This window comes from Cetorhinus maximus, chromosome 17 (genome assembly GCF_964194155.1).
Source record: "Cetorhinus maximus chromosome 17, sCetMax3.hap1.1, whole genome shotgun sequence".
Taxonomy (NCBI): Eukaryota; Metazoa; Chordata; class Chondrichthyes; order Lamniformes; family Cetorhinidae; genus Cetorhinus; species Cetorhinus maximus.
In genome coordinates this window covers 16,304,547-16,376,635 of record NC_135895.1, presented here as the reverse complement: position 1 = coordinate 16,376,635, position 72,089 = coordinate 16,304,547, and positions in this window count along the sequence as shown.

The window sequence follows — 72,089 nt, the reverse complement described above, 5'->3', positions numbered from 1 at the left end:
ATATCTTTCCTTAGATAAGGGGACCAAAACTGTTCACAGTATTCTAGGTGCCTTGTACAGTTTTAACAAGACTTGCTATTTTTATACTCCATTCCCTTTGAAATAAAGGCCAACATTCCATTTGCCTTCCCTATTACCTGTTGAACTTATATGTTAGCTTTTTGGGATTCATGCACGAGGACCCCCAAATCCCTCTGTGCTGCAGCTTTCTGCAGTCTTTCTCCATTTAAATAATATTGAGCTTCTCTATTTTTCCCGCCAAAGTGTATAACCTCACATTTTCCCACATTATATTCCATCTGCCAAGTTTTTGCCCACTCACTTAACCTGTCTATATCCCTCTGTAGACTCTTTGTGTCATCCTCACCACTTGCCTTCCCACCTATTTTTGTGTCATCTGCAAACTTGGCGATAGTACATTCACTTCCCTCATCCAAATCATTAATATATATTGTAAATAATTGTGGCCCCAGCACTGATCCCTGTGGCACTCCACTAGTTACAGGTTGCCATCCTGAAAATGCCCCCCTTATCCCAACTCTCCATCTTCCATTAGTTAGCCAGTCCTCTATCCATACTAATATACTACCCCCAACACCATGGGCTCTTATCTTACAACAATGTATAACTGTTCTCATGTGTCCAGTCTTAATAAATGAACCCACAATATGTTTACCCAACCCTTCTGAGTGATCGGTGCCTCATGTCTTATACAGCAAATCATTTCAAGGACTTATATCATTAAAAGAACACGACAATGGATGTCATCATGCTGTCTCAGTAATGCGCTCTGCACACAGCCACCTTTGAGAGGGGCAAAACCCTTTTAAGGCCTGCACAGCATGGCCCCTAAAGTTCCTGCCTTCCCAATTGGCAAGCTTCCTAATAAGTGCTGTTGATTTGTACTTGCAGGTAACTTGTGTTTTGCATGAAAATGAGGCCTAGCCGCAAAAACAGATTGTGCCTCCCACCAACTGCGCCAAGCGGGAGATGATGCCCCTGTCCACTGTCTGCCTGATTTACATTGTGTATGAAAATCACCCTAGTGACCTGTAACCTCAGAAAAAAACCCACTGTAGAACTGCCAGTTCAGTGATATTGCAACTACATTCAGTCTCTATCCTTGCTACACCAGGCTGAACACAATTGGTGCCAAATTTCGAGTACCGGTGTGAATTGGTTTTAAGTGGATACGAATTGGTGCCAATATTGCAGAAAAGTGTATGTGCTGATTAAATTTCATATTGATTTACAGCTCCAAGTGCAGAATCATTGCTTGCAGGGAGCACATTAGTGGTGAGCCCGGTGAATTACATGCCATTGAAGTGGTGTGGATACTGGGACAATTGGGTATGTGTGACTGTAAAGAAGGGATTTTGACCCAGCAACAGAGAAGGAATGGTGATGTAAGTCAGGATGGTGTGTGGCTTGGAGGAGAAATTGCAGGTGGTTTCATATTCATACGTCTGTTGCCCTTGTCTTCTAGGTGGTAGAGATCCCGGGTTTGGAAGATGCAGTTGAGAGTCTTGGTGAGTTGCTGCAGTGCATCTTGTAGATAGTACACACTGCTGCCACTGTTCACCATTGGTGGAGGGAGTGTATGTTTAAGGTGGTGGATGGGGTGCCGATCAAGCAGGTTGCTTTAATTGTCTTGGTTGGTGTTGAGCTGCGCTCATCCAGGCAAGTGGAGAGAATTCCATCATACTCCTGACTTATGCCTTGTAGATGGTGGACAGGCTCTGCGGAGTCAGGAGGTGAGTTACTCGCCACAGAATTTCAGGCCTCTGACCTGCTCTTGTAGCCACAGTATTTATATGGCTAGTCCAATTCAGTTGTGGTCAATGATAGCCCCCAGGGTGTTGATTTAGGGGGATTCAGCAATGGTAATGGCATTGATCGTCAAGGGGACATGGTTAGATTCACTCTTGTTGAAGAGTGCCCAGCACTTGTGTGGCATGAATGTTATTTGCCAGTCTAGGTGAGCCTGCCAAAAGCAGCAACAGAAAAACCTAAAAATGAGGTCCAATCTAGCGAACCTACATCACAGGACTACCTACATGCTAACCAGCAGAAGCAGCATGCTGCAGACAGATATAAGCGATCAGGCATCCAAACAATCAGGTCAAAGCTCTGCAGTCCTGCAACATCCAATCATGAATTGTGGTGGATAATTAAACAACTAAAGGGAGGAGGAGGCTCCATGAGTATCTCCATCCTCAATGTTAGTGGAGCCCAGCAACTTCAGCCAGAAGTGCCGAGTGAATGATCTATCTTAACCTTCTCCTGAAGTTCCCATAATCACAGAAGACTGTGTTAAGCCAAATCATTTCATGTGATTTCAAGAACCTGCTGAAGGTACTGGATAAAGCGGAGCCAATGGGACATTACAACATCCCGTCTATAATGCTCAAGACTTGTGCTCCAGAACTAGCCGCACCCTTAGCCAAGCTGTTCCAGTACAGCTACAACACTGGCATCTACCCGTCTATGTGGAAAATTGCCCAGGTGTGTCCTGCCCACAGAAAGCAGGACAAATCCAACCCAGCCGATTACTGCCCCATCAGTCTACTCTTGATCATCAGCAAAGTGATGGAAGAGGTCGTCAACAGTGCTATCAAGTGGCACTTACTCAGCAATAACTGGGTCACTGATGCTCAGTTTGGGTTCCACCTTTATCACTTGGATCCAGACTTCATTACAGCCTTGGTCCAAAAATAAACAGAAGAGGTGAACTGAAGAGGTGACTGCATTTGACATCAAGGCAGCATTTGACCAAGTGTGGCACCAAAGAGCCTCGTCAAATTGAACCCATGGAAATCAGGGGAAAATTCTCCATGGTTGGAGCCATACCTAGCACAAAGGAAGATATTGTGGGTGTGGAGACCAATCATCTCAGTCCCAGGACATTACCGCAGGAGTTCTAGCCTGAACCTTCTTTAGCTGCTTCATTAATGACTTTCCCTCCAATATAAGGTCAGAAGTGGAGATGTTCACTGATTATTGCTCAACGTTCAGCACCATTCACATCTCCTCAGATACTGAAATAGTCCATGCCCATATGCAGAAAGACTTGGACAACCTTCAGGTTTGGGCTGATACGTTGTCAGTGCCATTTATGCCACACAACTGCCAGGCAATAATCATCTTCAATGAGAGAATTTAACCATCTCATCTTGACATTCAAAGACATTGCCATTGCTGAATCCCCCACTATCAGGTTCCTGGGAGTCACATTGTCCAGAAACTTAACTGGACCAGTCACACAAATGCTTTGGCTCCAAGAGCAGGTCAGAGCCTGGGTATTCTCTGGCAGGTGACTCACCTCCTAGCTCCTCAGAAGCCAAATTAGGAACGTGCTAGAATACTCTTCACTTGCCTGGATGATTGCATCTCCAACAACACCTGCAAGTTCCCTTCCAAGTCACACAGCATTCTGTCTTGGAAATATATTGCGGTTCTTTCATCACCACTGGGTCAAAATCCTGGAAGTCAAATTGCCTAACGACACCGTGGGAGTACTTCACCACACAGACTGCAGCTGTTTGAAGGAGCAGACACACCATCACCTTCTCATGGGCAATTCTGAATGGGCAAGAAATGCTGGCCTTGCCAGCGATTCCCATGTCCTGTGATTGAATGTAAAAGAGCAAAGGGGAGTTTTTATCTGTTTTGGTGAGTGGACAAGCAGATTGCAACCTCTTCTGTGTATTGTCAGTGGGCAACAGTGCGTGCTGTGTGATATTAGAGAGCGATAGTCTTATCCTGGCATCTGCATGTCCTGACTTGCGAATATTTAATGCTCCCTGATATTAATTAGAGAAAAGTGAGAGCTATTAAAAAATGAAAAAAAATGTAAAAATGTTTAAAAACAAAAACAAAACAAAAATTTTGCTAATAACTTTTGGCCTCAGCATTTATTCAACACATGGGACTCTTTATTGCCTTATGAAGGCCTTGAGGCTTTGCTCAGCTTATTGCTTCATCATATGGTGACTACTTAGCCAATCAAGCCAACAGTTATGCCCACTGGTATTATACATGTCAAATGCCAAGATGAAGTATATGTGCTTGTCTGTATAGCGCTCAACCAGCACAGCAAATTGTTCAAACATAATTTCATATGAGTGATAAAGTGGAAGCCAAGCACTAATCAGCAATGTACTATGTGGCTTTACATGTCGTTAACTGAAATGATAATAATCAGAATGAAACGTATTAACTGTTTCTCTTCTGTATTTTTATTTATTTTATAATCCTCACCTGAACTTGATTCATTTTCAGTCTTGAGAGGAACCACTTTGGTTATGGGGAAACTAGAACAATATTCCAGTGCTCGACTGAGAGCAGTAATATTGCCACGCATCCCACCTGTGCATTCCAGAGGCATAGTGAAACAGTTAGTAGCCCCATCTTGACAATTCCCATGTATTTTAAAGTAATAAAGGGGGCAACTTTAAATTGAGTTGCCCATCAGGAAACTGATGGAATTGGGGTGGCATTAGTGGTTTTATACCCAGCCAATTTTCAAAGTCAATAATGAGTGCCGATTAAGACCAACGCGGCATCCAATTCCATGGACTACCTGCCTAGCGGGCCAGGTTAAAAATACCTCCACAGTCAGGGAGTAAAGATCTAATGGTGGGGCAGCACTGACCCTTATTGGCAAATGGCCCCAGCTTTGATCCCAGCTTTTCTCGGAGTTGGTTAATCTCAACGTTTGGCAGCCACAATTTATTCTTGTACTACCTGGACACCGTGTCCCTGCATATTACCCTGTCACTTCCCTCCTGTAAAGCCTGTTGGCATGGATGTTGAGTAATGTGCAGCTCTAGGCAGCTGGTGTGAACCATTGCCATTGCAATTAGCAGGCTGACACTCACTAGCTGGACGCACCCAATGTAGAATAGCAATGCGGTCGGGGTACCAGAAAGCTCCACACTGAAGGAAATGTGTCACAGCCCTGGAAAGGGAGAAAAATAAAAGCAAGAGCCCAGTCCATTTACAGAAATACCTTCCTAATGTAGTCCTCAATACGACATCAAAATCACAAATCCTCACATGATCTGAGAATCGTGGACCGGAATTCCACCAGCCAATCGAGGGAGGCAGCCGCCGGGGCTAACGTTCCATTTCGGATGGTGGTCCACGTCCAATCAGAGGGTCGGCAGCCTCAGCACCCAGTGAGCTGTGGCTGCAGGGGGACGGGGATGACCCCTCCATATTCAGGCAGTCTTAAAGGCGCCCAGCAGGAGAAGTATTTATGTGCCGGGGCCAGGCAGGCCGGCCTCAGTGCTAGCGAGGTGAATCCTCCTGTGGCAGCATTGGGGGCCACAGGGACAGCCATTGCTGCCGGGAAGCTTCTCCGTGGACCATGGAGAGTCCGGAAAGGAAGGCGTCCTGTGGAAATTTGTTGTGAGGCCACCTCAAGATAGATGGTGGACTCACCACGTGGTAGGGAGCTGTTCCAATGCCGGTAAAATTCTGGCGGGGTCATAAAGCGGCTGTCAATAGGCCAATTAATCAGCTTAATTGGCCGCCTCTGATATTCCCGCCATTGGAAGTCACCCGGGGCGACGGGAACACGTAAGGCTCCCTCCCAACACCCTCTGCAACCATTTTACCACCCCTCCCACCTCCTAGCCCATCTCCAATGGGCTGGTAAAATCCCAACCATGGTGTAAAATTATATGCCAAGAATAAAGGACTTAAGGCTTAACACATTATTGTTCCAATTCAGATTAAATTAGTTTAATAAAATATTATAAACTGTTACCTCTGATGTCCCCCCCAAGCATCTATTCTTGGTAGCCTCCTATTTCTCAACTTCATGTTGCTCCTCAGCGACATCATCTTAAAACACAGTGTTGGTTTTCACATGTAGACTGACGACACCCAGCTCTACCTCACCACCGCCTCTCTCCACCCCTCCACCATCACTAAATTATCAGGCTGATTATCCAATATCTGAGCAGAAATTTCCTCCAATTAAATATTGGGAAGCGCCAAACCATTGTCCTCGGTCCCCTCTTTATGCTCCATTCCTTAGCCACCAACTCCATCCCTCTCCCTGGCAACTGTCTGAGGCTGAGCTAGACTGTTCACAGCATTGGTGTCACAGCCATCTCCTTAAACCTTTCTTCCCAATCCCTTCCATCCACACCTCCAACAATAAGTGCAAGGGGCTCATGCGCACCTTAAGATTAAAACCAATCAGTTGCCTCTGCCACTAGCCCACCAGGTAAAACTTCCTCTAAAGCTCCCCTTTATCCTAGCCCCAAACTTCCATCTTTCTCTAGTTTGCATCCTATCTCCCCTCATATCCCTTCTAGCTCATTTTGTCCCTAAGATTCACCTTCTGTTCACTTGACCCTATTACCACCAAACTGCTGACCACCCAACTTCCCTTCCTGGTCCCCGTGTTGGCCAATATTGTTAATGGTTCTCTGTCTTCAGGTACTTGCCCCTTTCTCCTTTAAACCTGCCATCATCACCCCTCTCCTCAAAAAACAACCCTTGACTCCACTAACCTTGCAAACTATGCCCCATCTCCAATCTTCCTTTCCTCTCCAATGTTCTTGAACACGTTGTTACCTCCCAAATCCATGCCTGTCTTCCCCGGCACTCCATGATTGAATCCCTCCAAACAGGTTTCTGCCCTGCCTGAATTGCTGTTATTAAAGTCACAAATGACACCCTATGTAACTGTGACAAAAGTAAACTTTTCCTCTCCTCCTTCTTGACCTGTCTGCAACCTTTGACACAGGCGACCACGCTATCCTTTTCCAACCCCTCTCCACTCTTGTCCCAATGAGTGGCTCTTCTCTCACCCTCATTCCATTCATGTCTATCTAACCATAGCCGGAGTATCTCTTGCAATGGCTTCTCTCCTTGCTCCCACACCGTTACCTATAGAATCCCTTAAGGACCCATCCTTGACCCCCTCCTATTTCTCATCTACATGCTCCCTCTCATCAACTACATTCAAAAACACAGCATTATTTTCACATGTACAATGATAACACCCAGCTCTACCTCACCACCATCTATCTCGGCTCTTCCACTGTTGCTAAGCTATCAGACTGCTTGCCCAATATCCAGTCCTGGATAAGCAGAAATTTCCTCCACTTAAACATTGGGAAGACTGAAGCTATTGTCTTTGGTCCCTATTCCAAACTCTGTTCCTTAACTACTGACTCAATGGGCAGGATCTTCCAGTCCCACCCTTGGCCGGGATTTTCCGATCCTGCTGAAGGTCAATGGACTTTTGGCTGTTTCTTCAAATTTTCCATTCCCACATGCGATGGTTCCTGTCGTAGGTGGAACTGGAAAATCCTGGCCAATTACTCTCCCTGCCAACTGTCTGAGGCTGAACTAGTCTGTTTGCAACTTTGGTGTCAGACTTGACACTAAGACGAGCTTCCGACCACAGATTTGCATCATCACTAAAATCACCTATTTCCACCTCTGTAAAATCGCCTGCCCCTGCCCCTGCTTCAGCTGATCCGCTGTTGAAACCCTCATTCATGCCTTTTTTACCTCTGGACTCGACTATTCCAACACTCTCCTGGCTGGTCTCCCATATTTACTCTTCATAAACTTGAGGTCAAACAAAACTCTGCTGCCCATATTGTAATTCGTACCAAGTTACCAAGTCCCATTCACCCATCACCGCTGTGCTCGTTGACCTGTAGCAGCTCCCGATCAAGCAACACCTTGATTTTAAAATTCTGATTGTTGCTTTTTTTATTCATTCATGGGATGTGGGCTTCGCTGACTGGGCCAGCATTTTATTGTCCATCCCTAGTTGCCCTTGCTGGTGAGCTGCCTTCTTAAACCGCTGCAGTCCATGTGGTGTAGGTAAACCCACAGTGCTGTTAGGGAGGGATTTTGACCCAGCGACTATGAAGGAATGGCGATATAATTCCAAGTCAGGATGATGAGTGATTTGGAGGGGAACTTCTAGGTGGTGGTGTTCCCATCTACCTGCTACCCTGTCCCTCTAGATGGTAGCGGTTGTGGGTTTGGAAGGTGCTGTCTAAGGAGCCCTGGTGAATTCCTGCAGTGCATCTTGTAGATGGTACACATTGCTGCTACTGTGCGTCGGTGGTGGAGGGAGTGAATGTTTGTGGATGTGGTGCCAATCAAGCGGGCTGCTTTGTCCTGGATGGTGTCAAGCTTCTTGAGTGTTGTGGGAGCTGCACTCATCCAGGCAAGTGGGGAGTATTAAAGTTTGTTCACGACCTCACCCTTCCATATGTTTGTAATTTCCTCCAGCCCTGTAACTTTCTGAGATAACTGTGTTCACCTAATTCTGGCCTCTTAAGCATTCCTGATTTTAATCGTCCATCATTGGATGTGCCTTCAGCAGCCTGACTCTAAGCTTTGAAATTCTCTCCATAAACTTTTCCACCTCTCCACTTCACTCTCCTCCTTTAAGACTCCTTAAAGCCTGCCTCTTTAACCAAGTTTTGGTCTTCTGCTCTAATATTGCCTTATATGGCTCAATGTCAAATGTTGCTTCAGTTTAGAAGAGTGAAGGGTGACTTGGTTGAAATATATAAGATCCTGAACCAGCTCGACAAGGTGGATGTTGAGAGGATGTTTCCTCTTGTGGGTGAGTCCAGAACTAGGGAGCACTGTTTTAAGACTAGGCATCACCCCTTTTAGGACAGAGATGAGGAGAAATTTTTTCTCTCAGAGGGTTTTGCGACTTTGGAACTCCCTGCCTCAGAAGGCAGCGGAGGCGGGGTCACTGAATATTTTTATTCGGAGGTCGATAGATTCTGAAGAAGAATCATACAGACTCGAAATGTTAACCCTGTCTTTCTCTCCACTGATGCTGTCAAACCTGCTGAGTTTTTCCTGCATTTTTTTGTTTTTGTTTCAGATTTCCAGCATCTGCAGTATTTTGCCTTTATATTTATGTAGATAGATTCTTGTTAGGCAAGGGAATCAAAGGTTATCGGGGGTAGATGGGAATGTGGGATGCGAAATACAAACAGATCAGCCATGAACAGATCTTATTGAATGGTAGAGCAGGCTCGAGGGGCTGAATGGCCTCCTGCTGCTCCTATTTTGTATGTTCGTTTTCATGTTCCTCTGACTGACTCTGGGACATTCTATTATGTTCAAAGATCTATATAAATACAAAATGTTGTTGTCCGTTGTGGAGATACTCCTGATGTTAAAAAAATATAATGAAAATCGCTTTTGCAAAATCCTCCTAACTCCTGTATTCTGGATGAGATTTCTTTTACCCTCAACTCGACCCCAACCCCCCAGCTCATCCCTGACACTTGGGTACATATTTTCAACCCGGTTGTCCATTCCCTTGTGCTTCATATGCTTTGGGGTGCTTTATCTCTTACCCCCCCCAATTCCCTTGCATTTTGGGTCGACATTTTCAAATACCCTACCTCCATAAACTTTGGTACAACCATTCACTGTCTGGACACCACACTATAGATTTAACCCCCCACCCCGCCCCCATGCCTACCCCCCACCCACCAGCTATTCCCAGTCACTCTGTGACACATTTTCAATGCCCGCTGCCTTTCCATATGTACATACTGTGAAGGGACCCAGAAACAACTCTCTTTATTTCCCTGCAGTACAAACTGTAAACAGTCATTTTCAGGCAAAAGCAATTTTTTCTCTGCTTCTTTCACAGCCTTTCTTCTTTACCTCACAGGACATCTAGTGGTGCTGCACATAACAACATTGCCTGACTTCAAATTTTCACAGGAATCCTCGCTCGACTTTAAAGAATAGAACTGAAGGGTCAGAAAAGTTGTCTCGTTGGGCTGGGATTTACTAAGGGACGGCTGGGAGGCGGGAAGTGTGGGGAGATGGTGGCAGTGTGGTAACGACACTGGATTAGCAATCCAGAGGGCCAGCCTAATGCCCCGAAAGGCATGGGTTCAAATCCCACCACAGCAGCTCGGGGAGTCTAAATTTAATTAATAAAGTCGGGAATTGGTTGTTAGTCTCAGTGGGTGACCATGTGGGCAACTATCATCAATTGTTATAGGAAACCCATCTGGTTCACTAATGCCCCTTTAGGGAGGCCTGGCCTGGCCTACATGTGACTCCAAACCCACAGCAATGTGGTTGACTCTTAACTGCCCTCTGAAAGCTCTTAGCAAGCAAGCCACTCAGTTCAATGGCAATTAGGGATGGGCAACAAGTACAGATCTTGCAAGGGGTCAATTGCACTGGGGGTTAGCAGGTGGGAGGGCTGTAAAATTTCCCAGGTGACCTCCTTGCAGCCCTTCCACCTGCCCCTGACCTATCCACAATTTTCCGTGAGACCCAGGGTGTCCCGCCAGCCCTCTCCCCAATTGAGGCCCCTAAGTGGTGAATTATTGGCTACTTAAGGGCCACTTCCTGTCCGGCCTCAATTTTGAGGCTGTCAGAAGCAGTTCAGGGCAGTGGGGAAGCCTGTCAGGTCAACCTGGCAGGGGCTTGGGGTGGGTAAGTGAGGGGCGCCTCCCTCAACAGCCCCCTTTCTGCATCAGGTGTCCCCCTTCCTCATAGTCTGCCCCACCCCAACTGTGGTTGCTCTCTTATTCCACCATCCCCCCCACCTCCAGCCTCTGCATCAAGACAAGCGCACCCTTCTCCATGCCCCACACCCCACCCACCCACCCAGGTTTCACCACTGCCATGAGACCCCCCTGCCCTCAACCCCCTCACCCTCGCACCCCTCACCATACTCCAGGGCCTAGAGCGGAATCCTTGAGAAGGCCCACCACATCTTTTGTCGCTCAGGCACTTGACAGGCCAGCAATGGCCCTTCCCCAGGGATTAAGGATCCAGGGGCAGAAGTCAATCAGAGGCCAGCAGCTCTCCTGTACTCAGCAGTGCTACCGGGGAGGTGGTGGCTGCTGCTGGTATGACACCCACCACAGGCCTCAGGCTGAGAAGGGACCCAGGCACAGCTGAGTGATGGAGGGAAGGGGGCCATGGGAAGGGGATGGCAGGGGAAGGGATTGAGGGAGGGTGGGGGTCTTCAGCAAGGGCAGGGATTGGCTTTCAGTGGGCACCCCCTTCCCAATTCCAGCTCCCTCATTCAGGCACTAGGTGCCTTTGAACGAGGGCTCCCCCACCCCCAGGAAGCCACAAGCAGGCACACCAGGGTTTACTTGTTGTGCCCCCGCATGTGGCAAGTCCCCCTGCCCACTGTTGATTAGCACGATGGCAAGGTGAGATGGCCGCCCACAGCCTTTCCGCCACGGACTTAACCGGGGTGGAAAAGGGAAGATGGCGGGAGTCCCACTGCTCGCCACCCTCCTGCCTGGATTAAATGCTCCCTCACCACCAAACTCGCCACGTGGGAGGACACAAGATTCTGCCCTCAGAATCTGGGCACTGCTTGTAGTCCCAGCCCTGGCCACTGCTGCCACTGACACCGCTGGGGCTACTGTGCTGCCAGCCAAACAGAGTGGCTGTCAGCTCCCTGAGGCGGGACTTTGGCCAGAGTGAAGGGTGGAAGTCCCACCTCCAGTTGACTAACGCTCCTTGGAGTGTAAAATGGCTGTGGGGTTGCTGTAACCGGCAGGAATGTGTTCACCATTGGCTCTTCAAGTGGTGGAGTGGGAAATCCCCGTCATCCAGAAAACCCTGAGTCTGAATGGGCCACCAACCAAAGGAGGCATCGTTTTTGAAACAGTAGAAAGCTGTTGCTTCCCCTGACGTTGGTATTCTTGCGATCGTCCTGATGAAGCAAGATGAAAAGCTTCAGCAAAATGTATTTTTCCAGCAATACTCAAGTTCGGTGCTACCAAATGACTCAAATTATTAAGTAGGTGTCAAGGCAAGTGCACCTTAAGAAGATCACTGTAGCAATGGAAATGTCAGCAATAATCCAAATCTGTCCAAGTCAATCATTCAAGCATACGTTGAAGTCATTTATTTAATATGTATCTTCATTTCAGGCTTTTGCCTCGTATTTGCCGGTTGGAGCTTTTTACTGATGCACTGAGACAGTGAACACGATCAAGTGTCTTTTCATGCAAAGATACAAGTCCCCCACTGATGAAAAGGAAGCATATAAGCAAATATCAAAAACTGCAAAAGATCTAGGATTGGGCAAAAATAGAACCAAAAGTGCAAGAGCAACAAAACATTTCGAGAGCAAAAACAAAAGATAACAAAAGGGGCTTACACTGAAATTAAAGTTAGCATTTTGCTTTATTAACCAAGAATCATAAATGCCTGTTCATTAGACAGAGTTTGATGTATTGTAATGAGCCTTCTTAGTATGTATTGGAAATAGCTGAAGGACTTGTGAAAATTGAAGGCTTTCTAGGCCTTCCACTATGGGTAGCGCCTTGCAAACAATGGGCAGCAGATCCGAAAATCATTTGTTTCTTCACCACAATTTTCCATCCATTTGGGCTTTGGTGAGACCACACCTGGAATACTGCACAATTTTGGTTTTCATATTTAAGGAAGGACATACTTGCATTGGAGGCAGAGAAGGTTCACTCGATTGGTTCCTGGGATGAGAGGGTTGTCCAAGGGTGAGAGCCCAAGCAAGTTGGGTCTATGTTCTCTGGAGTTTAGAAGAATAAGAGGTGATCTCATTGAAACATTCAAGATTATGAAGATGCTTGACAGAGTAGATACTGAGAACTTATTTCCCTTGGCTGGAGAATCTACAACAAGGGTGGGGCTGATGAGGGGAAGTTTCAGGTTAAGGGGCTGATCATTTAGGACTGAGTTGAGGAGAAACTTCTCCACTCAGAGAGTTGTGAATCTTCTGAATTCTGTACCCCAGTGGGTTATGGAAGCACCATTATTAAATATATATTAGGCTGGGATAGACAGACTTTTGGCCTCTCAGGGATATGGAGAGCAGGCGAGAAAGTGAAGTTGAAGCCCAAGGTCAGCCATGACCATATCGAATGGCTGAGCAGTCTCAATGGGCTGCATGGTATTCTCCTGCTCCTATTTCTTATGTTCTTATTAATGTAATGGATGGAAATTCATGGGGAAGGCACGATGATTTTACAATAAGCTGTCACTGCAAATGAGGTGCCATTGATGGTACTGAGTTGGATCACTTATAATAAAACAACACATATTTAGAAAACTATGTTCCTGGGTGTTCTCTTGGAATGCACCGCTCCCTCAATAATGACCTCTTAGCCTACCATCTATTGACATCAACTTCATTATCTCTTCCGACTTCAAGTAAAACTCTCAATTCTCCTCCATTGCTAAACCTGCCTCCAATAAAATTGGTTTCCTCTTTCATGCCAAGCACATGCTTCTGTTTTATTCTGGGGACCACTTATTTTCCAAGTGCAAAGCAGGCGGGAAAGGGAGAAGACATGTGACAACAGACTCCTGCATCCTTTGCATTGTCCTTGCATTTCTGGGATTTTCTTAGCAGTCCGGGAAATATTTGCACCTGACCAGTTGCAATCAAATACCATATAAATGTTAATGGAACTGATGTCCTTGTGTTTCCTGTCTTATTTTCCTGGGTCTTCATTTGGCAAAGGCTCAAAAGTACAGTTGCCACAATTGATAGGTGTAACAATTTGTGTCCAATCCACTTAAGGTCAGAAGTAGGGATGTCCACTCATGATTGCACAGTGTTTAGTACCATTCACAACCCCTCAGGTACTGTGTCCCCATCCAGCACGATGTGGACAATATTCAGGCATGGACTGATAAGTGGCAAGTAAAATTCATGTTACACAAGTACCAGGCAATGACCATCTCCAACAAGAGAGAATCTAACCTTCTCCCCTTACATTCAATGCATTACCATCAATTAATGCCCCACCATCAACATCCTGGGATTTACCATTGAGCAGAAACTGAACTGGACTAGCCATAAAAGTACTGTGGCAACAAGACCACGTCAGAAGCTAAGAATCCAGCAGTGAGTAACTCACCTCCTGACTCTCAAAAGACTGTCCACCATTTACATCTCCACTTGCCTGAATGAGTTCAGCTCCAACAACACTGAAGAAGCTCAACGTCATCCAAAAAAGCATCCCACTTGATCAGCACCCCATCCATTACCTCAATCATTCCCTCCCTTCAGTGCATGGTTGTAGAAGTGTGTATCATATATAAGATGCACTGCAGCAACTCACCAAGGCTCCTTCGACAGCACGTTCCAAACTCACAATCTCTACCACCTAAAAGAACAAGGGCAGCAGAAGCATGGAACCACCATCACTTGCAAATTTCCCCCCAAGCCTCACATCATCCTAACTTGGAAATATATTGCTGATTCTTCATCGTTGCTGGGACAAATTTTGGAACTCCTTACCTAAAAGCATAGTGGGGGTACCTACGCTACTTGGACTGCAGCGGTACAAGAAGGTGGCTCACTCCCACCTTCGCAAGGGTAATTAGGGATGGGCAATAAATTCTGGCCTTAACAGGGATGCTTACATCCAAATTTTTTTTTAAAATCCAAAAGTAAGGCCACCTTACTTCCCAAGACTGATGAGAGGTATCTCGTGAAGCTTTAAAAAGAGACATTGAGAATCTTGAAGACATGAACATACACATTAGGAGCAGGAGTAGGCCACTGCACCCCTCGAACCTGCTCCGCCATTCAAAAAGATCGTGGCTGATCTGATTTTAACCTCAACCCCACATTCCTGCCTACCCCGATAACCTTTAACCTCCCCCCCGTTAATCAAGAATTTATCTAGCTCTGCCTTAAAAATATTCAAAGACTCTGCTTCCACCTCCTTTTGAGAAAGAGATTCCAAAGGCACACAACCCTCTGAGAGAAAAATATTTCTCCTCATCTCTGCCTCAAATGAGCGACCCCTTATTTTTAAACAGTGACCCCTGGTTCTCGATTGTCCCACAAGAGGAAACATCCTCTCCACATCCACCCTGTCCAAGACTGCTCAGGATCTTGAAGGTTTCGATCAAGTCACCCCTTACTCTTCTAAAAAGATCTCAGAATACATGAACAAGGTCTGGAAATGCTGGAGAAGAGCAGAACCATTGATAAGTTGGACAAATATTACCCATCTCAGGCCCTGAGGATTAGAATAAGGAAGTCAGCAATGGAGGGGAGACTAAGAGAAGCCAGAAGTAATTTGATAGATGAAAGGGGACAGAGGAAAAAAGGAAGAAGAAAAATCACAAAGAAAGATAAACAGCTCTATTTTTAAAGAATCTCAGCATTAGTACTTGTCTTGACTGAATATTGTTCCATATGACAATTACACAAGAAAGAAAACATAATCTCTCCTAGTTTCATTTGCAGCTTCTAAATTTTGTTGCTACAGCCTTTCGTTCAGTGCTTGCAGCTAAATGTCCACATTCTTCATTCTTCTTAGAATTTGAAAGACTTGGATCAGTTCCCAGATCAACTTTCCGTCTCCAGTGAAAATGGTATCATTCATCTAAGTCACTCTTCAAGCCTGAACCCAAAGACCCCGAATAATCCTTGCCATTCTTCTCTGATCTCTCTTCAGTGTGTTGTTGTCCTTATGAGAATAGGATGCCCACTTAATCTTGTCTAGTTAAAGAGGAACGCTGGACAAAGCTCCATAAGAACTGCTTGTTCTTTGAATGTGCCTTGGGCTCTCCAATGTCCAGCCAGACGATCAAAACAATATTTTAACATTTCTTCGGAAGGATGGCATCTCCCTGTGTAACGTGCTCGGTAGTGTCAGTCTAGATTATGTGCTCAACTCTGGAGTGGGGCTTAAAACCATCACCTTCTGTTGCAAAATATTGACTTTTTTATTGTAATACCCAGGAAAATATGGAACCAACAAGAATTAACAGAGTTTCCCTTAGATTTGCACTGATCAGGATGAACAAACGTTACAGAAATAGTTTAGCAACTCATTTCAGATATGCAGATTAATGTATGAGCTAATATTTTAGTTAATCAGGCAAATGAAGATCCTGTCATGTGGCTATTAGCAGGTTAATTAAACAATAGTGAAAGAGATACTTGAGGTTATCATACATTTAGCACAATAGGATTTGTTTTGGCATGAAATGAAGTAGAGTGCTGAAACTAATCTTAAAGTGTTAATATACACGAGCATATCTTCAAGTTAATTATTGCCAAAAGAATTCACCTACCTCTGTGAATTCACTAATGGATATTTGAAAAGAGATTATGCTTGGTGGTTGTCCACACAAATTAGTTTGATGAGGCTTGCTTGACTATTACCATAAAGACTATACATGTGAGTAAAGTGCAATACCCTTGTACTTGTGTCTGTACTCATGTCTGGAGTAATCAGAAGACAGGAGAGAAAGAGAATTGTGCAATTGTTTATATGAAAAATACTCACCCAAAACTTTTAAGCCTAAAAGTGGTGTTGCTGTACAAGCGCTTAACATCCTCGTGTCAAATTCCTCTCTGCTATTTTAGCGGAGGCAGTGGCAACCTTAAATAGATTAATGCTCAATTCAAATAGTAGAGAGAAGTATTTGATACAAGATGTGATACCATCACTGATTGTAATTACAAAGAGAAAGCATTTCTATTTGGCTACAATAAATCGGATTTTAAGTACACTAGATATCAAACTGGTTATATTTTCGGGGATTTGCAGTGGCCATTCAGCAACATAAATTCCGGAAAAAAATAAACAGGAGCTAACAAGGCCGTAGAGCGTTTGTGAATAAGTGTAGCCTTTCTTGTTTTTTCAAATGATTCTCGGCTCAGGAGAGTAGGCCAGGGTTGCAATGGGGTATTAGGGCCAGACAGAATTCCTGCCCAAGTGTTGCTTGGTTAGGAAGAGGGAAATCCATCCAAAAATATCAGGGGCATAAATCTGTATGACTAAATTAACTTGTTATTTTCACCACCCCAGGAATGACAAATTCCAGTCAGATCAAACTGTCCTGAGCTGCTCCATACTGTTCTTCACATCCCTCCACTGAAGTCAGTTGTTAAATCCCCACTACTGCCTGCAGCTCTTTCCCACTTTGAATTCATACAAGAGTGATCAGTACTAAACATTCAAAAATCAGCGAGTCATAACAGGGCCATCTGTACACTTCAAAATTTGTGATCCTAACCAAAGGTTCTTGCACCAAAAATCTGTTGCAGGCAAATCAGTTCCTCCTCCTGTGAACTCCAATGCTCCTTGCCTGCGTGTGTACCAGATGGTGCTCCATTACATGTCAGAAGAGAATAAAGGGACCTTGTGGAGATCTTGCAACACTGCAATTTTATCTGTGTTTTTTCTTATCCTGTCATGGGCTGCGGGCGTCGCTAGCAAGGCCAGCATTTGTTGCCCATCCCTAATTGCCCTTGATCAGGTGATGGTGAGCCATCTTCTTGAACCTTTCTGTAGCGGTTTGGTACAACTGAGGGGCTTGCCAGGCCATTTCAGGGGGCAGGTAAGAATCAAGCACTGTGTAGTGGGTCTGAGGTCACATGTAGGCCAGACCAGATAGGGACGGCAGATTTCCTTCCCTAAGGGACACTAGTGAACCAGATGGGTTTTTACAACAATCAACAATAGTTTCATTGCACCACTACTAAGATTATCTTCCAATTAATTAATTAATTTTAAATTCCACCAGTTACCATGGTGGGATTTGAACCCCCTGTTTGCCAGAGAATTAGCCTGAGCCTCTGGGTGACTAACCACTATGTCACCGCCTGCCCTGCCACCAATAACAGATTTAAGCTTTAGCTAATTAAGCTACAATTGAGGGCCTCACAAAATGAAAGGCCTCTAAATAAGAAAAAATCCCGACTCAATATCAAGTTTTATCATAATCTATTGTTAAATTAAGAAGATACGGGAAAATGACTCTCTAAATATAGACTTTTCGTTCTTATATGACAAAAATATGCATATATATTGCTACACAGTTACTAGTCAAACTGAGTTCATAAATTTGTGCAGATTTTTTTTCATTATTAATTCATGGGATGTGGGTTTCACTGGCTGGGCCAGCATTTATTGCCCATCCCTAGTTGCCCTTGAGAAGGTGGTGGTGAGCTGCCTTCTTGAACCGCTGCAGTCCATGTGGTGTAGGTACACCCACAGTGCTGTTAGGATGGGAGTTCCAGGATTTTGACCCGGTAACAGCGAAGGAACGGCGATATATTTATAAATCAGGATGGTGTGTGGCTTGGAGGGGAACTTGCAAGTGGTGGTGTTCCCATGGGTGGGATTTTCCGCACTCGCCCACTGCCGGGATCTTCCTGTCCCGCTGCAAGTCAATGGACTTCTGGCTGGGGCGCTGCCTCACGCACAGCAGGTTCTGCCCACAACGGGGCTGGAAAATCCCGGCCCATCTATCTGCTGCCCTTCTCCTTCTAGATGGCAATGGCCATGGGTTTGGAAGGTGCTGTCGAAGGAACCTTGGTGAATTCCTGCAGTGTATCTTGTAGATAGTACACACTGGTGCTACTGTGCGTCGGCGGTGAAGGGAGTGAATGTTTGTGGAAGGGGTGCCAATCAAGCGGGCTGCTTTGTCCTGGATGGTGTCAAGCTCCTTGTGTTGTGGGAGCTGCACTCATCCAGGCAAGTGGAGAGCATTCCGTCACACTCCTGACGTGTGTCTTGTGGATGGTGGACAGGCTTTGGGGAATCAGAAAGTGAGTTACTTGTCACAGGATTCCTAGCCTCTGACCTGCTCTTGCATATGGTTAGCCCAGTTTATTTTCTGGTCAATGGTAACTCCCAGGATGTTGATAGTGAGGCATTCAGTGATGGTAATGCCATTGAACATCAAGGGGCGATGGTTGAATTCTCTCTTGTTGGAGATGGCCATTGCCTGACACTTGTGTGGCGTGAATGTTACTTGCTACATGTCAGCCCAAGCCTGGATATTGTCCAGGTCTTGCTGCATTTGGACATGGACTGCTTCAGTATCTGAGGAGTTGCGAATGGTGCTGAACATTGTGCAATCATCAGTGAACTTCCCCACTTCTGACCTTATGATGGAAGGAAGGGGAAGTAGCTGAAGATAGTTGGGCCAATATAACAATGACTTCCATGAAAATCCATTGAAAAATACTGAAGCCAGACAAAATTGTTCAGTTATCCCTTCTGTTATCCACAGAATTATTGTCTCTGCCTTAAACATGTTCCACATTGAAATTGTATCTTGTATACTACATGTATAATACCCAGTGGCCGGCTGGCTTCAGCTGCACAGCAACATCAGTTGTGCCTCTGTCCGAGCCACACAAGGATTCCTTCTCTCTTTGACACAAGGTCTACGTTAATCTACATTATTGAATATAAAGGCATGTAAATATAGCAAGGCAACGTGTTTCAAAACGATTAGAAGAAGGGAAGTCAACGATGGTGATGCACCTAATGCTTATTAAATGCTTTCTCCAAGAGACAAATTTCGAGTGGAATCCTTTATCCTTATGATGGATGCACTTGAAACCAACTTGAAGAAAAGAGTAACCATGTGCAAAAATGTTGCAAACAATTTTTCGTTTTTGGTTGATTTCGATGCCTCAGAAAGTGTCAAACCTCTGATGAAGGACTATCCTAATGATGTTGATGTTAACCTCATTGTGGAAATAAAGCACTTCCATGCTTATATTAAGGAAAATTATGCAGATAAAGGACATTTAAGCCACTAGGACCTGTATCAAGTCACCCAAGATAAGATTCAGTCGGCATTCCCTAGTGTAGAATCAACATTGCGGCTACTTCTGAGACTAATGGTAACAAAGTGCTCAGGAGAAAGATCATTTTAGTGACTGAAAAACATCAAGAGTGAACTGTGGACAACAATGCTGCAAGGAGAGCTATCTGCCCTAAGCACTAGGTGCTTCGAAAGTGATAAACTTCTTAGCCGATCATTTGAGGACATCATCAATGACTTTGCTCTCCAAAAATCACAAAAGGAAATGTTTTAAATTTTTAACTTCATGTGATGTGCAAACAGACACACTGCAGGTAGCGTTACTGCTTCCATTTAGTAAGCTGCTGGTTTGTGTAACAGCTTTTCTGTTGGTGTTAATAAAAAGTTTTCATATCTAATAATTAAGAAATCATGAATTTGAAAGTACTATATAATGCAAACAGGTATTTTGAAAGATGTGTTTTAGTTAGATTATAATTTTTTTCTTTGTGCTTTCCCCTTTGTATATATACTGATGTAAGCCTTCATATTTATATTTTCAGTGTCCTTTCTGTGAGAATAATAAAATATTATTTTTAGTGTATGCGACCTCTTAAATTTGACATAGCTAAGGGCCTCAACATGTCATAATCCGGTCTTGCCCCACCCTGCCCCACCATTGCCACCATTAATACGGTCACTTACAGTCAAAACAGAGAGCAACTTGCAAGCAGGGTGAGCAGATACGAGTTTGGTGAGTGGGGAGTTCGATGAAAGGGAGAAGAGTTGCTCCTCTATTTCTACCTTTTTCTTACTTCGGTGTAGCGTAAGGAGCTGGTTGGTAGTAACTGGTAAACTACTCTACTCATAACAAATAGTCTGTAAAGTTAAGTTATGGTTGGGCAGCTCAGCTGAGTGGAATGTGCAGTCTGTGGCATGTGGGAAGTCAGGACACACCATGTGTCCTAGACAAATACATCTGCAGGCAGTGCCACCAGCTGCACAAGCTCCCAGTTTCCAAACTCAAGCAGCAGCTGGAGTCACTATGGCACATCCATGAGGCAGAGAACTACCTGGATAGCACATTTAGAGAGGTGGTCACACCATAGGTTAGGAGCATGCAGACAGAGAGGGAATGGGTGGCTGCCAGGCAGCCTAAGATAACCAGGCAGGTAGTGCAGGAGTCCCCTGAGACGATATTGCTCACTAATTGGTTTTCCTTTTTGCAGTTCCTCAGAGGAGTGCAGTCAGGGCCAAGCCTGTGGCACTACGGGTGGCTCAGCTGCACAGGAGGGGAGGGAGAAGGGTGGAAGGGCAATAGTGCTAGAGGATTCATTAGTTAGGGGAACAGACATGCATTTCTGCAGCTGTAGCCATGACTTCAGGATGGTGTGTTGCCTCCCTGGTGCCAGGGTCAAGGATGTAACAGATCAGCTGCAGGACATTCGACTGAGGGAGGTTGAACAGCCAGAGAATATGGTTTACATTGGTACCAGTGACATAGGTAGGAAGGGTAATGAGGTCCCGAACGCAAATTTTAGGGAGCTAGGAAGGAGATTAAAAAGCAGGACCTCAAAAGCAATAATCTCAGGATTACTCCCAGTGCCGCGTGTTAGTGAGCATAGGAATAGGAAACATAGGGCAGAAATGTCCCCCCGGTTGGGGGAGTTGTGCGGGGGTGGACAGGGGTGGGCGCGAACCCGATCGGCACCCCCGTTCAGGGCTGTGCTGCCATTTTACGTGGATGGGCCAATTAAGGTCCGCCCAGCGTGATACATGCCCAGAAGCGCTGAGCCCTCCCTGTGCAGGTGGGGGGGGCGGTGGGATTCCCTGAGTCAGGGCACGTGCGCAAAAGAGCACCGAAATCTCCCTAAGGCATGGAGCTGCCTCAGGGAGATTAAGTTCAGAATGAAAGTTTTTATTAAAGACAAAGAAAAATTATTTAGACGTGTCCCCTCATGTGACAGTGTTTGAAAATTTTTTATTTAATGAATAAACCCTTCATGAAACCTCATCCCACCCGTGGATGAGGTTTCATGAAAAATGCGAAGGCCGCCTGGGCTCTTCGCCTGCCCCCCCGCCGACCTTAAGGTTGGACGGGCAGCACTCTTACCAACTTTAATTACTTTCTTAAGATAAAAGCAAAAAACTGCGGATGCTGGAAATCCAAAACAAAAACAAAAATAAAAGTACCTGGAGAAACTCAAAAATTACTTTCTTAATGGCCTTAATAGGCCTTTGACAGTTCAGCAGTTCTGACTTTGACAGTTCCGACTCGACTGCGCGCCTGCCAAACTGGAAATCTAAGTGACACGCGGTGACTCTGGGGCACCCGCACATCATTTTACACGTCGGTGAGTGGGCCCCGCCCCCGCTCACCGACCCGAAAATTCTTCCCATAGAAACTTAGAAAATAGGAGCAGGAGCAGGTCATTCGGCCCTTCGAGTCTGCTCCGCCATTCAACATGATCATGGCTGATCTTCTATCTCAACATCATACTCCCGCTCTCTCCTCATACCCCTTGACACCTTTAGAGTCCAGAAATCTATCTATTTCCTTCTTAAATATATTCAGTGACTTGGGTCCAGAGCTTTTTGTGGCAGAGGATTCTACAGGTTCTCCACCCTCTGAGTGAAGAATTTTCTCCTCATCTCAGTCCTAAATGGTCTACCCCGTATCCTGAGACTGTGACCCCTTGTTCTAGACCCTCCAGCCAGAGGAAATATCATTCCCGCATCCAGTTTGTCCAGCCCTGTCAGAATTTTATATGTTTCAATGAGAACTCTCTCATTCTTCTAAACTCCAGTGAATACAGGCCTAGTCGGCTCAATCTCTCCTAATACGACTATCCTGCTGTCCCAGGAATCAGTCTGGTGAACCTTTGCTGCACCCCCTCTATGGCAAGTATATCCTTTCTTATGTAAGGAGACCAAAACTGCACACAATACTCCAGGTGTGGTCTCACCAAGGCCCTGTACAGCTGCAGTAAGACACCCTTACTCTTGTACTCAAGTCCTCTCTTGAGGGAGTTACATCTTAGCAGGAATGGGACTAATATTCCCACAGGAAGATTTGCTAGTGCTCTTAGGGAGGGTTTAAACTAGATTGACCAGGGGCTGGGAACCTGAGAGAGAGCTCAAATGGAAAGGGAACAAAACTGGTATCAGGAAGTAGAAAGTTATATCCTGCTACACTCACCCAAAAGTTTTATTTCTGTAATTTTAGTGATTGCTGGAGGAAAATATACAAATGCAAATTTTGGTTTGGACACAAAATCATTGGTGTAAATTTCTTGACATCTTGGTCTATGTGACATTTTTTATCCTTAGTGGGAAGATCCATCTTCACTTGAAGCACATTGTAACAGGAGATTTCACAGAGGTAATGAAGGTTACTCTTCAATAGCAAGGTTATATGTTGGATCGTTGGAAATTAAATTCAATTGGAGTGTAAAAGCAACATTGCACCCAATCTCATCGGTCACTGGCGGGATAGGTTAAAATTGGTCCCGTTGGACAGGTTGTAAGCTCAGCATTCAACCTGATCCCATGGGTTTCACACCCAGCAAACTAAGTTAAAATTGCCACCTTAGCACGGTAAAACCAACAGTGGTTGAAATTATGCTTAGTTCAGCTTGGACGAAATTCTCCTGTCTTTCATCTGAAAGAAAGGGGTTAATGTCTTTCTTAAAATGGCCTGCAAAGTAGTTTCATGCAAGTGCTTCAACTGTCAATAGAAGCACTGTGGAAATTGAAGCCCCTTACACAACACCTGAAGCAACTACTCATGATAAGCATGCACTTTTGCAGTTCTTTATAAATGATTACGTGGCTGCTAATAACATATCAACTGTAGTGGGCCTTGGAAGGAGCATCAAAAGAATGTAGAAATACTGGAGAAATTGCAAAAAAAGGATTTACAAAGATGCGACCAGAACTGACAGCTTACAGCTATTGGGAAAGATTGAATAGGCCATGAAATTGACAAGACAGAAGCGTTTAAAATCATTAATGGGCAGGACGGGATAGATGAGCAGAGAATGTTTACATATGTGAGAAAATAAATAGGGATGTAAATACAAGACAATTACTAATAAATCCAACAGGGGAATCAGGAGGAGTATCTCTACTCAGAAAATGGTTAGAACGTGGAACTCGTTACCGCAGAAAGAGGTTGAGGTAAATGGCTTGGAAGCCTTCCTAAGGAAACTAGACAAGTACCTGAGAGAAAAGGAAATAGGAAGATACGCTGAAAGGCTTCAATGAGGTAAATGGAACGAGAGGACACCTGTGCAAACTATAAAGACCAGCACAGGCTAGTTGGACTGAATGGCCTGTTTCTGTGCTATACATTCAATGTAATTCATTGCAAAAGGGAAGTCCCTTAGTGACAAGTGGAAGACAGATGGATTTGTTTCAATGAAACAATGTTAATAATTTATTATTGCGATGCCTATAGTTGGTACATGGAAGAGCAGGGGTAGATGGTGGCGCCGTGACAGTGTCACTGGACTAGTAATCCAGAGGCCCATACTAATGGCCTGGGGACATGGATTCAAATCCCACTGTGGCATCTGGGGGAATTTAAATTCAGTTAAAAAAAAAAAATCTGGGGCAGAATATTAAACTTGGCGGGTGGGGGCACGTCCCCCCTGACCAGGCCGAGCGTAAAATGATGCACGATGATGTCGGGTGAGCGTCCGACATCATTGCACGGTCCCGCGATATCTCGTTCGGCGGGCGCATGCCGAAGTTGGCTGTGTGTCCCACTGAAAATTAAAAGGCCTGTTAAGGCCATTAAAAAGGTAATTAAATTCAAATTTACACTGCTTGGCGAAAAGGCCAAGCGGCCTTTGCTCCCTTAAAAAATTGTTATTTGATTTTTATTTGCTTTAGGAAACCTCATCCCGCCCCATGGATTGAGGTTTCCTAAAGCAAATAGAAATCAAGTAAAAATTTTACACTTGAATTAAAAACATGTCCCTGCTCGTGTGACAGAGCCTGTGCCTCAGGGAGATTATGAAGTGCTCACTCGCGCGCATGCGTGGAGTTCCCGCTCGGCCCACTCACCCTCCTCCACCCCCACCCCCACCCGTACAGGTAGCGCTGAGCGCCACCGCTCGCGTTTCGCGCCGGGCGGGCTTTAATTGGCCCGCCAGCGTGAAATTGCGGTGCGGTGCTGATTGCGGGCAACGGTCGGCTTCCTGACCACCTCCGCCAAGCCCGCACGCCAAGGGCAAAATTCTGCCCCAGGAGTTGAAAGCTGGTCTCAGAGTAATGGTGATCACGAAGCTATCAAAAACTCATCTGGCTCACTATTGGCCTTGGGGGGGTGGGGGGGAGGAAATCTGCCATCTCCACCAATCTGGCCTGCATGTGACTCCAGATCCACAGTAATGTGGTTGACTGCCTTCTGAAATGGCACAGCAAGCCACTCAGTTCAAAGACAATTAACGATGGGCAACAAATGTTGGCCTTGCCAAAGGTGCCCACATCCTGTGAAAGAATGCTTTAAAGTAAGTGTGGGTGTGAAGAATGGTGGGAATGAATGAAGAGGAGGGATGTAAGGCTCCTTGTTCAAGATTAAGTAGAGCAATTGTCTCATTGGAGGAAGGGGGATTTTTGCTCTTGTTGGGAAACAGTTGTTAGTGGCTTAGGAGAGAGCTAGACAAACCTCTTCAGCCACTGTGAAGGGGGCTTTGGGTATTTCAATTTGCTGCCTCTATAGAATAGACATCAGAAACGACAGGATGGCTCAGTACAGAGGGAGCGAATTTCCACAGTGGTTCTAACACTAGGTGGGAGATACACACAAACTCTGGAAAAATGGAGCAAGTGATGCTTAGGGTGGTTCTTCTGCCAAAGATACGTCAGATAAGCAGGAGAGCCCCTGCAGAAATTCACCCTCACAGCCTCCATCACTGAGTGTTTGAGACTTACAGGATTGAACAATTGGTCCTGAAGCCGCAAGATCATTTTAAAAAAATTTATTCTAAATGCCAAATATAAATGCCTTTCTTGATTTTGCCTGGCTATTCACTTTAATCCGCAAAGCACCTGAATGACAGCTCTGGAAGCAGTAGTGGGGTCAGCCTCTCACTCACACCTGGCACTTTTGGAAGAAGTCGATGGGTAGAGGCCTCTGACGGCCATTTGGTGTGTAAGATACACGTGCTGCAGTTTCTTCAGGTGCAGTCGGAGGCCGACACTAGAAAATGAATTGAGAAAGTTTGGGTGCTAAATGGGCCAAAAGAATTAGCGTGCATTTATTCCCCTACATTGCAGTTTTTTTGGGGTCCTATTTATGAGCAGGATATATTCTGGTATCTTTCTTGGAGCCATCTCGGTCACTTCAAGAGAGGCAAACAGCTAAATTATAGCTACAGTTCCCAAAATGCTGTAGCCTGAGCATATCCAGCCCAGAGGAACTGCCAGCATGGATCAGCTTGACGTCATTGTAATTATAACTTTGTTTTATTGTTGAAAAAAAAAAGAGACATGTCTCAGCTTTTTGCCTTGCACTCATCAGGGCACTCACAAGAATACCAGTATAAAGAAGAAAGCAACAATTTATCCATTGGGAAGAGAGTGCTGATTGGTTGGCAAGTAGTATTGCCATGGAGAATGCACCACTGATGATGACTGACAATTAACAGCCAAACGTTGTTTGAAATTTAAACCAGGCTGCTTGACCCTGATTGATCAAGGCATTGCCTTGAGGAATGAGTCAGTGAATGGCTGTCACTTTAGCTGAAATAGGTGCAATGTGTGTACATGTTCTTTCTGTCTGCAAAGAGCAGGGCCCTGAGTATTAATATATGTAGCTTCCAGTACACACAAATACGCCACACTGTGAGCCCAATTTATGATCTTAAATTGGTTGTCAGCATAATTCTTAGCACATTGAGGATTATTTAGCAAATGTTGTCCAATTGCAGAAACACATCTAATGTTGGACACTGTGTTTTGAGTTTTGCAGCACGGGCTGGTTGGGTACAGTCTGTACCCTGCCCATTGTGAACAGTGGCTGGGATATTCTGTTTTACAAAACACAGCGTCCAACATTAGATGCGATTCTGCGATTGGACAACATTTGCTAAATAATCCTCAGTGTGCTAAGAATTATGCTGACAATCAACTTAAGATTGTCAGTTGGGCTTGCAGCGTGGTACTTTTGCATGTACTGGAAGCTACACAGGGCCCTGTTCTTTGCAGACAAAAAGAACAAACAAAATAAATGACAGCCATTTGCTGATTCATTCCTCAAGGCAAAGTCTTGACCAATCAGGATCAAGCTGCCTGGTTTAATTTCAAACAATGCTTGGCAGTTATCTGTCAGCCACCATCGGTGGTGCATTTTCCATGGCAACACCACTTGTCAGCCAATAAGCACTCTCTTCACATATGGTATTAATTGTTGCTTTCCCCCTTATATTGGTATTCTTGCCAATGTCCTGGTGAGTGCAAGACGAATAGCTTAGACGTCTTTTTTTTCAACAATACTCAAGTTTTTTTCTACCAAACAACAACTTTGTTTTACTGAATGATTTCAACACAACTCGAACTGCGAATTTTAAAATTATGTAGAATTCACAGCACAGAAACAAGGCATTCGGAGCAACTGCCAGTGTTTATGCTCCATTCCTAATTCATCTAATTCCCATTAACATATCTTTCTGTTCCTTTCCCCATCATGTACATGTTGAGCTTCCTCTTAAATGCATCTATGTTGTTTGCCTCAATTACTCCATGTAGTAGCAAATTCCACATTCTCACCACTTTACGAGTAAAGAATGTTCTTGTGAGAACCCTTGAGAAGAAAACACTTCCAGATGTCAAATAAACACCAGTAAATAAAGTGCTCAACAGAGATGAAGAAAAGGATTGAGAGTGAACAAGACAGAGATTAAATGGTTTCAGCACTTCCTTTTCTCTCATATGTGATGATCTTTCACATTAATTTGATGGAGCTGTGGTGTTTATTTATCCAGTTGCAGGAGGTAAGGAAACATTATTCAATCAGCATCACTATAATAGATCAGTTGACCATTATCTCATTGCTGTTTGTGGGAACTTGCTGTGTACAAATTGACGGCTGCATTTCTCAACAATACAATGGCAAATTATTGACCTGTTAGGGCATTAGCAGAGCAGTAGGAATCAGAGAGTAAGGATAATGGGCAGGTACTCTAGTTGGCAGGATGTGATGAGGATTGTCTCACGAGCATCTCTATTGAGGCTTTAACTCTTCACTGAATCTATGAGTTTAACGACAAGATAGAAAGTCACATATCCAATTTTGCTGATGACACAAGGATAGGCGGCATTGTGAGCAACGTAGGTGGGAGCACAAAATTAAATGAAGAGGCAAATGGATTTCAATATAGGCATGTGTGTGTTCATCCATTTCAGACCTCAAAGGGGTAGATCAGATTCCTTTCCAAATGGTGAAAAATTAGAAACAGTGCAGATTCAAAGAGACTTGGGGGGTCCATGTACATAGATCATTAAATGCACTGGTGAGCAACACAGCAAGGCCCCTTCGACAGCACCTTCCAAACCCATGACCTCAACCACCTAGAAGGACAAGGGCAGCAGATGGATGGGAACACCACCGCCTGCAATATCCCCTCCAATACACACACCATCCTGACTTGGAAATATATCGCCGTCCCTTCACGGTCGCTGGGTCAAAATCCTGGAACTTTCTCCCTAACTGCACTGTGGGTGTGCCTACAACACATGGACTGCAGCAGGTCAAGAAGGTGGCTCACCACCACCTTCTCAAGGGGCAATTTGGGATGGGCAATAAATGCTGGCATTGTCAGTGATGCCCACATCCCGTGAATGAATGTAAAAAAATTGTCCTGGATAGATAAAAATAAGCACAAACTAGTGTTGTATTCACTTGAATTTAGAAGACTAAGGGGTAACTTGACTGAAGTTTTCAAGATATTAAGTGGAACAGATAGGAAAGAGAAAGCATTTCCGCTGGTTGGAAATCCAGGACTAGGGGACGTTGCCTAAAAATTGGAGCAGGCCTTTCAGGAACGAAATTAGAAAACACTTCGGTCGAAGTTTGGAACTCTCTTCCACAAATGGAAGTTGATGCTAGATCAATTGTTAATTTTAAATTTGAAATTGATAGATTTCTATTTAACAAAAGGTATTAGGGGGCAAAAATGGGTTTGTGGAGTTAGGCCACAGATGCAGCCAAGATGTCATTGAATGATGGACCAAGTTTGAGGGGCTGAATGGCCTATCTTTGTTCCAAAGCTCCTGACTGTGACTACTCTTCAAAAGTACTTAACTGGCTGCAAAACACTTTAAGATGACCTTAGGTCATGAAAGGAACTATATAAATTCAAGTTCCTTCTGTCTTTACTCATTTGTCCAGTCAGGAAACATTTGCTTTACTGCCTTTGGGCTGAAAAAATGTTACAAAGATTTTAAATTATTTCACTCAATGTGCGCATCTCTTTCCCCTATTTCCAGGCAACCTCCTCCATCACTGCCACCCCACACCCTCCCCGACTCCTTGCCACCCACTTGTTTCCAGCTAGAGTTCGCCTAGCCTGACCACTTTATCCCTCAGCTTCAACATTCACCACCACCTGCTGGACAACCTTCTTGCTGCCTGATTCCATTACGCACCTCTGACATGATGCATTTTGTCTGCTGTCTTAGCTGGGTATCATATTCCTTAAAAGGTAAGAGATAGAAAAAAAACAGATAAAAAATGAATGCACAGATATAATATTGATGATTAAGACCAAATTCAATTTACAATAAAGAAAATTCCAGAATGCTTATATAAAAAATGTAATTTCACCTCTACAGCCAATGTTTTGCTAAGAAAGTTCACTGTGCAGACTACAGTCTATTGTTAAATTTTTTAATTCTTTCATGGGATGTGGACATCTCTGGCCAGGCCAGCATGTATTGTCCAGGCCTAAAAGTGTTAGTCTATGTAATTTTAAAAAAAAACAAACCATGTAAACACACATCTTAAAAACGGGGTCGATATAAAACGAAGACATGTCAAGACATGCATCATAGGGTCTCTGACAACAAACCCACCCCACACAACAATTCAGGACTACTTGCTTGCCAAACAGCTCAAGCAGCAAGTTATAGACAGAGCTAAGCGAACTCACAACCAATGGATCAGATCTATGCTCTGCAGTCCTGCCACATCTAGTCGTGAATGGTGGTGGACAATTAAACAACTAACTGGAGGAGGAGGTTCCACAAATATCCCCATCCTCAATGATGGGGGAACCCAGCACATCAGTGCAAAAGATAAGGCTGAAGCATTTGCAACCAACTTCAGCCAGAAGTGCTGAGTGGATAATCCATCTCGGCCTCCTCCAGAGGTCCCCAGCATCAGAGATGCCAGTCTTCAGCCAATTCGATTCACTCCACATGATATCAAGAAACGGCTGAAGGATACTGCAAAGGCTATGGACCCTAACATGATTAGGGCAAAGTACTGACGATTTGTGCTCCAGAACTTGCTGCACCCCTAGCCAAGTTGTTCCAGTGCAGCTACAACACTGGCATCTAACCGGAAAGTGGAAAATTGCCCAGGTATATCCCATCCACAAAAAAAAGGACAAATCCAACGCAGCCATGACCACCCTGTCAGTCTGCTCTTGATCATCCGTAAAGTGATGGAAGGGGTCATCTACAATGCTATCAAGCTGCACTTGCTTAGCAATAACCTGCTCACTGACGCCCAGTTTGGGTTCTGCCAGGACCACTCAGCTCCTGACCTCATTACAGCCTTGGTTCAAACATGGACAAAAGAGCTGAACTCCCGGGGTGAAGTGAGAGTCACTGCCCTTGACATCAAGGTCACATTTGACCAAGTGTGGCATCAAGGAGCCCTAGCAAAACTGGAGTCAATGAAAATCAGGGGGAAACTCTCCACTGGTTGGAGTCATACCTAGCACAAAGGAAGCTGGCTGTGGTTGTTGGAGGTCAGTCATCTCAGTTCCAGGACATCACTGCAGGAGTTCCTCAGGGTAGTGTCCTCAGCCCAACCATCTTCAGCTGCTTCATCAATGACCTTCATTCCATCATAAGGCCAGAAGTGGGGATGTTCGCTGATGATTGCACAATGTTCAGCACCATTCGTCACAACCGAGATAGTGAAGCAGTCCATGTCCAAATGCAGCAAGACCTGGACAATATCCAGGGTTAAGCTGACAAGTGGCAAGTAACATTCGCACCACATAAGTGTCAGGCAATGACTATCTCCAACAAGAGAGAATCCAACTATTGCCCCTTGATGTTCAAAGGCATTACCATCACTGAATCCCCCATTATCAACACCCTGGGGGTTACCATTGATCAGAAACTGCACTGGACTAGCCATAAAAATACTGTGGCTACAAAAGCAGATCAGAGGCTAGGAATCGTGTGATGAGTAACTCGCCTCTTGACTCCCCAAAGCCAGTCCAAATCTACAAAGCACAAGTCAGGAGTGTGATGGAATACTCCCCACATGCCTGGATGAGTGCAGCTCCCACAACACTCAAGAAGCTTGACACCAGCCAGGATAAAGCAGCCCACTTGATTGGCACCACATCCACAAACATTCACTCACTCCACCACTGACACACAATAGCAGCAGTGTGTGCTATCTACAGGATGCACTGCAGGAATTCACCAAGGCTCCTTCGACAGCACCTCCCAAACACACGATCACTACCATCTAGAAGGCCGAGGGCAGCAGATAGATGGGAACACCACCACCTAGAAGTTCTCCTCCAAGTCACTCACCATCCTGACTTCGAAATATATTGCCTTCACTTTCACTGAGTCAAAATCCTGGACCTCCCTCCCTAACAGCACTGTGGGTGTACCTACACCACAGGGACTGCAGCGGTTCAAGAAGGCAGCTCACCACCTTCTCAAGGGCAGTTAGGGATGGGCAATAAATGCTGGCCCAGCCAGCGAAGCCCACATCCCATGAATGAATAATAAAAAAATAATTACCATCACTGAATCCTCCACTATCAACATCCTGAGGGTTACCATTGACCAGAAACTGAACTGGACTAACCATATAAATACTGTGGCTGCAAGGGCAGGTCAGAGGCTAGGAATCCTGCGACAAGTAACTCACCTCCTGACTCCTCAAAGCCTGTGCACCATCTACAAGGCACAAGTCAGGAGCGTGATGGAGTACTCCCCACTTGCCTGGATGAGTGTAGCTCCCACAACACTCAAGAGGCTTGACACCTTCAAGGACAAAGCAGCCCACTTGACTGACACCCTTTCCACAAACATTCACTCCCACCACCACCTATGCACGGTAGCAGCAGTGTGTACCATCTGCAAGATGCACTGCAGGAACACACCAAGGCTCCTTCGACAGCACCTTCCAAACCCATGACCACTAACATCTAGAAGGATAAGGGCAGCAGCTTCATGGGAACATCACCACCTGGAAGTTCACCTGAACGACACACCATTCTGATTTGGAAATATATCACTGTTCCTTCACTGTTGCTGGGTCAAAATCCTGGAACTCCCTCCCTAACAGCACTGTGTGTGTTCGTATACAATATGGACTGTAGCGGTTTAAGAAGGCAGCTCATCACCACCTTCTCAAGGGCAATTAGGAATGGGCAATAAATGCTGTCCTAGCCAGCGACTCCCACATCCCGTGAATGAATTTTTAAAAACTCAGTTAAGCATTCCAAAGGCCTTGTGCCTCTGCATCTTCAGGTCCTTTAAGCTCTTCTCCCCAAATAAAATGCTACCGACCCAATGAGGTAAAATACACTAACTGTGTCTAACATAACAGCCCTTGAGAGCAGTTAAGAGTCAGCCACATTGTTCTGGGTTTGGAGTCACATTTAGGCCAGACTACATAAGGATGGAAGATTCCCTTCCTAAAGGGTATTAATGAACCAGATGGGTTTTAATAACAACCAACAATGGTTTAATAGCCACCACTGCAGATTTATTAATGGAATTTAACTTTCATCAGTTACCTTGGTGGGATTGGAACACATGTCCCCAGAGTATCAACATGGGCCTCTAGATTAAAAATACAGTGATATTACCACTACACTACCTAGAATGCCATAGGAGGTTCACCAGGGTCCTACAAAGTTCAGAGGTCCCTGTGTTGCACTTTATATTTTGCCATTCACGCTACCATCCATGTCATGTTTAAGTAGCAAAGAAAAGAATGAAAACCTCGACTTGTATCTTGCTGTTACTTTGCTATCTCTGGTGTCTAATTCACGTCTGGATATACCCTTAGGTGACCACACTATGACGATTAGATCTTAAGGGATGCTTTGGGTAACACTCATCTCATAGACATTTACAGTACAGAAGGAGGCCATTCGGCCCATTGTGTCCGCGCCAGTCAACAAAGATCCGACTACACTAACCAGTCTCGACCCATCTCTACCCCATCAGTAGAAAATAGCATATTGCCCGATTTACAACAGAACAATTCCACAGGAGATCTGCTAGGTTGTAATAAAATAAATACATTCCACATTAGTTGAGTTTAGTGGTTATAATTCTGAAACAAGTATCTGCATTACAACACCAATTTGGTGCGGCGTTGGTGGGCATTTGGGCAGTCCTCAGATTCTCCTTTATTCAGTATTCCACTCACACATCACTACTGCACATCTTTCCACATTATGCCCTAAGTAAGCATTTTCCATTAAATACCTAATGAGTTGCATTAGGCAATAAAACATTGATGCACAATCCAAATTTCAGCACTGGCTGGTCCATAAGCTGTTAAATGCATGAGCTCAAAGTCATCAGAATAAAGTTCGGTAATTAAACTTTTATTAAACCTTGAACCATGACCTAAAATTGATCTAAAGTCTGCTGTAAACCTGAGCGTGCCTGTGGTGATTTTTCACACAGCCTTTCACACCCATGGGAGCTGCCATCATTGTGTACAGGTACATCCTCACAGTGCCAGGAGTATTACCCCTGCTGCATTATACTATTCGAGGTTCAGCTGTTGCCTGAGTGGATTCACAGCCTCTAAGATGCACAAAAGGCTGGATGACGTTCTGTGGGAACTGGGGAACTGGTCATTCTGTTGAGTCTGCTTTTATTCTTTCTTTTTAAATATTCCTATTTCCACACCCTTGAATGTTTTCAGAATCCTAAACTGAACACCAACCCAAGAGCTTGCACGTGGAAATCTGAAGTGAAGGCTCTCTTTTGTTCCCCGTGTGCTTCAGAGCCCTGCTGTCAGGCACAAATGGGGCCCGCACTGTGTGGGAACGGTCAGCCACCTTTGATTTGCGTTGAATTGGCCAATTAATGGCCAAGGGAGGGGCTTGCCATCCAACTAAAGAGAATGGGCGGGGTCTTGAACTTGGAGGGCCAATAGGAGGCCCTTCTGCTTAGCAGCAGCAGCATGCCATGACTAGTAAGCAAGGAAGAGGGTGCTTCAAAATGGAGGCACCCTCTCTCCAACTAAAAAAATGACCTTTGTGGTCTGGCCACCATTGTTGGGGGTACTTGTCCACAAGGTGGCCTGCAGCTGCTGCTGAAACCAGGCCTGTCCTGTCTGGAGCGCTTTTCCTCTGGCATGCCGCTGGGGCGGGCGCTTCCAGGCAGCTTTCCCCATCTGCTTCCAGGAACTTCTAGGAACCCAGTCAGCCTCCAATAATTGGCCTTAACCGGCCGTTAACAAATTCAGTTGGCTACTCACAGTTTGCCAGGGCACCAGCATGCCAGCCAGCAGTGGTATTTTTAGCACTCATTCGCCTCCCCCCTGGGCTCTAGCAGTGGCTAAAAATCCTGCCCCTAGAGTTATAGAATCATTATGGTATTGAGAGAGCCCATGCAGTCCATCGACTCCATACTGGCTCTCTCTCTCTCGAGCAGTCTAATCAGCCCTTTCCCTTACCCTATACCCGTAGCTCTGCATTTAGCTCAACTAAGTGCCCATCCAATTTCCTTTTGAAATCACTCATCATCTCTGCTTCCACCACCCTCATAGTCAGTGAGTTCCAGGTTATTACCACTCACTGGACGAAAAGTTCTTCCTCACATCCCCCCACTTGCTCAAATCCTTAATTCTGTTCTCCTAGTCCTTACCAACTAATGCTAACAGCTTTTCTTTGTCTATCTGTCATAATCTTGTACATTTCCATCAAATCTCCCCTCAATCTCCTTTTCTCTATGGACAACAACCCCAGCTTCTCCAACATAACCTTGTCACTAAAATCCCCCACCCCTGGATCCATTCTAGTAAACCTCCTCCACACCCTCACAAGGACCCTCACATTCTTCTGAAGGTGTGGTGACCCAAACTCGATTCAACATTCTAGTCATGGCCTAATCAGAGCTTCATAAAGGTGCACCATAACTTCCTGTTTTTGTACTCAATACCTCTATAATGAAGCCCGAGAAACCAATATACTTTGCTAACGACTCTCTCAATGTGTCCTGCCACCTTCAAAGATCTAGACACATGAACTCCCAGGTCCCTCTGTCCCCACATACTCTTTAAAGCTGTGTCTTTAACTATGTATTGCCTTTAATCTGTCTCTTCTACCAAAATGCATAACCTCACACTTCTCTGTACTATATTCCATCTGCCACTTGTCTGCCCAATCTGTTAGCCTATCTGTGTCCTGTTATAGTTGATTGGTATTGTCTGGAGGAACTTAATGTCTCTCCCATGGCATGTTTGGTAGTGGGGGGAATTTAATCGGGCACAAGGATGTCAGATGGGGACCCCAACACCTTCCTGCCTCCACCCCAATTAAATCCATAGCTTGAATTTTACCTTTGGCGGGCCCAGGTATGGTCGGGAAACAGACTGTCGGCTATGATCGGCCCCCGACCGCGATTTCACACTGGCTGGCCAATTAATGACCAGCCAGCATGAAGCGTTCACCAAAAACCTCAGCGCTGCTGGGCTGGGGGCAGGAGGAGGGCGGGTGACGATGTAAGCGTGGGCGTGGGCGGGCGCTGAGAGAAAGCTCCCCGAAGGCAGAAAGCTACCTCGGGGAGCTGCAGACCCGAAAATCATCGAATAAGTTTTTAAAAAGCTGCAAAAAAAATGTCCAAGCATCACAATCAGGCACCTGAAAACATAAGCTGATAAAAATGCTGTCCACAGATTTTAATTTTAATTTTATTTAATAGTGAAAACTTCATACCGACCTTGGGTGAGGTTTGATGAAAAATGTAAAGGCCGCTCGGTCAATTCGCCCGTCCACCAACCGTGAGGTTGGATGGGCCAAGAAAAATCGCGGGCAATTGCACCGTTAATGGGCTTAATAGTCCTCTTAATTGTCGGCAGGCGCACTTTTGTCTTTTGCACTGGAGGTGAAATTCAGCCCCAATGCTCGGAGATGGTCTTCCCACCCCCTCATCAATTGAGGCCCTCAAGCAGGGAAACTGAAAAGCAAATCTTGTCGGGGTCCCTCGTTCCAAGGCACTCAGTGCCTGATGGAGAGAACCGGCATGGGGAAGGGGAGGGGGTTGTGGCTGAGAACCACCAGCCTTCCCTTGATGCCAATCTCCTCCCCCACGACCCCCACCCCAGTATCACTCCCTGTGCCTTATTCCATCACAAGCCTAAGCTTTGGGTGGGTGTAGTATTGGAAGCAGTCACCACCTACCAGGTGGTGCTGCCATTCAATGGAAAGCTGCTGGCTTCTGATTTTCTGGCAGCTCTTGCCAGGCGGGGCTTCTGCCCCTAGGGTCCTTGATTCTGTGGAGGGCCTCCCACTACCCTGTTTGGGGAACACTACTGTCTACCATCCCCCGGTCTGAAAAACAGCCATTTACTAGGACTCTCTGTTTTCTGTTCTTAAGCCAAATTTTTATCCAAGCTGACACTGACATTTCTGTTCCTTGAGCCTCACTTTCGTTGACCTGCCTTTTATGTGGTACTTTGTCAAATGTGTTCTTAAAATTCAGATATATACCACACCCATGGCATCCCATTCATCAACTCCTCTGTCAGTTCATCGAAAAATTCAATTAGATTAGTCCAGCATCATCTGCCTTTTACAAATTCCTGCTGGTTCTCCTTAGTCAACTCAAATCTCTCCAAGTGCCTGTTAATTATTTTCACTGGGGTTATTGTTTCTAAAACCTTACCAACCACTCATGTTAAACTGAGCAGACTGTAGTTACTACGAGTGTCCTTACACGTTATCTTGAACATGGGCATCACATTTTCCACTTTCCAATCCTCTAGACCCTTCCTTGTATCTATTGAAGATTGGAAGATTATGACAAGCCTTTCTGCTATTTCCACCTTCTGCTTCCTTTAGCCACCTGGGATGCAAGCCATCAGGTCCAGGTGGCTTATCTACTCTAAGCATAGCCAACCTTTCCCGTCATTCTTACCTATCAATTATCACCCCATCCATTACCTCTACTATCTCTGCTTCTACTAATATTTTATCAGCATCCTCTTCCTTTTTTAAATGCCGATACAAAGTACTCATTAAGCATGCTATCCTTGCCCTGTGCTCTAAGTATATATCACCTTCTAGACTTTCTCCAATCCTTCTTCAACCACCTTGTCTCTTACAAGCTCGTAGAAGATTTTTGGTTTACCTTTTATGTTGACTGCCATTCTATTCTCATATTCACTCTATGCCAGTCTTATTCTCCTCTTCACTTCCCCTCTCAACTTATTGTATTGGACCTGGTTCTCACTTAAAGAATTCACCTTTCATGGGGTATGGGTGTTGCTGGCAAGGCCAGCATTTGTTGCCCATCCCTAAATGCCTTTGAACTGACTTTGCTAGGTCATTTCAGGGAGCATCAACCACATTTGCTGTGGGTCTGGAGTCACGTGTAGGCCAGACTGGGTAAGAATGGCAGATTTCCTTCCCTAAAGGGCATTAGTGAAGCAGATGGGTTTTTACAACAATCAATGATAGTTGTCATGGTCACCATTATATTTATAATATAATATATTTATATAGCTTTATATTCCAGATCTATTAACTGAATTCAGCTGCTATGGTGGGATTTGAATCTATGTACCCAGAGCATTAGCCTGGGCCTCTGGATTAATAGTCCAGTGACATTACCACTACACCTCCATCTCCCCCCTCTTTTTCTTTCCATCATATTCTTTATCTCCTTCATCATCAAGGGGCCCGTTGGTTCCCCTGCCTTTCCTCTTGTTGGAATCTTCCTTGATAGCACCTTCCAAACCAGTGACTTTTACAACTAGAAATACCAGGGCAGCCAGTACTTGGGAACACCTCCACCTCCAAGTCCTCCTCCAATGGGGCACACCATCCTGACTGGGAAATATATCACTGTTCTTTCATTATCGCTGAGTCAAATTCCTGGAACTCCCTCCCTAACTGGACTGTGGGTGTACCTACACCAGAGGGACTGCGGTGGTTTAAGAAAGTGGCTCACCCACCTTCTCAAGGACAATTAGGGATGGGCAGCAAATGCGGACTTTGCCAGTGATGCCCACAAATAAAGAAAAAACCCCCAGGCAATCAGTTCCCTGGATCTAGACTGGCCCATCTGGTTAATTCATGTTAATAGAAAATACAACAATACGTGAGTGCAAATGAAAGCAGAAACTTCATCAACTTTATAATCCTCTCCAACGAGGGGCTCTGCTGGACTGATAAAAACGGAAAAAGAGCAGTAATTCAGGGCAGTGGTTTCAGACATTTTTCTCGTGTAGCTGAAAGCAAAGCTAGTAATCGGTTTGAACTGGAGAGTCCTAATCCACTGACTGCATCAAATATCCACACAGTGCCCTTATATTATCCATCAATTTCTTTCGGTGCTGCTTCGACATTTTAAACTTAAAACCACCTTCAGCCACATCAAAGCACTTTGAGGGAGTTTTGCTGGGAAAGGTAATTTTCAGGAGTAGCTTCTCGATTCCGTTTCCATTGTTTTCTTCCTTTTTCTAAGCAGCCCTAATGTCATTCATGGACACACTGTGTCAATACATCAGTGGTGGCCAAGTCATTTGTGCAAAGTGAGTTTACAGAAAGCATGGCTGTAGGCGATGTGATTGCTACACAGCGAAGACCAAAGAATGCAATTTCACTTGGAACTTTCATCTAATTTATGTCAGTTTCTGCCTCTAGAACAATGGTCTTGAATAAGGAATCATGATTTTAGGGAACCTAAAGTTCTCTCTCTGATATGGTCTAATTTAACATGAGGATTTAGTACATCGAGGTTACTTTGGTCTAATATAATAGTGCCTTTCTAAAATGTTTTTTCAAGGACATCGGCAATCATAAGAGGCAATTTGCTATCCATCAAGTAACAATACAGTAAAGGCCACGTTAATAAAATCTAAGACCGTCTGCTATTACATGCCATTTTTGTAAGTGGGTGAAGAAGGAATTGGGGAAAGTCTAGACCTATGACATGGTTATTTCAAGGCAGCTGTAATTTTGTAAGAAAAAGAATGTTAAGTAATAGGCAGGTTATGGACAACTAGTGTCAGAACAGTTTGCCACTTTCCAGTTAGTTATCTGTCTCAGTTATCCAGGGCCCAACTCAAAGCACAATGCAACTAAATCCATGATTTAAAAAATGTAATTTAAGGAAAGCTATCATATGGATATCTAAATGTATTTTTTTTTAAACAAATAGGCCTTCTGCTTTTTAGTGTGTTCTTGTTTTTATTTTCCTCCTGATGCCAGCATGAGACATTAAACTGAAGTCCCCTTTGCCTCCTCAGATGGACGTTATAAGATCCCACGATACTATTCAAAGAAAGTCAGGGTAGCTCTCTACGATATCCTGGGCAATTTTTCTGCCTACATCAACGTCACAAAAAAACAGATTGGTCATTGTCGCATTTCTGTTTGTAGGAGCTCACTGTGGGCAAATTGGCTTCCGCACTTCTTAGTGGCTATATTCCAAACATACTCATTGGCATTGAAGTACTTTGTGATGTCCTGAGGCTGTGGAAGGTGCAATATAAATTTCCTTTTAATGAGTATTTCCTTTTAATTTTTGGAGTTTGTCATTCGGGAAGCAAACATTGGGTTCGATCAAATGCAGCAGCAATAGCTGAAGGCTTACTTGTAACTAGGCAAAAACCTTCCAATTAAACCTGTTAATTTGAGGCCTCACCCTCTTGCATCAAAATTAGAGGCAAGATTTCGATTAATTAGATTTATTCCGTGCTCATGCCTGACTTCATAAAGATCGCGACAGGCAGAGAGCAACGAGACTTCATAAAGAGACACGAGAGGGAGGGAGCAACAAGACTTCATAAAGAGCACGAGAGGGAGAGAGCAGCGAGACTTCATACAGAACACGAGAGGGAGAGTGCAGTGAGACTTCATAAAGAGCGCGAGAGGGAGAGAGCAGCAAGACTTCATACAGAACACGAGAGGGAGAGGAGGAGACGATTGGTAAGTGACAGGTGAGTAAACACTTTATATAAAGTTTAAGGTATGTCAGTGCAACTCGGTCATGTGAAATGTGCATCTTGCAGGATGTGGGAAGTCATGCAGGCACAAAGTGCCCTCAATGACCACATCTGCAGGAAGTGTCACCAGCTGCAGAAACTTGAGCTATAGTGGGGTAGGGGATTCCATAGTTAAAGGAGCAGACAGGCGTTTCTGCGGCTATATGCGTGACTTCAGGATGGTATGTTGCCAGGGTTAAGGATGTCACAGAGCGGCTGCAGGACATTCTTTTCAGGGATGGCGAGAAGCCAGAGGTCATAGTTCACATTGGGACCAATGACACAGGCAGGAAAAGGGATGAAGTTCTGAAAGCAGATTTTAGGGAGTTAGGAAGTTGTGAAGCAGGACCTGAAGAGCAGTAATCTCAGGATTACTCCCAGTGCCACGTGCTAGCGAGAATAAGTATAGGAAGATTGAGCAGTTCAACATGTGGCTGGAGAAATGGAGTAAGAGGGAGGGCTTTAGATTTCTGAGGCATTGGGACCGGTTCTGGGGCAGGTGAGACTTGTACAAGAAGGACGGGTTACACCTTAACAGGACTGGGATTAATGTCCTCATAGGAACGTTTTCTAGTGCTGTAGGGGAGGGTGTAAACAAGATTGGCAGGGGGATGGGAGCCTGAGGGGAAATTCAGAGTGGAGAGGAGAAAAACTGGTGGTGGGAAGTAGAGAAATATTAACTGATGTGGAGGATAAATCAGAGAGCAATATCAAGGTGAACAGAATTCTTGGAGAGTTTGATAGAAATAGAGTAGGCTATAGTAAACCATTAGATAGAGAGGAAGATAAAAAGCCTAAATCAGGATTAATGTGCATGTATGTGAATGCACGGAATGTGGCTAATAATATTGGTGAGCTACAGGGCATTAAATATTCCTGGATACAAGGTATTTAGGGGAGAGAGGGAAAGAAGATGAAGTATTGATTAAAGATGGTAGAACAATACTGGAGAGAGAGGACGTTCCGGAGGAGTCAAAGACGGAATCTCTCTGGCTAGAGGTAAGGAATGAAACAAGTGCACTAACATTGATTGGTCTAGTATATAGACCACCAACTAGCGGAAGGGATGTAGAGAAACAAATTTGCAATGAAATTACAGAGAGGTTCAAGAATTATAGAGTAATTATAATGGGGGACCTCAATTGTCCAAATACAGATTGGGATAGGAATAGTGCAAAGGAACAAGAAGGGCGAGAGTTCCTGGAGTGTGTTCAAGATAATTTTCTGCAGTAATATGTTTCAGGTCCAACGAGAGGGCAGGCACTGTTGGATCTGGTTCTGGGGAATGAGTTGGCCCAAGTGGATCAAATAACAGTGGGAGAGCATTTAGGGGACAGTGACCATTGTATCATAAGGTTTAGGTAGGCCCTGGAGAAGGACAAGGAACAACCCAGAGCGGGGATGATTAATTGGGGTAAAGCCAATTTTGATGGGTTGAGAACGCATCTGAGTCGAGTGAGTTGAAATCAAATGTTGGCGGAAAAGACAGTGGCTGAACAATAGGCTATCTTCAAAGAGATAGTATTGCAGGAAACATCAAGGTATAGTCCCTTGAAGGGGAAAGGTAGGACAAATAAATCTAGAACACCCTGGATGACAAGAGCAATAGAGGTGAAGGTGAAAAGGAAGAAGTATGTGTATGACAGACGTCAGGTAGAAAATACAATGGAGAACCAAGCTGAATATAGAAGGAGCAGAGAGGAAGTGAAAAAACTAATGAGAAAAGCAAGGAGGGAGCATGAAAAGAGACTAGCAGCTAACATAAAAGGGAATCCCAGAGTCTTCTATAAGCATGTAAATAATAAAAGGGTGGTAAAAGAAAGGGTAGGGCTGATTAGGGATAAAAAAGGAGACCTGCAGGAGACATAGCAGAGGTATTAAATGAATACTTTGCATCTGTCTTCACAAAGGAAGAGGATGCTACCCAAGCCGAGGTGAGAGAGGAGGTAATTGGTACACTCGGGGAATTTACAATTGAGAAGGAGGGGATTTTAGAAAGGCTTTCTTTACTGAAAATTGATAGAGGTATTCAAGATCCTGAGGGGTATAGACAGGGTAAACAGTGAGAAACTGTTCCCTCTCAAGAGAACATCAAGAACAGATTCAAATTAATGGGCAAAAAGAGTCAAAGTGATATAAGGGAATTATTTTCACCTAGAGGGTGGTTGGAGTCTGGAACAAACTTCCTGAAAGGGTGGTGGAGGCCGGTTTGATCAAGGTATTCAAAAGGGAATTGGATTGCATACAACATACAACAACAATTGCAACAGCTTGTGCTCTGGATTTCACAACCTGAGCAGCAGCTGGTGGTACATCCGTGAGGTTGAAAGCTTCGTGGATAGCATGTCTATAGATCTGGTCACCCTGCAGCTTAAGAAGATGCAGGGAGAGAGGGAACGAGTGACCACCAGACAGTCAAGTAGAAACAGGCAGGTAATGCAGGAGTCCCCTGAGTGCATCCCAGTAATCAGTTCTGATTACTGATGACAGTGATGGTTCATCTGGGAAGTGCAGTCAAAGCTAAGTCCTTGGCACCATGGGGGGTACAAGAAAGCCTGGAAGAACAATAGTGATAGGTAATTTGATAGGGGAAATTGATAGGCATTTTTGTTGCTGCAGACGTGAATCCAGGGCAGTGTGTTGTCTCCCTGGTGCCAAGGTCAAGGATATCACTGAACGGCTGCAGAGCACCATGAAGGGGGAGGGTGAACAGCCAGTAGTCGTGGTACACACAGGTACGACCAACACAAGCAGAAAGAGGGATATGGTCCTACAGTCAGAATTTAAGGAGATGAGTAGGAAATTAGCAAGCAGGACCTCAAAAGTAGTCATCTCCAGATTACTCCAAAGACCGAGCACAAGTGAGTACAGAAATAAGAGGATAAGACAGATGAATGTGTGGCTGGGAAGATGGTGCAGGACAGAAGGCTTTAGATTCTTGGGACATTGGAACCGGCTCTGGGGGAGCTGGGAGCTGCACAGGCCGGACGGGTTGCACCTAAATATAGCTGGGTCTGAATTCCTTATGGGGCGATTTGCTAGTGCTATTGGGGAGGGTTTAAACTAACTTGGCAGGGTTATGGGACCCAGGAGATAATCTCAGAGAGGAATACCAAGATGCACAGAAAGAATAGGGAATAGAATGTTATTAGGCGGGTCAGAGTAAAGGAGAAAGTAATAGGGAAGAATTTTCTCCCTGTTGGGCGGGCCCATCGGGAGTGGGTGCGGGCAGGCGCGGAGCTGATCGCTGCCCGCAATCGGCTCCATGCTGCCATTTTATGTGGGGGGGCCAATTAAGGCCCGCCCAGGGTGATGCACGGCCAGTAGCGTTGAATGCTACCTGTGCGGGCGGGGGAGCAGAGGGAGAGTCAGAGCCTGGGCCCTTTCATGCGCATGCACACAGAAGAGCGCAGAACTCTCCCTGAGGCATGGAGCTGCCTCAGAGAGATTAAGTTCATATTCAAATATTTAAATAAAGAAAGGTGAAAATTATTTAGACATGTCCCCTCATGGGACAGTATCACATGAGCTGGGACATGTTTATGAAATGTGAATTAATTATTTATAGATTTTATAAAACGGGAAGGCCGCTTGGGCTGTTCACCTGTCCGCCAACCTTAAGGTTGGACGGGTAGCATTGATAATTAGTTTAATTGGCTTTTTAATGGCCTTAACAAGCCCTCGACAGTTTGGCGGGTGTGCAGCCGCCGCTGGTGCGCGCCCGCCGAACGAAAGATCGGGAAGCACGCCCGACATCATCGCACATCATCTTACGTGCCGTCATGCGGGGCCCGCCCCCACACGCTGATGTGAAAATTCTCCCCATAAAGTCTAAACCAGGGTTAGTATGCTTGTATATGAATGCACAGAATGTGGTAAATAATATTGGTGAGTTACAAGTTGTTATGACACAGCAGTTGGTAAAGGCTGAGTTGTTTAAATCCCAGAGGGAAACTTGAACAACTGTCATAACCTAAATTTTCAATTGGTATGTTTCAGATGCAGCTCTGAATTCAGGAATAAGACCACCGAGCCTCATGAGGTTTTTTTTTATAAAACTAAATTAAACATTTATTAATTTAACAACAAATTAAACACATACACATCTACAAATTACCACCATAATAACTTTGAAACAAATCCCCAAATTAATCACTCCAGGTAAATCTTCGCCAAGGCAACAATAACCCATAGATATTAAACAGACACCAGGCAAAGCACATTTGACCTTACAAATTCAAAATGGTGTTCCTTTCAATTTGGTTCCTTTGCAGACAGTTTGAGGCTTACAGGCTGGTTAGATCTTACATGCCTCTGACTCATACACATAAACTCCTCGGTTATACCTAGCTTTTCCTTTGAATGTAAATTTTCCATTGTATTTTTTTAAAAATTTCCTCTCCTAACAATAATCCTTTCATTCCACCAATTTTACTAATAATAAACACATTGCTTGGTATCTCCCAGAAGGTGCAAAATTTTACCCATTCTTTTGAATGGTTTATTCAACAAATGCAAATTGACTTTACCTTTTAATTTATGTTTATCTAATTACCATCTCAAAACTACTATACATCAAAGCACCCAGACTAGCTGTCTTTAATCCAATTAAGGCATACACATAGTCACACATGTAGACATAGACCCTACTGCAAGTCCAATTTAAAAATAATTTCCAATAACATTATACACATTAATATCTCTTCATGACATCCCCCTTCCTATTGAAAAATGAACGTTCATAATTTTAAAAGATGGCTTCATTTTTTTAATAACCCATGTCACACTATATCCTATATTTATTACACTATAACATTATCGTGATTGTTTCTGATGAATTGTTTGCAACATAAATTTCAAAATGCTGTAATGCTAACACCAAACCCAAGGTCACTTTTTCGATCGTTGAATATCTTCTCTGTTGTACATTCAGCTTCCGTGAAAAATACCCTATTGGTTTTTCAATTCCAGTGTCATCTTCTTGCAACAGTACAGCCCCAATGTCTATATCGCTTGCGTCAACGGCCAACTTAAATTGCTTAGCGTAATTGGGTACTGCCAATACTGGTGTCGTAGTTAATACAATTTTCAAACTATCAAATGACTTCTGACACTCCAGTGTCCATTGAAACTTCTTGTTCTTTTTAATGATACAGTTAATGGAGTAACCACTCGGCTAAAATTTGGTACAAATTTCTGATAAAACCCACTCATGCCCAAAAATCTCAAAACTTTTCATTTTGTTGTAGGCACTGGGAAATCCACGATAGCCTTGACTTTTGCATCTCTTGGGACCATCTTACCATATCCAATGGTATGGCCTAGATACGTAACTTGCGCTTTAGTAAATTCACTTTTAGACAAGTTCATCACCAAATTGGCTTCTTGTAATCAAGTAAATAATTCTTCCAGATGCTGTAAATGCTCCTCACATATCTGAAAACTATCAGATCATCAGTATAAACAGCACAATTGCTTAGAACTGCAATTACTTTGTTTGTCAGTCTTTGAAATGTCGCAGGTGCATTCTTCATACCAAATGGCACGACTTTAAACTGATATAGTCCATTTGGCTTACAAAAGCCGATAGCTCCTTTGCTCTTTCCGACAACGGTCCCTGCCAATATCCTTTTAGCAAGTCAATCTTTGTGATAAATTTCAATTGTCCCACTTTCTCAAGGCAATCCACCAACCTTGGTACAGGATAGGAATCTGCTTTTGTCACTGCATTTGCTTTTCGATAGTCCAAGCACAATATTTGTATTCCATCCAATTTTAGTACCAGCACCATAGGCGAACTCCAGTTACAGCAACAAGATTCAATGGTATCATTTTGAAGCATGAAATCAATCTATTTTTGTACTTGTGATAACTTTGCCAGATTTAATCTATAAGGATTGCCTTATTAAAGATGAAACCTGTAAAAACACATCATGTATAGCTAAATCTATCTTCCCCAACTTATTCCCACAAATAGGTTTGTGTGACTGCAATAGCTTTTCCAAATCACTTTGACACTTGTTTGGAAGATAATTCAATATTTCATTCAAATTTTCAAGTACCACCTCATTATCCAATTTGATTAGTGGAAAATCAATTTCAGAGTCTTGCACTCCTACCTCTTTCTCATCATCCACCATGACTAATTCCTCTTTTTGTTCCTCTTCCCTGTCAAATTACTTTTTAAGCATCTTTACATGACACACCCTTTGCTCCTTTCTTCTATCTGGAGTATTTATTAAATAATTAACTTCACTAAGTTTCTTTACAATCCTGTAAGGTCCACTAAACCTTGCATTTAATCAATCACCTAGTACTTTTCCCCCAGCAACAAAATTGTGAGCTTTAGCTTTCTTATCTGTCTTCATTTCCATTACTTGCTATGACATCTTTATGTGTTTAATCTTTCCCTGAAATTTGATATGTAATTCAGGAGAATAGTTTCTGAATTTTGACCCACCAATTTCTCATGAGTCAATTTCAGTGGTCCCCTTACCCATGACCATTAACTACTTCAAAAGGACTGAAACCAGTCAAGGCATTAGGAGCATCTCTAATAGCAAATAACAACAATGGAAATCCCCTATCCCAGTCATGTGGATAATCCTGGCAATACACTCTCATCATGGTTTTTAAAGTTTGATGCCACCTTTCCATAGTTCCTTGTGACTGTGGATGATAAGCTGTTGACTTAAATTGTTTTATCCCCAAACTGTTAATTACTTCCTTAAACAGCTGTGACATAAAATTTGATCCCTGAACTGACTGTAGTTATTTAGGTAAACCATATCTTGTAAAACATTTAGTGAACTCCTCCACACTCTTCTTAGTTGCAATATTTCTTAAAGGTATCGCTTCAGAAAACCTGGTAGACACATCCATTATTGTCAGTAAATACTGGTTTCCACTTTTAGGCTTAGGGAGGGGTCCTACACAATCAATCATGACCCTAATAAAAGGTTCTTCAAATGCTGGTATTGGGATTAAAGGCGCCAGCTTAATCACTATTTGTGGGGTTTCCCTTTTACCTGACATGTGTAACATGTTATACAGAATTTGCCTACATCCCTATGCAATCCTGGCCAAAAAAATACTTCTCTTCCTTTTCCTGTGTTTTCCTGATTCTTAAATGTCCCCCCATTGGAATCTCATGAGCAATCCTTAGAATCTCATTTCTATACCCTAATGGGATTACAATCTGATGCACTTCACTCCAGCTTTCATAAGCGAAGACATGATCTGGCCTCCATTTTCCTTTTAAAATATCTCCCTTCTGTTTCTGAAGAAACTTTCTGACATAACTGTTTTAATTGCAAATCCTTTTTCTGCTACTCCATTAACCTCCTTGAATTAAACACTTCAGCTGAATTGTCCTGTGTTCTTTCTTCCTGAACAATGCTATCAAACACAGTGCCAGCTAATTGAATTTCAACACCTTCTTCTTGCCTTTGAACTGCCTGCCCTTCTTGTTTTTCTTGTTTCAACCTGTTTTCCTGTGATGTCATTATCATGCAATCTGGAAACAATCCAGGATGCTCCTTCCGTAACACCTCTTTGAAAACACTTCTACAGGCTGCTCAACTACCATAGGCATTACCCAAATCTGTGACCCAACTATATCATTACCCAAAATAAATTGCACCCCTGCACTGGACAAATTTTCTACCACCCCAACAGTAACTTGACCTGTCTTCCATTTGCGCTTTAAATTTATCTTCCACAAGGGGGTAGGTTTAGTATCTCCATGAACCCCACTTACTATCCCCTGCTCCTGCAATACTCCCTCTGAACAACAAATGTCACTATCTCACAACATTAAGGATTGACTAGCCCCTGTGTCTCTTAAAATTTTAACAACCTTATCTATTCCACCCTGTACACATGGAAAGACTTTCCCTTCACATACAAAGTTTTTGAACATTTTTGCAACTTGCTCCTCAGAATCCTCTTGAGTAAACTGTGAACACATTCTCACTTCTTTACCTATCACTGATTCTTCCTGTTTTACCTGTACACAAACCACTGGTTTCTCCTGTGCCTGAACTTCTGAACCCACAGTACTTTCACTTCCAGAATTTTTCTGCACCCCAATTATTCCAACAGATTTTCCCTGTAATTTTGAATACACTGACTTTGTGTGCCCCATTTTATTACAATGAAAACACCTCAATTTTCGAAAGTCACTCCTACCTTCAGCATCCTCTTGTTTATTCTGAGAAAAAGCTTCCTAGAAACTTCCAGCTACTCCTTCTCTTCCCTGATTACCTACTTTCCTTTCACCTTCCCACTTTCTATCCTTTTCTGATTTGAAAGGGTGATGATAAAAAGGTTTAGCTCTATGAACTAACTCATAACCATCAGCTATCTCTGCTGCTTGCCTTACAGTTTCAACCCTCTGTTCCTCCACATGAGTTCTCACTACCAAAGGAATTGTAACTTTAAATTCTTCCAAAAGAATGACCTCTCTAAGAGCTGCATATGTTGCCTCTATTTTTAAAGCCTGTATCCACCAGTCAAAAGTACTTTGTTTTACTCTCTCATATTCAATATAAATTTGCCCAGGCTGTTTTCTCACATTCCTAAACTTCTGTCTGTATACCTCAGAAACCAACTCATATGCACTCACAATAGCCTTTTTCACCACATCATAGTTCACCAACACTTCTTCAGACAGCGAAGCACATACCACATGTGCTCTACCCACCAACTTAGACTGTAACAATAACATCCATTACTCCTGTGGCCATTTAGCTATCTTCTCAAATGAAATAAAGAATGCTTCAATATCTCTTCATGTCACAAGTGCAGATTGCCATGTGGAAATATGATGTTGTGGCTATAACAGAGACCTGGGTCCGAAAAGGGCAGGACTGGGTGTTGAATAATCCTGGATACAGGGTGTTCAGGAAAGATAGGAAAGGAAGAAAAGGGGGAGGGGTGGCAGTATTGATTTCAGGAGAGCGTTGCAGTGCTGGAGGGAGAGGATATCCCAGAGGGATCAAGGACAGAATCTATTTGCTGAACTGAGGAACAAAAAAAGAGACAATTACATAGGCCACCAAATAGTGGGAAAGATGTAGAGGAACAAATTTGTAAGGAAATTACAGAGAGATGCATGACATATATAGGACAGAATTTTTACCTTGTCGGGCGGGCGCAGCAGGTGGGCCTGGGAGCGGCCGTGAAACCAACCGCTGCCCACAATCAGGCCCCAACATGATTTCACACTGGCTGGCCAATTAACAGCCAGCCAGCTTGAATCGCGTGCTGGGAGCCTCAGTGCTGCCAAGGTTGGCGGGGGAGGAGGAGGGCAGGCATGGACGTTTGCGCATACGCCCAAACGTGCGCACTGAAAGCTCCCTGAAGGCACAGAGCTGCCTCAGGGAGCTGAAGATCTTTAAAAACATAAATAAAGAATTAAAAAAAGGTTAAAACCATGTCCCCTCATGTGCCTCTTTCACAAGAGCAGGGACATGTTAGAAATGATTTCAACATTTTGATTTTATTTTTAATTTCAGTTGGAAACTTCATCCTGCCGGTGGATAAGGCTTCATGAAAAATCCAAAGGCCACTCGGCATTTTTGCCCACCCGCCAACCGAACAGTTGGACGGGCAGCAAAAAACCAGATTTAATTAATTGATTAAGGACCTTAGTAGGCCTCTTAACTGTCGGCGGGTGTGCTGCCGCCTCTCACGCGCGCCCACCGAGCGAAGTATCACTAGTGTGCACGATGACGTTGGGACATTCACCCAACGTTATCACGCACTATCTTTCTCTCATTAGAGTTGGCCAGCGCCAGCCCATAGTTATAATGGGGGATTTTAATTATCCGAATATAGGGTGGGATAGTAGTGGTGTGAAGGGCAGAGAGGGGAAAGAGTTGCTAGAGTGTGTTCAAGAAAGTTTCCTACAGCAGTATGTTTCCAGTCCAACACGAGAGAGGAGGCACTGTTGGACCTGGTTCTTGGGAATGAGATGGGCCAAGTGGATCAAGTGTCAGTAGGAGAACATTTAGGGGGCAGTGATCATTGTATCATCAGGTTTAGGTTGGCGATGGAAAAGGACAAAGGGCAATCCATTTCACAAGATTTTTAGTAGGAAGAATGAGGAGAGGCAATATAAAATAAAGGATGCGATCCTAAAAGAGCGTACAGGAACAGAGGGACTTGGGGTATATGTAAACAAATTATTGAAGTTGGCAGGGCATGTAGAAAAGGTGATTAAAAGGCATATGGGATCCTGAGCTTTAGAGAGTACAAAAGCAAGGAATATATGCTGAATCAGGATTTTACATTGTATTATATTCTGGGTACCACACTTCAGGAAGGATATGAAGGCATTGGAGAGGGTGCAGAAAGGATTTACAAGAATAGTTCCGGGGGTGAGGAACTTCAGTTAAAGGATAAACTGGAGAAGCTGAGGTTGTTTTCCTGAGAGAAGAGAGGGCGGAGAGTTATTTTGATAGAGGTCTACAGCACAGAAAAAGGCCCTTTGGCCCATCGAGTCTGCGTTGGTCAAACAAGTGCCTCGCTATTCTAATCCCATTTTCCAGCACTAGACCCATAGCCCTGTATGCCATGGCATCGCAAGTGCACATCCAAATACTTCTTAAACGTTATGAGGGTATCTGCCTCTACCACCCTTTCAGGCAGAGTTCCAGATTCCCACCACCCTCTGGGTGAAAAATGTTTTCCTCACATCCCCTCTAAACCTCCTGCCCCGTACCTTATATCTATGCCCCCTGGTTATTGATCCCTCTCCCAAGGGTAAAGGTTCCTTCCTATCTACCCTATCTATGCCCCTCATAACTTTATACACCTCAATCATGTCCCCCTTCAATCTCCTCTGCTCCAGGGAAAATAACCCCAGTCTATCCAATCTCTCATAACTAAAACTCTCCAGCTCAGGCAACATCCTGGTAAATCTCCTCTGCACTCTCTCTAGTACAGTCACATCCTTCCTATAATGCAGATTCCAGAAGTGCACACAATACTCTAGCTATGGCCTAACCAGCATTTTATACAGGTCCAGCATAACCTCCCTGCTCTTATATTCTATGCTTCGGCTAATAAAGGCAAGTATCCCATATGCCTTCTTAACAACCTTCTCTACCTGTCCCGCTACCTTGAGAGACTGGTGGACATGCACACCAAGGTCCCTCTGCTCCTCAGTACTTCCCAGGGTCCTACCATTCATTGTGTATTCCCGTGCCTTGTTTGTCCTGCCCAAGTGCACCACCTCACACTTATCCAGATTAAATTCCATTTGCCACTGATCAGCCCATCTGACCAACCCGTCTATATCCTCCTGTAATGTAAGGCTATCCTCCTCACTATTTACCACCCCACCAATTTTCATGTCATCTACGAACTTACTGATCAACCCTCCTACATTCAAGTCTAAATCATTTATATATACCAGAAACAGCAAGGGACCCAACACCGATCCCTGTGGAACCCCACTGGACACAGGCATCCAGTCACCAAAACACCCCTGGACCATCACCCTCTGCTTCCTGCCCCTCAGCTAACTCTGGATCCAATTTGCTAAGGATCCCATGGGCTCTTAACTTCATTATCAGTCTCCCAAGCGGGACCTTATCAAAAGCCTTGCTGACCTCCGAACAGACTACGTCAAATGCATTGCCCTCATCTACACAACTGGTCACCTCTTCAAAAAATTCAATCAAATTGGTCAGATGTGACCTCCCCTTAACAAAACCATGCTGCCTGTCCTTGATTAATCCCTGCATCTCATAGAGATGTTCAAAATTCTGAGCTGGCTGTGGAGAGTAAGATAGGGAGAAAGTGTTCCCATTGGTGGACGGGTCAAGAAGCAGGGAACACCAATTTAAAGTGATTGCCAAAAAAATAAAAGGTACATCTTTTTTACACAGCACATGGTTAGGATCCGGAGTGAGCTGCCTGACAGTGTGGTGGTGGCAGATTCAATCTTGGCTCGCATAAGGGAATTGGATAGTTACAGAATCACAGAATCGCACAGTGTAGAAGAGGCCCTTCGGCCCATCGAGGCTGCACCAACACGTGAGAAACAACTGAAAAGAAAATATTTGCAGGGCTATAGGGAAAAGGCAGGGGAGTGGGATTAGCTAATTTGCTTTCACAGAGAGCAAGCACAAGCATGATGGGCCGAATGGCGTCTCCATCTGTGCTGTAACCATTATGGGATCTTATGATTTTCAGATCACAACTAAGATCCAGATGAAGAAGGCCATTTAGCCTAAACTAGTTTACTTAACCCAGAAAGAGTATTGAGATAGCCAAACACAAAATCTACCAGTTTCTTAAATGATTCCAGAGATTTCCCTACCCAGAATTTCATAGCAGTTGTTTCCAAATAACCACAGAAGACAGTCGGGGTAAAAACCATTTCCATCTCTATGTGGAATAAATATTAATTCCTTTTAGGTCGAGTGTTCATTTAAAATAATTTTATCCTTCATTTACAGCATTAAAGTGATTACACTGGATAGTACCTTAACAGGGCAAAAAAGAAAATGAAAAGGGATAATAAGATGCAAGTTAACCATACACCTAATGCTGAGAAGGGGAGAGAAAATGACATTGATCCTATAAGCTGGAGCACCTGATTTATTAGGGCAGTCCCAAGCCATAGCCAAATCTTCTATTTGGACCAGTTGTCTTCATTTAAGTGATGGCATCTATTTGTCCACGGTGTATAAAGTAATAAATTACTGTCCTACTGAAAAACATGAATGTCACAGGCCAAAGCTTTTAATCAAAGCACAGGAGTGTTTTATTTCCAAGGACAAATGGCAGTTATCACTGTTCTACCCTATCCACAAGAATCTAGTACAGCAAATAAAGAGACGGTGGTTTGATGCCTTAAAAAGGTCAATTGATGTTGTTTTTTTTGTGCCAAAGATGATCTTTTCTTTGATCTGTAATTCTGATTACGAGGATAACTACAGCAATCTGAATACTATTCTTTCTCTTTCATATTTCACTGCCGTGTAGTTTTGCTTAAAGGAGGTTTCGCTGCCTTATACTGTGCTTTTTAAACGATTTAACCCATCACTTACCTTTCCTTTCTCATATCATATGACCAGGACACAGTTCGTACATTCACCGTGTACCATGCCTTATATTCATTTGCTGGCGTACGTCAGTGCAATTCTGGTAGATTCATAGTTCCAAACCTCCATTGCAATTGGCAGGCAACTACATAGCAAAGTATACAGGAGAAATGTCTTTTAACACATTCACTTAAATGCTAAGAGTGAAAAATCTACCTCTTTACAAACAAATACAAGTCCCAGTCCCTACTTAATTTTAGTTTTAAAGTAAATGATGGAGTACTATATAATAACAACACCTTTCACACTAATCAGGGCGGGAAATACCAAGAGACTGCTAATGAGTGCACAACATTGCTAAATTTCAGCAATTTAAAGGTGCTGTGCCTTTGTTGCTAACTCTGTAGTATTTTGTAAATAATTCTTAGACTAATTTGTACATACCTGCAGAAACTCTCTAAGGTTTATTACCACCCTTCTGTAATACATCATTATGACACAGTAAGCATTTTTTTTTCCAGAGGACATATTTCAGAACAGTAATGCATATTATAATATGCAGATATTGTGAGAGGAGTGCAAACGAAGAGGAGTCTGGGTCTCAACGTAAGAGCACTGTATTGTCTAATTTGCTGAGGACAAAACCCTGAGTAGCCAGAATCAAGAATTTCAAGTCTCAGGGTATGTTTGCTGCTCCTGTATTTCACTGTGGCCAGGCAAGTGTTGCGATTAAGACTATGAACCCTGTACAAGGCAAATCCTGCAATCCTTTAGTTGCACGCTTAGACAAAGGGGAAATTCACCTCCAATATGGGCATCACCAGAGGGTACTTTCTGTTGGCTGGGTCAAGTGTCAATGCCTGACCACATGCCTGGCCAGGAATTGCCTGATGGAAGTGCTGCACAATGCAGGAGAAGGCTGAGTGCAGAAGGCTGGTATTCCATAATTAAAAATATTGGAAAAACCGAGGAAGAGGTTTTAGAAACTTGAAAAGCCAGGAACTCTCTTAAATCCCAAATCAGAAGAAATGGAGCCCTGCCCAGTCATGATCCCAGGGTTTCTATGGCACGCAGCCCGAAACTAGAAAGACATGCAGTAACTTAGGGAGGTGTCTGAAAGAATTGTTGAACTCCAGGACCTTCTAACCACAGAACCACTCTTAGTGACCGATTTCTCTCCCATACTCAGGAGGAATACTTTTTGTTTTGTTTAAAAGAAACAGCTCAGTTGCAAATTCTACCTCTTTCTTATAATTTACCTTGTGAGTAGTGAGACTCTAGCAGTCACTAAGGAGTTGTCGGGATATCAGTCTAGAAATTGGTCAGCCCTGCTTTTTGGGCATGGGGGTTGTGACTCATGATCTTACCATGCCCATTCAGATTGAGTTGGGAAACACACAAACTTTGTGCATCCGCCTCATCTGAATGATTGTCTTGAATGGCTTTCACACTACTTTTCTACATGTGAATGCTGCCCCTGCGCACAGCAGGAGGGCCTGGCATAATGGTTTGCTGACCACAGGCCTGCTGCTCTTAAAGGCAGGCTGTACATTAAAGTGAAACTGCACAAAGATATTACTGCAGTGTAAATTATTGTAAAGTGAAGTCCAGAGCAAAGTGAACTCTAGATGGATCCATAGTGATGGATGCAGCACTGGAGGTATTAGTGGAGAAGCTGGGCAGAAGGAGAGATGCCGTGGGTTTGCAGGGGCCATGTGACCCTCAAGGGTACCCTCAGAAGGGTGGGAGCAGTTGGCCATGAAGGTTGAGTCCTGGAGACTGCAGTAGTGCAACAAGAAGTCTAATGACCTCATGCAGGTGGTAAAGGTCCGTGAATGTATCTTCACATGACTTCTCCAGTCTACCACCACACCAGCTTCTCATGCTGCTCAATCCCCACCACTCACCCAGAAGCACTCTCTGGAACTCAGGACTCACACCTAACATCCAGATACTCCACCCCGCTTTCACACACCTAACTATACTGCCAAACTGTTTTTATCTCAGATTTACAGCATCTGCAGTATTTTGCTTTTATACCTAAACTGCCAGCCTCACATGCACCCCTCAGTGCCCCCATACACCTCTAGCAACACAGCTTTGGCAGGCACATCATCTAAACACAGCACGACACAATCACTGACATTTTGCTCTCTCTCTTGCAGGACAAGGTGGCACAAATAAAACACAAACAGTAGGAACAGGGACACCAGGATCTCCTGAGAAGATGGTGCTCCACATCATGGGGCTAACGGTGAAGGGGCCCACGGCCTCCGACATTGCTATGAACCTTGAGGCTGATGGTACATTCCTGCCTTCTATCCATTCTCAACTCCCAGCTCGCCCTCATCCTGCTATCTGGCATGATGAGCAAGCTGCAATGGTGTTACCATGGACCTCTTGCTTTCTACCTCGAACCCACTCCCTCAGACCAACATTCTTCTTCTGAGTTCCTGCCTTCAGATCCCCAGGAACTGCTGCCTGCCCAGACCCAGGAGTTCCAGGAGAGGGAAAGAGAGAAACAGCACAGCACTGATGAAGAGGCCCTGTCGGCTCTGACATGTGTAGCCAGCAGCTCAAACATTGGCACTGCACTTACCCTGCAGGCTAGTACAGGTGGGGAATCATCTGGGTGTAATTTGCCTGCAGCCAGGTTGTTTCCCGGCTCACTGGAAGGCAAGGTCACAGATAAGTATGGCCGCAGAGCACCTTGATCAGGTGTCATATAGGAGAGCACTGAATGGGTATGCACACCAAGGTGCTGGGTGCATTGGTTGGCCTGCCATACAGCCTCCTATCATGGTCAAGGAGCATGGACGAATCTGGCTCAAACTTGGCCGAGGGAATTAGTGCAGAGTTTTCCCTCACCGGAGCCTCTGCTCCATCTGCCAGTCATCCTGCAGATGCCAAGGCACTGCCACTGCTACCTCTCTTGTTGCACAGGTCACCCAGACCTCGGGTTCTTCCGTGAGGATAAGGGGACACTGCTAAAATAAAAGCCAAATACTGCGCGTGTTGGCAACCTGAAATAAAAACAGAAAGTGATGGAAAAAAAATCAGCGGAGAAGAGTCATATCGGACTCACAATGTTAACTGTTTCTGTCTTGACAGGTGCTGCCAGACCTGCTGAGTTTTTTCCAGCATTTTCTGTTTTTATTATTATCTGTCAAATCCAGGAACTCACCCAAAACACCCTCAGAAGGACACTTGGCACTAGAAAAAGTTCCAAAAAGTTAAACTTAGCTGCCATCAGAGAGCCTGGCCCTTTAAATAACATTATCACAGATTCCATCTTGCTGCTTCATTCTTGTTTTCTCTTGAGTAAATAACGAAGGCATTGCCTGGACATTCGTTGCCCAAATCTGGGATCCTGACATCAGGCTGCCCTGTGACATTAGGATAGCACTGAATCAAAGCTTTCTTGCACCTGCATACACCCATATCCTAGACTGCACAGGAGGTGGCCAGTGGCACAGGGAACACAGGTAAAGCAGCACAGGACCTAAATAGTGAGGAAGGCAATTTCTCACCCGTAAAATGTAATGGAGCAGAGAGATATATTGTACCTAGACTTAGACGAAACAGATTTCCATATAGTTCCTTCTCCCTGCACATTCCTCTGGAAATTTTATTTTTCAATTATTTAACTGCTTCCCTTTTAAAAGTTGTTGTGCATTCTGCTTTCACTGCTGTTTCTGTGAGGCATCCACGATCTACTAATTCTCTGACTGCTGTTGTAGGGTGGCCTAGTTGCGCTATTAATGATAGAGTTGGTCTACAGACACTTCTTGGGTGGAAGCTTCAAGTTTACAGTATAGTCAGCAGTAACTACACATCTGCTTTCAACTCCAACACCATCTCTACACTGATTGCTGAGGTAGCCTGAGCTACTATCCTATTGGTTACTACAGATCATGTGATCTTGCCTGACAAGTCTTATTCTTAAAGGTACATTGCACACTAAATAAAACCATAATTACTACACTCCTCCCTTTTTAACTCGGTTACACATGTTATATTTACAAGTGCATATTTTTCAAGACAACATAATATTTACACTGGGTAAGGAATTTACAAGTTCAGTCTTTCAGGTGGTTTCCTGGTACATGTGGAATGTCGCAGCTCCACAGCTTCAGATTCTTTGTCAGGAACCTCCTTTTCCAGAGTTGCCTGAACATCTGGTGCTTCGGTGGGAACTTGCAGCTCTGTATCCTCAACTCTAACAGGAACATCAGACATGTCATTCCTGGGTTGAGTATCCTCAACAGGAAACACAGGCCCAGTCATGATCACTGGTGGAACCAAATCTTGGTGACTTGTCTTTCTCTGCCTTAAATGGTCCACATGTTTACAGATAATCTGGCCTTCCACCTCCACGTGATAAGATAGAGGTCCGGTCACCACACTTATTTCACCCGGTAACCACTTTGGTCCTTCCCAAAGGTTTTTCACATATATCAGCTCTCCAACGGTAAATTTCCTCTCGCGGCTATGCCACTCGTGTCTAGTTTTCTGGCTTCCCCTCTAAATTTGGCATGATTAAGCTCAATCTCATCCCGAGATGGCGTTTCAACAATAACTCCGCAGGTATGACACCTGTTGTTGTCTGAGGGGTAGTCCTGTAATGAAAAAGAAAATGTGCTAGCTTGGTTGCCATGGAATCTCCAGTTAGCTTTTTCATGCCTGTCTTGAACGTTTGAGCTGCCCTTTCGACTAGTCCTTCTGAGGAAAGGTGGTACGGTGCAGTTTTCACAAGTGATACCATTGAGGCTGATAAACCGTTGAAACTCAGCATTTGTAAATGCCATGCTGTTATCAGAAACGACCACTTCTTGTAGTCCGTGAATGGCAAAACTCTGATGTAGTTTCTCAATTGTAGCGGCCGACGTTGGTGATTTCACCTCATATACATCCAACCATTTTGAATGAGCATCGACAATGAGCAGAAACATTGTTCCTAGAAAAGGTCCAACGCAGTCAATGTGTAACTGCACCCAGGGTCTACCTGGCCACTCCCATGGGTGTAGCGGAGTTGTCACTGGCAACTTTTGCTGACATTGCACACAGTACTTTAATAAACTCTCTATTTCGCCATCCATCCCAGGCCACCATAGATAGCTGCGTGCTGTGGTCTTCATTCGGAAATTCCTGGATTGGCACTGTGTAGTTCAATTAAATGTGGCCCCCTTCCCTTTGGAGGAACTATCACTTGTGCTCCCCACAACAAGATGCCATCCTGGTTATTTCATGTCTTCTGTTGAAGTACGGTCTCAATTCGTCAGATACGGGCTCCTGTGACCAACTATGTAGCACTTGTTCTCATACCTGAGCTATGACTAGGTCCCGACTTGTCCAGTCTCTGAACTGTTGAGCACATACCAGTGAGGAATCTAAGAAATTTAACAGTAAAACAAGTTCCTTTGGAACTGGGATGTGCTCATCATTTTCTTGTAAAGGCAATGACTAAGGGCATCGGCGTTTGCGATTTGATTGCCAGGTCTATGTACGAAAATGTATTCGTATCCTGCCAGAATTAAAGCCCACTTGATTGACACCACGTCCACAAACATTCACTCCCTCCACCACCATCGCACAGTAACAGCAGTGTGTACCATCTACAAGATGTGCTGCAGGAATTCACCAAGGCTCCTTTGACAGCACCTTCCAAACCCACAACCATGACCATCTAGAAGGACAAGGGCAACAGGTAGATGGGAACACCACCACCTGGAAGTTCCCCTCCAAGTCACCCACCATCCTGGCTTGGAAATTTTTCACCATTCCTTCACTATAACTGGGTCAAAATCCTGGAACTATCTTCCTAACAGCACTGTGGGTATACCTACCCCACATGGACTGCATTGGTTCAAGAAGGCAGCTCACCACCACCTTCTCAAGAGCAACTGGTAGGCAATAAATGCTGGCCCAGCCAGTGAAGTCCACATCCCATGAATGAATAAAAAAAAACACACACTGAACAATCTCTGAGCATGTTGTTCAGAGTTGTACCGAACTCACAATGTTCCGTTAGCTGCTTCAAATTTGCCATGTAACACGCAATTGTCTCATCCAGGGTTCTATTTTGTGAATTAAACCTGAACCTCTGCATTGTGACTGAGGGCATGAGGATTGCATGCCTCTTCTCTGCCCCCATAATCTCGTTCGTTTGAAAAAAGAGCATGAGACGTTCTATGCATTGAGACCAATCATCTGTGGCAGGTTCAAAAGGATCAATTCTCCCAACTTGTGGCATTTTGAGAGGGGATAACTTCTTCAATTCTAGTGGAGCTTGTTACTTACAAACACTGGATGAGGTACAAAGCCGATTTCCTTTTTAACTTGATTTCTTCTGTTCAATCCTGTTTTATCCTCTTCACCAGTTTGTTGTAGGGTGGCCGAGTTGTGCTATTAATGAGAGGGTTGATCTGCAAACACTTCTTGGGTGGAAACTTTAAGGTTATTTACAATATACTCAGCAGCAACTAAAAGTGTGCTTTCAACTCCAACTCCATCTCTACACTGACTGCTGAGGTAGCCAAGCTACTCTCTTATTGGTTACTACAGATCATGTGATCTTGCCTAACAAGTATTATGCTTAAAGGTACGTTGCACGCTGTATAAAACCATAATTACTACAACTGCAAAAATATCTTCTAATTCTTCCTTTGTTCTTAAATTACTGCCTTCTGGTTACTGCCCTCACTGGACCCAGGGTAAAGGTGTATTGGCCAGATCTCACATTATTGGGGAAAGAGCTGGAAAAACTGAGGAAGGTTGTAGGGCAGAGCAGAACATTAAGTGTCGACAAAGCCAACGGAAGACCTGCAGTGGGTAGGAGCATGCCTTCACAGCCATCACTCTATGAAAGCTGAGGTAAAATATTTAGAAAAAGACTGATCATGGTAACTGACCTCCAACAAAATGAATAGGTTTCCAACTTCTGCTATCAATTCTAAATGCCTTCAAATCACAATCTAGCACACATCCCGTTTGTATTCGATATGGTTTCAGGAAGGAAACCAAGCAGCACCTGTTTATCGTGAATCTCAAATATACTCTAAGAGCAGAATTATGCTGATAATTGTATTACTGTACTCACTGGTTATTCCAGCGATAGGGTATGCACCCCAATGTGGAGAAAATGGTTTTATAGCCCAGTGCCTGCAATAGTCAGTGTGAACATATGTCCTGCAGTTGCAATGGTTCCTTCCAAATACTCTGATTTACTGGTCAGACCGACTGACTGGTTCCTTTAGGATCTACAGAAAAAAGTAACATGAAGTATATCCAAGCCAAGATACTTCAAGGACCCACAAATAATGAATTAAGCAGATCTATCTTTGTGAAGTTGCTGTGGCTGGAGGTATTTGATGGAGAAGTATAGGTTGTAAGAGGCTTATAACAGTAAGCTACCATCTCACCAAAAGCCACAATCCAGAACAGAACTGAACTATCTCCAGAAGGAACAGAGGCTGTCTGGAGATTAGGATTGATACAAATCTAGAGAAATGTATTGGTGAAATTGGAGCTAATGACAAAGAAGGGTGAATCAGTAACTCTGGGAGGCATGTCCTAGATTAAGTTCAGGCCACCAATAACAATGGGACACCAAACCATATTCCCAACTGATAACTGTAGTTAGCCTGTTTGGCACGACAGCGGTGCTTTAAGCAATATCAAAGGAACTAAAGTAAATGCAAGCCTCCTGGGAATAGATCCTGCTTCGCAGGCCTCAGCCGGGTTCCCAAGTGCCCGATCATCAAAGTAGGGACAGAAATCATTAAACTAATGTCCCCAGTGCCCAAATAGCCAAAGGATTTCATGGGAAACTTTGGCAGACCAGGAGCCACCATTTCTGGATGGGTAAAATATCTCTTCTCAGAATGCTTCTTGCAACTTTAAGGGCTACTCTCAATTTCACCTTTGGTAACAAGGCCGCTTGTGTCCAGAAATAACAACCATTCATCTGGTGAAATTCAGGTGCCAGTTATCTTCCCGTTTCTCACCTCCATTGTCATTTTTCCTGTGCGACCATGGGAAGTGCCAGGGAACTGTCCCCATCCCAAAGAAAGTACAACACAGCTTTCCTCCATTCGCACAGGTTCAGAGCAGGTGTAAATTTTAACCCAAAATTTAAGGCACACAGGCTTTAGATTAGAGATCAACAAAAGAAATAGAAACATAGGAAGAGAGTAGGCCAATCATCTGCATTCACCATCCATGAGCCTATTTCACTATTTAATTAGACCATGGATCTTAACTCCATCTACCTGCCTTGCTTCCATAACCCTTATCAAACAAGTGGCAGAGCTCTGGGGAAGGCCCAGAAGAATGGATCCAATTGATAGCTCTTTCAAAGAACTGGGACAGGCATGGTGGGCCAAATGGCCTCTTTCTGTGCTAAATGATTCTAACACTCTTACCTAACAAAAACATATCAATCTCAGTTCTTAAATTTTCAATAGACCTAACCTTAAATGCTTTTTATGGGAAAGAGTTCCAAATCCCAGCCTGGGAATTCACTTTACACGAGCTTATATATTTAATAAAAGATTTATTTTAACAAATCAAACTATATTAAGCTGCAATATAAAACAAACCACTGGCTGGAACTTGGAAATATGACACTGGAGGTACAAGTTGAGGCTTCAAAACCATAACCATTTGTGTCTGTAAAATGACCACTGTAGATAATAAACTAAGAACACGTAACCTTATTATTCTTCTTTCATAGGATTGCCATCACTAGCTAGGCCAGCATTTGTTGCCCATCCCTAATTGACCTTGAGAAGGTGCTGGTGAGCTGCCTCTTGAACTGCTGCAGTCCGTCTGGTGCAGGTACACCTAAAGTGCTGTTAGGAAGGGAGTTCCATGATACTGATCCAGTGACAGTGATGGAACAGTGATATAGTTCCAAGTCGGGGTGGCTTGGAGGGGAATATGCAGTGATGGTATTCCCATGCAACTGCTGCACTTGTCCTTATTGATGGTAGAGGCCTTGGGTTTGGAAGGTGCTGTTGAAGGAACCTTGGTGAGTTGCTAGAGTGCATCTTCTAGGTGGTACGTATTGCTTCCACTGTGTGTCGGCAGTGGAGGGAGTGAATGTTGAAGGTGATGGCTGTGGTGCTGATCAGGCAGGCTGCTTAATTGTCCTGGATGGTGTTGAGCTTCTTGAGTGTTGTTGGATCTGCACTCACCCAGGCAAATGGAGAATATTCCATCACACTCCTGACTTGTGCCTTGTAGCAGGCCTTGGGGAGTTGGGACAGAGTCACTCGCTGAAGAATTCCCAGCCTCTGACCTGCTCTTATAGCCACAGTATTTATATGGCTGATCAGAACTAAGAACATAGACTAGCTGCTAGATACTTCCAACCTAGATTATATCTTAGGAATCCCTGGCAGCTGTAGTTGGGGAAAATTGAATGCACATTCTTGATACTATTCAGGTAGTCAGTCATACAAGCTGGACGTTCACATTGGGCTTCACCTAAAACCTATTCCATTTAGAGAAGGTGCATGGAGAGTTGATAGCTCTTAGGGCATTTGGAATTCCTGCAACAGGGGAAAAAAATTGCATTTAGATCTTAGTTGCACCCTGTGGAGCCATCGAGAATCAGATATAATGGTCAACTCTCCAGAGCAAGGCAGCAGTGACCTGAAAGATGCAGTTTGACACTGACACCAGAGGTACAACTGGAGGAAGTCTGCAATCTATCAATGACATAGAAAAAGTGCTGTTGCCACCTTTATTTCCACTGCTACAATCTTTGGATGCACAGACATTCTTTTAACTATTCCTACACAGCATACACAGCACTGGCCAGGACACCATCTGCTTGTTGAATTGAAATCAGTGATAACAATGCATGTCAGCCTAGCCTGTACACTAGCTCACTGTCTGGAGGCCCTTTGGGATTGTGCTGACCTCTGGAGTCTTCAGTGCTTTGGGGACCGTTACCGACTGACATACACAGCAGGGTGTTTTGTTGTTTACGAATTCCGGCTTTAATGTGGCGCAAAAACGTGATTGTATTCGTATCATGCAGGAGGAGGTCTTTCTGTTTCACGCTAGCAAATTGAGCAGATTGTGCAGCACTCACCTCCCTGCCCTAGGTCATTTCCATAGGTGCAAACCGAGCGGTAGTTCGGCCATGAAGCAGAGAAATGATAACTGCCCATAACCTGCGCAGTGCAATAAGATGCAGAATGGCATACCATGATGCTAAGAGCCACTAGTGCCATTTCTAAGAGAAGTAACACATCGATTAGCTCATACCCATACTTTGCAGTCCGTCCATGTGGCGATTCTGCATTATTGCTAAATCAACCTTGCCACCATTATAGCCTCTGTATTAAATGCTTCAATTTTAAAGCTTTTAATCAAGTCTTTTTCGGCAAAGCGAAGCCTGCAGAATGCACTTGGAGTGCACATCAAAGTGCAGAATCTAATATCCATGCAATGTTGGTCAGATGAATAAGACTTTAGGCAACTTAAGCTAGTTGGCTATTTGAAAATCTGTATCAGGGGGGAACTGTGATATTTAACAGAAGATTTCACGTGCAACGTGCAGATTTGTGGCTAGTAAATGAGGGATGACACAGCTTCCCTGCAACTTATATATATTGCACATTCCAGAAACTGAAAATAGCAAATATTGTATCTTCGTTGTAACTGCCTGTGCTGCATTAGATGACACTAAATATATGATGTGCAGCCTGGAGCATTATAAATGTAATAAACCCACTGTTTTTTCTAATTGCTCTATTAATTTTATTCGCTGATAATGTAGGAGCAGTTATCCAGCAACATGTCTTACTAATCATTTTCATGCTTATAAACAGTATTTGTAAATAAATGCGGATACCTTTGATGTCTAAATTTGCTGATTGTTAAAGCTTTGAAGGATATACTGAAAGGAAATCATGAAAATGGCTGTCAAGAAAATATTTCCAGCACAACCAACTTGTATAATAAAAATACAAGCAAGAACTGAAACTATTTTTTTCTCTTGCCCATCGCACCTTCCAGCATTTCACCTTGGGTTGTTCTACACAAAGAACACATTGTTACTGGGGCCATTATAGGCTGTTCTTCTTTGCTAGACTCTACATGACTCAAGGGAAATGGCTATAGATTGCAGCGAAAAAGTCCATCAGACAAATCACATCTGACCCCACTGTTTCCAGGGAAGAATGCACCAGAACACTCCAGCTGAATGGACAGATTTTCCAAATGTTTTAAATCAGTTTTGAGACATTAAAAAAGGATGATGCAAAGAAATGGCTTTGGCCCATAAACGTTAAGTGATGTGAGGCCCACTTCTCCTGAAACCTGACATTTAGGAACCTTTCTTGTTGATGGCTGAACTCAGGGAAAAACGCAACAATTAAGCAGCAATTGAAGAAAAGCAAGGAAGCAAAAAAAAAAATAGAAGGCATGTATTATTGTAATAGCTCGGAGGCTTTTCATTTTGAGAACATAAAGAGAGAGCAGAGAGTGCAGTTTTCTTTTAAAAACCCCTTTTAAAAATTGTAACTTCACTCCCCTCCCCACATTAGTAGATGTATTACTCATGACGTCCCAGTTTTCATCCGTTCACGGTTTTACATTAGAGTTAAATCTCTGCAGCTCAAATCTCACGGCTGAGTTAGCCAGAGCCCATAAAATATTGAAACCTTTAGAGCCGTAGCCAGCCAGGTTGAGAGAAGTTCATGTCCAAAGCCAAGCTTTAGATTCAGAGACAGAGTGTACTACAGGAAAGAAAAAGGCACTGATAAAATTTTCATAAAAACGAGCTAAGGATATTGCTAGCATGCTTCCCAGTGTCTGTATGAAAACTTAATCTGAACTAATGGAAAGGATATGAAAGCCTTTTCTCAATTCAAACACAGCTGGTGCATTATTCATAAAATTATTTTCAGAAAAGCGATTCTGCTCTGAGATTTATTCTGTTTTGGCTGGGAATGAGTTAGAAGGGGAAAAGAAACCTGGGGTCTTTCTGACCTTTAATGCTGGTAAATTTTACAGTAGAGCTGTCAATGCATCCAAAGTAAACTGGTCATTTCAGCAAACAACATCTAAGTGCCAGCAAGCACTCACCATGGGCTAATATTAACACAACCTTTCAGGTTAACTATAAAACTATCAAAGCACGATAACAGCCCCCTATCTACAGCATCCTAGTAAGATAAGAGCAGAATGAAATTTCCATGTTTTAGCTGACAGACACAAAAAGGGTAATTATGTTAGCGCGAGGAAATTCTTGCAGTGATAATTTTACAGCAAGGCAGTATTTTAATCATAGAAATTGGGAGTTTGATTGGTAACCATGATTATTTTAAGAAGCATATTTTTCAATTAAGCACTGAGGCAATGCTGAAATGGTAAATGCATAGTGACAGATCTTTATTCCATGTGTATGCTTCACTTATTACAAACACTGTACAGAAGATATAACCATTTTATTCGTTAAGTGCCTGGCTATTATATTCATAAGCAAACTTAGTTTATTTCAAGTTACTGTAAGCAATGAGAACAGAATTAGTCTGGCTTGTCTGACGTTATTTTTAAAAACCTATTATTTCAATAGGTTTACATTTAATGACAATTCTTCTACATGGCTCCTCTAAATATAACCTTATGTTGCATAACTGTAGGATTTACACTATGGAACCTGGCCATCTCAAAGATACACATTGCAGCCTGCACTCTATAGTCTGTGAAGTGAATCTAGTTTTGTTTAAGTAACCTTTAAGTGGTGCCCTGAGCTAGATTATATTCTCTGATTATGTTTAACAAACCATGCTGAATTTATTTCAACTGTAAAAGGGACAAATTATTCAAAAGTGAGGCAAGGAAGTAGGTGCACAGATAAATATTTGTACAAAAATAGGAATTGAAGCCAAGTTGTAAAAAGATATAGGTAACTGTTTAAGCTTAGAGATCAATCAGAAACAATCATGTTTTGAACTGTTAACAGTTAAACTGCATAAATGGTGCTTTTTCAACTGAAAGTGGTAATGAGTCCTGTGATTGAAAGTGAAGTCTGTGCACTGTGCAATGGGAGCAATTTTCTGCCCCTCTTCCAGTGCTTCAGGTGATGTTGTTCATCTTTCTGAAGCTTTCTTATGTCAAAGCAAGTCCATTGCCTAGGCGTTCAGGGACCCAACACATGTAGTAGTGTCCAACACAGAAACCTGGGAGGCGTCCCATAGCTTGAAGAGTTCACTTTTACAGTTGCTCTGACTTCTTTCAGAATATTTCTGATGGGAATTCCTGTCCTGCGCAGCTCTGTTCCCCTACATTGATCCCCTGGCCCTTCTGCAGAAATCCATTAAAAGTTCCATAAGAGAGATGTTTCTTCTGGGTGATTGTTCTTCTCTGAGATTCAGGCCTATTTAGGGAAACTCTGGTGACCTGGAGAAAAGAACACTAACAGTTGCACATTATATCGCATTTTGTGCAATAGATTGCCTTCCTCTTTATCAGAAAACGCATTGCCAAGTTAAACTTTGTGCTTTTTTTTGACAGTTTGTTTTAGTTTTGGAAGTTAAAAGCATTACTTACAATCATATATTGCTGCCCTCCCCCACCCCCCAACAAGACCATGAATAAGAAATGTATCTGAACACAGCTCCATAGACGTGAGCCCATTCCTTTTTTCTGCCTATGTTTTATTTTGTGCACGTATTTAAAACTAAAGGAAGCCTTGTGGCACAGTGGGTAGTGTCCCTGCCTTTGAGCTAGAATCTTTGGGTTCAAGTCCCATGATGGCCAAGGAAGGTGTGTTCATAATGAGGCCTAACAGGTTGAGTGCCAAATTCTAAATCCTTCCAATATACAGCAGGTGGTTATGAGCAAGATAGATTCCTGGTCAGCCATGTGATTGAAATGGAAATTGGAGCCTCTACCATCACTATTTGTAGCTCTGGACTGTAAAATGTATGTTGCTGTGGCAACATGGGCAGGGCAGGTTTGACTTAATTGGCTGGTTGGTGTGGATCAGATTGATGCTAACAACAGGGAGGTCAATCCCTATTCCAGTCAGGGTGGATTTGGGACCTGCCTCCTTACCCTACCTGTGGTGGAGGTCATGGCACTGTGAGTCCGACAAAGAACAGAAGATGAAGACATAAGACTAAAGGCACTCGAAGGGCTCGTTAGTTTTCAGTGTATTCTGCCACACCTGTCTTACACATCAGTGTTAAGCTAAAAGAAAATACCCAGCATTTTTAGGGGAAAGTGCAGAACAATTTTAATTTGTCCATTTGTCTGCACAATGTTTAAATAAATCTGGTGTGGAATTAAGGAGAAACCTCTTTTACACTCTTTTTACAATACTTGCTACCACAAGGAGGAGTTGGGCGAGAAGCATAGATGCATTTAAGGGAAAAGGAAAAGAAGGAAATGTAGATTGGGTTACCCTGAAGCAGAGTTGGAGGTAGGTCATGTGGAGCATAAACACCGACATAGACAAAATGGACCAAATGTCCTGTTTCCGCGCTGTAGCGTTGATGTATGTGATTCTTTGTCCAGATTGACTTTTTTTGGCTGTTTATTTAGGGACTGAATAACTCTGGTAGATTCTTTTGGTCTCGGATTTAGATCTTGGAGATTGACATGGCCCAGCGTCTACATTATTAGTATAGTAGATTCGCAGCTGGGACCCTTTGAATTTCAGTTTTCACTGACAACCACTTCAGGTTTCGTGCACAACTGTTTTTACATCACAGCCCAGGTCTTGGCATTTAGTTCTGAATAGGCTAACCAGCTAAACTCTGGCCATTGATACTCTGTGCATGCACAGATTGGCCATGTTCAAATAGACTTTCACTCTGAAAGTAGCAGGTGAATTTTCACTGCTATAAATTGTCGAAAATATTTAGCTTGCAATTTCTTAAATTTAATTCTTGTCTTCAGATAAAAAATGTATGCCTCCATAAGAGAACACGTTTGTATATTGGGTTATTAGCCTGGCTGTGGACCTGATGGGAAAATCTTCACTTGGCGTTCACCTGAGAGGAGCAAATATCAACTGCCTTGCCTATACCGAGGTATCTTGAGGGGTTGGGTCATTGCTTGTTGTCCACCATGTGGGCCGAGCAGGCAAACACCTACTGGGAGACATGTGAACTCAATCATATTCTTTGCCACTTTGCAGACTGTTGTCTTTAATGGCTGAATGATGCTGGTACAGTGTGGGGGGAGGGTGGTCCTCCTGGCATGGCCAGAACATATGTAGCGTTGTTCCTTTTTGACCACAGCCGCCTAAGCGGTAAGCTTCAAAGAGCCAGTAATTAAGAAGGCTAATGGAATGCTATTCTTTATTACAAGAGGGATTAAACATAAAAGTAATGCTTCAGTTACACAGGACATTGGTGAGACCACAAGTCAAAAGCTGTGTGCAGTTTTGGTCTCCTTACTTAAATGCTTGGAGGCGGTTCAAAGGATATTTACCAGACTGATACCTGGAATGAGTGGGTTGTCTTATGACGAAAGGTTGAACAGACTGGGCTTTTTTCCACTGGAGTTTAGAAGAGTGAGAGGTGATTTGATTGATGTATACAAGATCTTGAGCGGCCTTGACAAGCTGGGCATCAAAAGGATGTCTCCTCTTGTGGGTGAGTCCAAAACTAGGGGGCACTGTTTTAAAATTAGGGGTTGCCCTTTTAGAACAGAGATGAGGAGAATTTTTTTTTCTCTCAGGGCATTGTGCGACTTTGGAACTCTTTGCCTAGGAAGACGGTGGGGGTGACTGAATATTATTAAGGTGGGGGTAGATAGATTCTTGTTAGGCAAGGGAAACAGAGGTTGTTGGGGTAGATGATAATGTGGAATTTGAAACACAAACAGATTAGCCATGATCTTATTGAATGGCAGAGCAGGCTCGAGGAGCCAAATGGCTTCCTTCTGCTCCTATTTCGTACGTTTGTAAAGAACCCCCCTACCTTTGCAAAGGATTTTTCAAGCATCCATGTTCTGGAAAATAAGAGTGAAATCTAAGAAGTGCCTCACTATTTGCAGAAGTGTTGCCCGTAGTGGGACAGTCTGCACTATATGTAACACTTGATCAATTGTAACTACTTGTGTTAAAAGACGTTTTGGTGAATAAGTAACCTTGAATTGTCCTCCAATAATTTGTGCTTGTCATATGAATGTTCTGACATAAATTACTCAACGAGATTTCCTTCTATGTAGTGTTATACCCATGGCAGAGATCACACACTGCTTGCACCTTAACTTTGAGAAGGAGCTGGTTTGTGTGTGATGACTATGTTCACAAGCATGTTTACATGCTTATTCCGCCTGGACTTGCTTGGAGTATTGTCAAAAATCATACAAGCAGAAAGTGTTGAATTTGTAAAAAGACTTTTGCACTTAATTATGATATGGCCACTGCACATCACGTGGAGTTGTTGAAATGGGAACCAAGAGGGTTATTGGGTTTTATTACATTTTCCTTCCATCGTAAAATTGAAATAAGAAAGACCTGAGGAACTGGAATTCATTAACATAAATATCAGTGAAACATGCCTGTGGCAGCAGAGGGTGCAGTAGAGTAGGACATTGTCCTTATGTCTCATGGGCCTGACTGAAACTGTTGGGATGGAAATCTTTTGCATCAGCCGGTTATGATAGGCCTATCTAGAGAATACATTGGACCTGTCTCAGACCAGCTCTAAATTGATATCAATCTGTTGTACAGAACTGTGCAAAATTAGCTCTAAATTGGTAGTTTCGTTCAGAGAATCCAAAAGCATGCTAATTGTGTTACATTTAGTGCTAGTGCAAAGGCTACAAATGATGGTCTTTCATTGAGGTAGAGGCCTATGTGGCATTACACTCTGCTGAAACCATTTGTGAAAAGTGGAATGCTAATCAGCACAAAATATTCAGGTTCCCTAAAAAGTTGTTGCCATGGTTACCAGTGCCCACTGGAGCTGATGGAATGAATGAAAATCGTTTCCTTGGGGATGGTGGGTGTGGTGTACCATCGCAGGTGCAACCTTGGTGCCTGACTACCCCATGCAGCAGAAAGTCTTGTGCCCACCTTCCTGCCTTTGGGATGGGGAAGGGGTTGCCTGTGAGCCCCATTCCTGGATCTCCTATCTAAGGACGGTGTTTCCCACATCAAGACTAACTAATGGGTCCCAAATGGGGGCCAGTAGACCACATCTCCTTCACAACAGTCTTGCACCAGGCCCATTGAGCTGGGGAAGTTTGAACTCATTACCCCTGCAGGAACCAAAATGGCAGCCTATTTTCTTGTGATTAGCACATGAAGAATATTCATCAATGCTGAGCAAAGAAGATAGGAAGTCTGTCCCCTTTATGTTGGCTGTAGCATTTCTAGCGCACTGCCCAACAGCAGTCATTCAAGTGAGGTGAGAGATCGTGTTCCTCTTGCCCAATTTTCCCATTCCTTCACCAGCCTTTGGGAGGGATGCCCATTGAGAAGTGGAGGTAAAATCAAAAAACAAAAATTGGACTGTGTGCCAAAGTAGAAGACATTAAGAGGGGTAATCAAAATCTTGGTCAAATAGGTGGCTTTTAAGGAGGGTCTTGAAGGAGGAGAGAGAGTTGGAGCAATGGAGTCAGATTCCAGGGGCAGAATTTTGTCGTCGGCGAGCAGGAGGCGGGGCCCGCTCGCCGATGCGTAAAATGACGTGGGATGATGTAGGGCAGAACCCCCAACGTCACCCCGCCCCATTTAAATTTTCAGGAAGGCGGGGGTGCAGCAAAATCAGCTGTGGGCCCGCCGACCTGTCAATGGTAATTGAGGCCATTGATAGGATCATTTATACAATTAAAGGACCTGCCCGTCCAACCTTAAGGCTGGCGGGCAGGCCAGGAGCCCCGGCGGCAAATAGAGAAAACATGAAACCTCATCCAGCGGCGGGATGAGGTTTCATGCAGGGTTTAAAACATTGTAATAAAGTTGTTCTGTAAATTATGAACATGTCCCAACTCATGTGACATTGTCATATGAGGTGACATGTAAGGGATTTTTCTTTTCTCTATTTTTAATAGTTTTAAAAGGTTGCACTTAGCCTCAGGGAGATGAATGCACTCTTTCATGCGTATGCGCGAAAGAGTGCACTCTCGCTTTTAGGGATTCCCCCACGCCCGCACAGGGAGCACATGGCGCTTCCCGGCAGACATCACGCCGGGAGGGGCCCGAATTGGCCCACCCACGTAAAATGGCGGTGTGGCCCGCTTCGCTGGCGGCGATCGGCTCCGCGCCCAGCGGCGATTGGGTCGGGCCCACCCACCTGACAGGCAGAAAATTCTGCCCAAGGAAGGAATTTGAGAGCAATTTGTTTTGGCATGAAGGGGTTTAAGCATGAGAGATTAAGGAGACCTTGAGTAATGTAGGTCAGTGAGGACAGGAGTAATGGGGAACGGAAACTGGTGTTGGGTAAGCTGTGGACAGTGGACTTTTGAATGAGTTCAAGTTTATGTCAGATTGTGAATGGGAACTTAGCGAAACATAACAAACCTACCTCTTGGATACCATTACTATGTAATTAGAAATTCAGTGGAATTGTGATTTTGAAGCTCAGAACTACATTCCATTCCAGCTTGGCTTACCTACAGATTCTTGACAAGAGTAATAATGAAGTATCATTTCAACTCAACTGAATATAGACATAGAAAGCTTTGACCTGGCATTGAATGAAAATGTCAATGGTATGTGGGGCCTGGAATACAAATAATTCCACAGTAATTGTTTCTAACTGACAAATTAATTCGGTTCTCAAATCAGCGCGCGCCAAGCAACATGATCATGCTTCCCTATTTCTCAAGGGCAATTAGGGGGCGGGCAATAAATGCTGGCCTAGCCAGCGATGCCCACATCCCAGGAATGAATTTTTTAAAAGGCACATGTCCTATGTGGGCCCTTGGGAACGGATCATGAATGCTTCTCCATGAAGTGTCAGTAGGAAAACTCCTACAGAGGCCAGATACAGAGTCACACTCCGAGCACAGTAAACAACTTTAATAGTTACGCAAGGCATCTG